This window comes from Vombatus ursinus, unplaced genomic scaffold (genome assembly GCF_900497805.2).
Source record: "Vombatus ursinus unplaced genomic scaffold, bare-nosed wombat genome assembly UNPS02012319.1, whole genome shotgun sequence".
Classification (NCBI taxonomy): domain Eukaryota; kingdom Metazoa; phylum Chordata; class Mammalia; order Diprotodontia; family Vombatidae; genus Vombatus; species Vombatus ursinus.
In genome coordinates, this window is record NW_020952097.1 from 4599006 (window position 1) to 4665940 (window position 66935).

The following is a 66935-nucleotide window of genomic DNA, read 5'->3' on the forward strand; positions in this document are numbered from 1 at the left end:
GATTGCCTTTTTTCCCCCACACATTCTTGTTTGTATTTTTTCAATTGTTGACTTTTTTTTTTCTCCTTCCATCTCTTCTCTTCACTGGGAAAAAATAAATACAAAAACTTTATAACAAATAAGCATAATCAATCAAAATAAATTCCCATATTGGCTATGTCTAAAAATGTACGTCTCATTATGCATCTTGAGTACATTCCTTCTCTATCAGGACGTGGTTAGCGTGCTTTCTCATATATCCTCTGGAATCATGACTGATTATTGTATTGATCAGAGCCCTTAGGGCTTTCAAAATTGTTGATTTTTATAATGTTGATATTATGGTATAAATTGCTCTACTGGTTCTGCTCACTCCACTCTGCATCAGTTCATACAAATCTTCCAAGGTTTCTCTGAAACCATCTTTCTTCATTTCCTACAGCCCAAGACTATTCCATTACATTCATATACCATACTTTGTTCAGCCATTCCCCAGTTGATGAGTAACCCTTTAGTTTCCAGGTCTTTGGAGGTACAAAAAGAGCTGCTATAAATATTTTTATATATACAGGTCCTTTTCCTCTTTCCGTCTTTGGATCTAGTAGCAATATTGCTGGTTCAAAGGGCATATATAGTTTATTAACTTTTGGGGTGTAGTTCCAAGCTGCTTTCTAGAATTACTGGAGCAATTCACAGCTCTAATAAGTGTATCACTGTAACATTTTCTTTTACAACCCCTCCAGCATTTGTCATTTTCCTTCTTTTTTATTTTTGTTCTGTCAATGTTACATGCTGATGTATGTGAGTTGGAAACTCAGTTTCTTTAATTTGCATTTCTCCAATTATTAATGATTTGGAGCATTTTTAAAATATGGCTATAGATAAAGACAGTTTTTTTAAAATAACCCAACCAAAAAAAATGCTCAGAACCTGAGCCCATAACATTCAAACCATTTTCCCTTTTCTCTCTGGTGAGTCTTTTTATCCCAGAATCTTTTACAATCTTCCAGCAGCTCACATAGTGCCTAACAAGTAAATGCTAAACAGATGTTTGTTTAATTAACTCAATTCAACTGAATTAGTTTTCTTCCAGTCTCTGTTCCTATTTTCCAGGTTCTCTCCCTATCCCTGTCATGCTATTGGAAAGGGAGAGGGATGTTTATGAGACATGCCTGATTGGGTTTCTGAGACCTCCTAAGGATTGATTAACTGAACTGTGAGGGACCAGACTCTAAATAGAAGGGGAAGGGCAATTCTTAGCGCCTCCAATACCTTCACCCTCCATCACTATTTTCCTCTTGGACCATAGGGAAAATAATTAAATAGATTAGAGAGTATGGATGCAGTTACATGCCTTTCCTCTTGCAAAGATTTTGCAATCCCTTCAAAGTTTTATACTTATGCATTTGCAAAAAATGTATCACAAGTATTATCATAGACATTAGTATCCAATACATTCAGATTGATTTTTCTTAATTACAGGTAATTATCCAGTGTTGTTTATACCACAACCACATTAGCCTTACCTGCACTGGATACAGCAAAATTCAAGTATCTCTTGGCATGCTGCATCATCAGTAAGTAGTTGTCTAAAGTATTTGCATGACATATCACATGCATACATATTAATGGTATATGCATGCCCAGAGTACATAAATAAGCATAAAATAGAAAAAAATTAAAGCTAATAGCAAAACAACCCATGTGTAGCAGATCTATATAACAATATTACATGTATAACATCACTGTATAAGCAAATTAAAACAAACCCAAAAATGCAGAGCTAATAGGAACATCTAACAGTGCTACACGTGGAACACCAGTACATAAGCAAACAAATATGAATAGCCAAAAAAAAAAAACCCGAGAAGTCATGCAGTAATAATTGGCACATGTATCAAAATAGAACAACATATGCAGTTTTATTCAAAGTATATGTAGAAGGGAGGATTAGACTTTGACCTTTATTTCCCACCCTCACTGATACAGATTGATGAAATCACAGAAGGGCACAGGTAACCTAGAGACAAAATATTAATGTTTTAAAACAAAGTGCAATGACAGTCACTGTTACCACTTACCCATCAGAGATGTCAAGCCTACAGGAGAATGGTGTGAGCTTACCATGAGAAAAGAAAAGGCCCCTGGGGCCCCGAAGTACCAAAAGTGAGAGTTGCCTTTGTTCGCTATGTGTGATCCTAACTACCAGTGTTTATCACAGAATATACTCCCGTTTTATAGGAGGAACATTTTGTAGCTACTATTTTCACTATGCTGTTTTAGTAAATGGTTTTGCTTTTAGTTAATTGTGTCTACTTGCTGACTATTAAAGATAAATGTACTGGTGGGGGCTTGTGAACTATAATTTTAGGAATCTAGAGCCACAGAGTGCCCTAAAACTTAGGAGTAGTCAACTCTAGATCCTCAACCTGTAATACTAAAGTGTAATGCGTGTGTGTATGTGTGTGTGTGGCGGGGTGGGTTTCCAGAGGGGGCACTACATATAAGTTACATGCAATAGTCTGGCAGTAGGTGTAACCACTTCTACTGTGACATATTATAAATTTACCTGTTCACTGGTCAAATGAGATCTTAGGGTGGAAAATGACCTTAAAATTAGCAGGGATAGGGGCAGCTAGGTGGCACAGTGGATGAACCATCGGCTCTAAAGTCAGGAGGACCTGAGTTCAAATCTGATCTCAGACCAAACTTGACACTTACTAGATGTGTGACCCTGGGCAAGTCACTTTTTGCCTTAAAAATTGCCTTAAAAAAGTTAGCAGGGATATTAGAGGTCATTGAATCCAACTCCCTCATTTTACAGGTGAGGAAACTACAGCTTGGGAAAATGATATGACTCATGCAAGGCCACAAAAACAGCAAGTGGCAGAGTTAGGATTCAAACCCAGGACGTCGGGTTTAAAATCCAGTCTTCTTTGCATTTTCCTTTGCTCCCTGCTACCTCTGCCAGAGCCCCATCCTTGGCCCTGTCATTGTTCCTGAGGTTATTGCATCACTACTTCTGTCCTGGGCAACCCCTTGGTTGTGCTTCTCCCACTCCCCTCCCAGCCCTGGCCCTGCTTCTATCCTTGTCCTTCCTTTACTCTGCTCTTCTCTTTGTCCCTGTTCTTGTCTCTTCCCCTCTGCCTGATCTGCTGCTACCCTGTCCCAAATTGTCTCTGTTCACGTCCCTGCCCCACTCCTGTCCCTTCTTCTGCCCAATCACTGACCTTGTTCTTCCTGGCCCTTGACAACCCCATCCTCCTGCCTTCCTTGGGAGATCTGGATGATTTCAGAGGAGCGGATGGGAGGAGCATCCCTAAAGGGAGGCTAGGTGAGGAGGATGGCAGTGCAGAAGGGCATCTTTGCCCAGAGGAGGTTTCTGAAGCCTCCCGGGATCCATCTGTCTTAGGTCCCCTGGGGGAGTTGGGACTACTCAAGTAAGAGAAAGTTCAGAGGACTGGTGCAGACTGGGCTTTGCTGAGCTGATTGAGGGTCAAGCTGCTGTCTGGGAGCTGTGTGGTCTGACTGCCTAACCAGCAGTTTAAGGCTTCACTTGGAAAAGTTGAGCTCAGACTCTGGCTGAGGGCCCCAAATTGAATGTTAGCATTAAACCAAGTCCACAGTAAATGGGGTTGGGTGGGTAGAAATTCGAGGAGGGGGAGTAGAGAGGAACAGCCCCTGAGAAGGGCTGACTCAGCGCCCACAGGGGAAGGGAAATTTCTAGCAATTTCCAAGCTGGGATAGAGGTAAGAGAGTTAGAAAGGAAATTAAGAGAGAGGACAAGAGAGCTTTGAGAGACCAGCTGCCCCTTTATAGGCTTGAAAGCTGTGATCACATGGGGCCCTTCTGAGTTGCCAGTCTGTCTCCTTCAGCCCCCAGCCCAGGCCATCCCTCCAGTCCCTGAGCTGACCCTGGCTTGGCCCACTCAGGATGGGAGGATCCCCTAGGGAAGAGGAGGGTTTCCTCCTAGCCTTCAACCTCACACACTAAGGTTATCCCCAAATATGCCCAGCTTTCCTTGAAAGTCCCTTTATGTATCTGATGATGGCAAATCCAGGCACATTTCTTCAGTGGTTACTTCTTTTCTCAGGGTAAACTCCTTGAGTTTATTAATAAAAAAGAAATTTTTTTATTTATGTTTTCAGTGGTATAGTGAACACCATGCTGGACCTGGGGCAAGGAAGACCTTCAGCCTGCTCTGGACCCTTTCTAGCTGTGGTCCCCAGGCAAGCCTCAAGGTCCAGTTTCCTCACATCTGCAGTTATTATCTCACAGGGTTGTTACTGAGGATTGAATGAAAGAATGTGAGTAAAGAGCTTGGCAAAACAGCATGCTATGTGAATGGCAGTTATTATTATTATAGCTCATATTATATTTTATATGTCTATTATGGCCCAGAACTCCTCTCCCCCTCAAGACTCTGGAGTTCTGGCTTGAAAGGGTCAGTTCTCTTTCTTTGGCTCATTGCTGCCTTCTGGAGCAGTCCTCAAAAATACGCTCATGGTAGAGCTTGTATCTGTTTCACCAAATCAGAGCAATGGGGTCCCTAGCTTGCATACGGACACTCAGTGTGCCAAATGGGCATCAATGTACTCCTGTGGCTTCCTGTTCCCTGTGGGAGCAAATGCAAAATGCTCTGTTTGGCATTTGAAGCCCTCCACCCAGCCTCCTCCTAGCTCTCCAGTCTTCTCACACCTTGCTCCCCAATCCAGTGACACTGGCCTCCTGGCTTTTTCACAAACAAGATGCTCCACCTCTCAGCTCTGGACATTTTCTCTGACTGTCCCCCATGCTTGGAATACTCTCCCTCCTCCACTCCAATTAGTTACCTCCCTGGCTTCCTTTATGTCCCAACTAAAATCCCAACTTCTACTGGAAGTCTTTCCCAATAACTTAATTCTAGCGCCTTCCCTCTTTTAATTATTTTCTTTTTATTCTGTATGTAGCTTGCTTTGTATATGTTTGTTTGCGTGTTGTTTCCCCCATTAGACTGTAAGCTCCTTGAGGGTAGGGACTGTCTTTTGCCTCTTTGTATCCCTAGAACTTAGCACAGTGCCTGGAACATAGTAGACGCTTAATAAATGTTGATTGATTGATTGATTGATTGAGATATGGAATAACTTTTATTTCACACAAATAGATACAGAAAAAACAAAGCCTATAAAATACAAGGGACTCACAGGAGAAACCACCCTTGACCCTCTTTAGAAACCTAAAGAATCCTCAACAGTCCATTAGACTCTCCCTGGAAGGTAAAGACCCTTGGGGAGGCTGCTGAGCAGTACTCTCCTTCCATCCACTGCCTGAGCAACTCAGGGCACTATCAGGGAGGAATGACAAGAACCAGATGTCCCGCCCCACCCCGACCTTCCAATCAGGGCTTAGTCCTCCATCGGCAGGGCCCCCGTTGGTCATCCTCTTTCTTCTCACCTACTCCCCTCCAGTTGCCCTGTCTTTAGATGCCTTTAGCCCTGCCGCTCCTTCCTTCTTGAAACTGGCGAGTTCCTCCTTGGAACCACCTTTTGAGGAAGTGCTCAGGCCAGCTCCCGATTCTCTGGAGAGTACCTTCCCCCCTCCCTGTTTCCAGCTCCCTTTTATTCATTATCTTCTCCATTAGAAAGCAAGCTCTTCTCGATGTCAGGAAGTATCTTTTTTGCTTATATTTTTATTTCCAGAGCTTCGCGCGGGGCCATGCCCATGGTAAGGTTTTAATAATTGCTTTATCTAATCCAATCTTAACCTCTCTTCTAGGTTAGATTAGACTAGATTCTGGCATTCAAAATCCCCCCTCTTGCACAGAGTAGTTTGGGATTCATGAACCTCATCCATGAACTTACCCTCTTGGGACTATGTTGCGTGCAAGCTACCACTGCTATGGGCTTCTGGAACAGAGTGCCCCGATTTGGTTTTGTGAGTGGGGAGGAGGAGAAATTCCTTCCCCTTCCCCTCCAGGACCCACATCCCCCATGCTCAGACTGAAGATCCGATTTTCTGTGCTCCTGTTTGGAAGAGAGGAAAGAATGAAGAAAAAATAGAGGAGGAGGAAGAGGGGGAGGGAACGATCAATTTCCTCTTATGGATCTTACAGATGGTAGGGGAAGGGTAGCTTTGCTAACAAGAGTCTGTTCCCACTTCACTCAGCCGTCATCTCTAAGGTATTGCCAAGATAGCTGAAAACCAATTAGAGGAGCTCCCTTTGTCATTTCAGAATTCTACCATCTTCCATGGAAAACACCCTTCACACACCTCCAAAACCCATAATCCCATCAAGTTGATTGAGGAAACTCTAGCCATTGATCAGGGGTTGCCCTGACTAACTCCTCATCTCTAATTTATACCAGATCTCCAGAGCCAAGCTGTCTTGTGGGGGGAATGGATTCAGACTCAGAAGATCTGCATTTGAACCCTAGCTCTACTATTTGTGTGACTTTGGCCCGGTTATTTACCCTCCTCCAGTTCTTTCCTTATCAGCATGTAATTCAAGACTCAGAACCTATATGCATGGGACTCTCCTCATTGGCGGAGATTATTTATTCCATGATTTGGGTTATTATTATTTCCCTGATTTGGGTTACATATAAAATTATGGAAATGATCACTAAATGAGCACCCTCCCATCTCTAAATTCAGTTATCCTAGGACTAAGATAATTCCCCCGACCTCATGAAAAGCCTGGAGGCACACAGGATGAATTAAATTCATTGAACAGATATCTGAGCTTGCAGGGACCTTAGAGATGGTCTGGTCCAATCCCTCCATTTTTTAGATAAGGATACTAAAGAGAGTGACTTACCTAAGGTCATGCTATGGCAGCCTTTGAATTCACACCGCACCCCACCCCATCCCCACATCCTCTCACAACTGCCTCCTCTGTCCCCCCATTTCTCCCCTTCCTCATTCCAGACCCAGCCCTCTTTTCTACCATTTGCCCAGTTCCACCAAAAGACACCCACCTTCTGTCCCTCTGAGCACACTCAAGGAGTCAGGGATGGGCGAAAGCTTAAGGCTGGCAGCAAATGCTTTGTATGCGTTAGCTCTGGGGAAGTTTCACAGAGAGATTATGGGAAAGGACTCACAAAATCGAAGGTGTTTGATTGGAAGGGACCTCTGGGTTCACCTTGTTCAACCCCCTCAGGCCCCCAGAGGGGGCAGTGACCTACTCAAAGTTCATTAGCTCGGTTTGTTCAGAACACAGAGTTAATCAAGTAAAATAAAGCTGGGGCTAAAGATTTGAAAGGCAGCTAACAGGAGAAAGCATTTTAAGGTCAAAGCACTCTCTGTGTGCTATTTCATTTGATTCTCACAATGACCCTGGGAGGTAGGTGCTGTTATTATCCCCATTTTGCAGAGGGCAAAACTGAGGCAGGCGGGGGTTAAATGACTTGTTCTCCCACACTCACACAGCTAATAAGTGTCTAAAGCAGAATTTGAACTCAAGGCTTCCTGACTCCAAGTCCCTGCTATGCTACCTAGCTGCCAAGATAAAGAGAATGTTACACCTCAGGTCGGAAAATGTCTACATTCAAAACCTGTCCCTGAAAATGGCTAGCTATTTTATCCTGGGCAAGTCACTTAATCTCAGAGAACATCCTTCAAGGAGAAGTTGTAAAGATAACATGATATAAGGGAGTCTAAAGTGCTTTTGTGTCTTGTCCCCCAAAATACAGACAATCTGATACTCTTCCTTACTTCCTCCGGTTCCACAGTCCTTTCTCTTTCCAAGGTTGGAAACTTGAGAATTTTCTCTAATTGCACCCTCTTGCCTTGACCTCAGACCTGGGGTTCACACCAAATCATTCATTCAACAAGAATTTATTAAGCACCTACTAGGTACTTCGAAAAGCACCTACTAAGCACAAATAATGAAACACTACATATCCTCAAGGAGTTTACATATTTACTGGAAGCCCTATTGATTTTTTTCCTCGACAATATCCTACTCTCCTCACCTCCTCTCCATTCCACTCTCACTTTTGCCTAGGCTCATTTCTTCTAATTTTTCCCCCAATTCTTAAACATTTTTATTTAAAGTTTTGAGTTCCAAATTCTATCCCTCCCTCCCTCCCCTCTGCCCTCCCTGAGACAGTAAGCAATATGATACAGGTTATACATGTGCAATTATGTAAAACCTTTCCATATTAGTCATTTTGTATAAGATGACTCAAATAATAGAAAAAAATGAAAGAAGAGAAAAATAGCGTGCTTCAGTCTGTATTCAAACAACATCAGATCTTTCTCTAGAGGCAGATAGTATGTTTCATCATTAGTCCTTTGGGATTGTCTTAGATCATTATATTACTGAGAATAGCTAACTCATTCACAATCCTTCATTGAACAATATTGCCATTATTGTGTATAATGTTCTCCTGGTTCTGTTCACTTCACTATGCATCAGTTCATTTAAGTTTTACTAGGTTTTTCTGAAATCATCCTGCTTGTCATTTCTTATAGCACAATATTATTCCATCACAATCATATATCACAGCTTGTTTAGTCATTTCCCAATTGATGGGCATCTTTTTGATTTCCCATCACCACAAAAAGAACTGTTATAAATATTTTTGCACAAGTAGGTCCTTTTCTCTCTCTCTCTTTTTTGAATGTTTTTGGGACATAGACCTAGCAGTGGAATTGCTGGATCAAAGAGTATGCAGTTATATAGCACTTTGGGCATAGTTCCCAATTGCTCTCCAGAATGGTTGGATCAGTTCACAACTCTACCAACAGTGCATTAGTGATCCAATTTTCCCACATCCCCTCCAACATCTAACATTTTCCCTTTTCTCATATTAGCCACTCTTATAGGTGTGAGGTAGTACCTCAAGAGTTGTTTTAATTTGCATTTCTCTAATCAATAGTGCTTTAGAGCATTTTTTTTCATATGACTATAGATAGCTTTGATTTCTTTGTCTGAAAACTGCCTGTTCATATCCTTTGACCATTTATCAATCAGGGAATGACTTGTATTTTTTTGAATTTGACTCAGGTCTCTATATATTTGAGAAATGAGGCCTTTATCAGAGATACTTGTTGCAAAATTTCCCCCCATTTTCTGTTTTCCTTATAATTTTGGCTGCATTTGTTTTGTTTGTGCAAAAACTTTTTAATTTTATATAATCAAAATTATCTATTTTACATTTTGTAATGCTCTCTATATCTTCTTTGGTCTTAAATTCTTCCCTTATCCATGAATCTGACAGATAAACTATTCCATGCTCTCTTAATTTGCTTATGGTATCACCCTTTATGAGTAAATCATGTAACCATTTTGACCTTATCTTGGCATATGGTACAAGATGTTAGTCTATACCTAGTTACTGCCATACTGTTTTCTAGTTTTCCCAGGAGTTTTTGTCAAATAATGAGTTTTTCTTCCCAAAGTTTGGATCTTTGGGTTTATCATATACTAGATTACTATGGTCATTAGTAAATGTAATTTGTACTTAATCTATTCCACTGATCTACCGCTCTATTTCTTAGCCACTACCAAATTGTTTTGATAATTACCACTTTATAATACAGTTTGAGATCTGGTATGGCTAGATTACCTTCTTTCACATTTATTTTTCATTGATCCCCTTGATATCCTTGAACTTTTGTTCTTCCAGATGAATTTTGTTATTTTTTCTAGCTCTATAAAATAATTTTTTGATGGTTTGATTGGTATAGCACTGAATAAATAGATTGATTTAGGTAGAATTGTCATTTTTATTAAATTGGCTCAGCCTACCCATGAGCAATTAATATTTTTCCAGTTGTTTAGATCTGATTTTATTTGTGTGAAAAGTGTTTTATAATTGTGTTCATATAATTCCCGGGTTTGTCTTGGCAGATAGACTCTCAAGTATTTTATATTGTCTACATTTATTTTAAATGGAATTTCTCTTTCTATCTCTTGATGCTAGACATTGTTGGTAATATGTAGAAATGCTGATGATTTTATGTGAGTTTATTTTGTATCCTGCAACTTTGCTAAAGTTGTTAATAATTTCAAGTAGTTTTTAGTTGATTCTCTAGGATTTTTTAAGTTTAACATCATATCATTTGCAAAGAGTGATAGTTTTGTTTCCTTGTTGCCTATTCTAGTTCCATTAATTTCTTTTTTTTTCTTTTACAGCTAACATTTCTAGTACAATATTAAATAATAGAGGTGATAATGGGCATCCTTGCTTCACTCCTGATTGTATTGGGAAGGCTTCTAGCTTATCTTCATTACAGATAATGCTTGCTGATGGTTTTAGATAAATATTACTTAGCGTTTTAAGGTAAGCTCCATTTATTCTTATGCTTTCTAGTGTTTTTAATAGGAATAGGTGCAGTATTTTGTCAAAGGTTTTTTCCTGCATCTATTGAGATAATCATATGATTTCTGTTGATTTTGTTATTGATATGGTCAATTATGTTAATAGTTTTCCTAATATTCAACCAGCCCTGCATTCCTGGTATAAATCCACCTGGTCATAGTGTATGATCCTTGTGATATATTGCTGTAATCTCTTTGGTAGTATTTTATTTAAAATTTTTGTATCAATATTCATTAGGAAAATTGGTCTATAATTTTCTTTCTCTGTTTTGGCTCTTCCTGGTGTGACTATCAGCACCATATTTGTGTCATAAAAGGAATTTGATAGAATTTCTTCTTCACCTATTTTTCCAAATAGTTTATGTAGTATTGAGATTAATTGTTCTTTAAATGTTCAGTAGAATTTGCTTGTGAATCCATCTGGTTCTGGCAGTTTGTTCTTAAGGAATTAATTATGGTTTGTTCAGTTTCTTTTTCTAAGACTAGGTTATTTAAGTATTTTTTTTCTTCTGTTAATGTGGGTAACATATTTTTGTAGATGCTCATCCATTTCATTTAGATTGTCAAATTAATTGGCATATAATTGGGTAAAATAATCCCTAACAATTGTCTTAATTTCCTCTTCATTGGTGGTAAATTCACCCCTTTCATTTTTGATACTAGTAATTTGGTTTTCTTCTTTCCTTTTTTAAATCAAATTAACCCATGGTTTATCTCTTTAATTAGTTTTTTCATAAAACTAGCTTCTAGTTTTATTTATTAGTTCAATGGTTTTCCTACTTTCTACTCTCCTTTGATTTTCAGGATTTCCAATTTGGTGTTTAATTGGGGATTTTAAATTTGTTCTTTTCCTAGTTTTGTTTTTTTTTTAAGTTGCATGCCCAATTCATTGATCTGCTTTTTCTCTATTTTATTGATGTAAGCAATTAGAGATATAAAATTTCCCCTAAGTACTACTTTGGATGCATCCCATAAATTTTCGTATGTTGTCTTGCTGTCATTTTCTTTAATGAAATTATCGATTGTTTGTATGATTTGTTCTTTGACTCACTTGTTTTTTAGGATTAGGTTATTTAATTTCCAATTAATTTTAATCCTTCTTTCCCTTGTCCACTATTGAATGTAATTTTTATTGCATTATGATCTGGAAAGAACGTGTTTACTATTTCTGCTTTTCTGCATTTGGTTGTAAGGTTTTTATGCCTTAATGCATGGTCAATTTTTGTGTAGGTGCCATGTACTGCTGAGAAAAGGTATTTTCCCTTCAATTCCCATTCAATTTTCTCTAGAGATCTATCATATCTAACTTTTCCAGAATTTTATTCACCTCCTTAATTTCTTTCTTGTTTATTTTTTGGTTAGATTCTAGTTCTGAGAGGGGAAAGTTGAGGTCCCTTACTAGTATAGTTTAATTATCTATTTCCTCCTGTAACTCATTCAACTTCTTCAAAATTTTAGATGCTATACTATTGTGTGCATATATGTTTAGTATTGATATGACTTCATTGTATTTGGTACCTTTCAGCAAGATGTAGTTACCTTCTTTATCTCTTTTGATTAGATCTATTTTTGCTTTTGCTTTGTTTGAGATCATGATTGCTACCTCTCTGGTTCAGCTGAAGCATAATAGATTCTGCTCCAGCCCCTTACCTTTACCCTGTGTGTATCTCTCTGCTTCAGATGCATTTCTTGTAAACAACATATTGTAGGAGTCTGTGTTTTAATCCATTCTGCTTTGTACTTCAGTTCTCTGTGTGAATTCATCCCATTCACATTTATATTTATAACTATGTATTTCCCTCCATGCTGTTTTTTACTTGTTTATCCCCTTTTTTCTCTTACCCCCCACCTTTTCCCTCCTCACAAGTGTTTTACTTCTGATCACCACATTACTCAATATACCCTCCCTTTTATAAGTCCCCATTCCCCCTTCTATTATCTCCATCCCTTTTTATTTACTCATAGGGTAAGATAGATTTCTATATCCAACTGAGTGTGTATGTTATTTCCTCTTTGATCCAATTTATTTTTTATTTTTTTTAGGCAATTAGGGTTAAGTGACTTGCCCAGGGTCACACAGTTAGTAAGTGTCAAGTGTTTGGTCTGAGGTCAGATTTGAACTCAGGTCCTCCTGACTTCAGGGCCGGTGCTGTATCCACTGCGCCATCTAGCTGCCCCTCTTTGAGCCAATTTTTGATGAGAGTTAAGATTTAAGCTTTGCCTGCCAACCCCCCCCCCCATCTTCCCTTCCATTATAATAGCTCTTTCATGTCTCTTTTATCGATCTCCTCCCACCTCCTTCTTCCAACGCAATCTTTTCTTTCTCATCCCTTTATTTTGTTTTTGGGGTATCATCCCATCAAAGTCACCTTATATCCATACCCTCTGTCTATACATACTCCTTCTAATTGCTCTTATAGTAATAAAGTTGTTGAGAGTTATAAATATTATCTTGCCATATAGAAATATAAACAGTTTGATCTTATTGAATTTCTTATGTTTTCTCTTTCTTGTTTCTGTTTGGAAGTCAAATTTTTTATTCAGCTCTGGTCTTTTAATTAGAAAATCTTGAAAGTCCTCTATTTTGTTAAATATCCACTTTTCCCCTGAAAAGTTATATTCTATTTTTCTGGGTAGGTGATTCTTGGGTATAATCCTAACTCCTCTGCTTTCTGGTATATCATATTCCAAGCCCTCTGGTTCTTTAATGTGGAAGCTGCCAAATCATATGTAATCTTGATTGTAGCTCCAGGATATCTGAATTGTTTCTTTTTGGCTGCTTGCAATGCTTTATCCTTGATCTGTAAGCTCTGGAATTTGGCTATGATGTTCCTGGGAGTTTTCATTTTGGGATCTCTTTCAGGCAGTGATTGGTGGATTCTTTCAATTTCTATTTTGCCTTCCAGTTCTAATGTATCAGGACAATTTTCTTTGATAATTTCTTGAAAGATGTTGTCCAGGCTTTTTTTTTTTTTTTTTTTAAACCATGGCTTTCAGGTAGTCCAATAATTCTTATGTTATCTCTCCTGGATCTATTTTCCAGGTCAGTTGTTTTTCCAGTGGGAAATTTTACATTTTCTTCTATTTTTTTTACTTATATGATTTTGTTTTATTATATCTTGATGTCTCATAGACTCATTAGTTTCCACTTATTCAATTCTAATTTTTAAGGAATTATTTTCTTCTGTGAGTTTTTGCACCTTCCTTTCCATCTGGCCAATTCCATTTTTCAGGGAGTTCTTTTCTTGAGTAAAATTTTATATATCTTTTCCCATGTCATTGACTCTTCTTTTCATGATTCTCTTGCATTATTGTCATTTCTTTTCCCAATTTTTCTTTTACCTCTTTAATTTGCTTTTTAAAATTCTCTTTAAGCTCATAGAGGAATTCTTTTTGAGCCTGAGACCAAATTACATTTTTCTTTGAGGTTTCACATGCAACCATTTTGGTACTATTGTCATTTTCTAAGTTTATGCCTTGATCCTCCCTATCAGCATAGTAATTTTCTATAGTCAAGTGCTTTTTTTGTTGTTTTTTTGCTCATTTTTGCTGCCATTTTTTGTGACTTGATGTCTTTATGTGAGAGTTAGGCTCTGGTCCTTCACTGTCACAAGCTTTTTGTGCTGGGGCTTTGAGTATTACTGCTGACTTTTGCTATGTTTCAAGGCTTAGCTGCTTGTTTCCTCTGGAGTGTAGGCTTCCCTTCTGGCTTGCACTGTGAGGTGGGGCCTCCCTGTTGACCTGCCCTGGGTGTAGGGTTTAACTGCTGGCCTGCTCCAGGGGTGGGGCCTTGCTGCTCGGTTGCTATGGTAACACAGCCTTTCTGGTGGCTGGCCCTGGATAAGGGATCTTTTTGCAGCTGTGCCCCAGGGGTGGGGCCCTGCCGCTGGGTTGCTATGGAAACAGGGTCTCTGCTAGTAGGCCCCAGGGACTGGGTCTCCTTTTGGCCAGGCCAGGTCAGGTAGGGACTTCATTACTGGTCAGCAATGGAGTCAAAGCCTCCTTGGTGGCTTGTGGGTGGGGCCTTGGTGCAAGACTCCCACTGCTTGCTTGCCTAGGGGACTGCTGGTTTGCAGGAGGGCAGGGCCTCCATGCTGGATTGCTCTAGGCTTGGAGCCTTGGGGCAGGCCCCCTGCTGTGATGCTGGCTGCTGCTGCTGCTCTTGGACCTCGCTCAGTCCCACAGCAGTGAGACAGACCTGGTAATCGGCTTCCTTGCTCTTAGATAAATTCTGAGGCAATTTTCTAGTTGTTTGGAGGGGACTTTGGGAGGGCTTCAGAGGGTCCCTTCCTCACTCTGCCATTTTGGTACCCAAAGTTGGCTCATCTTGTCTTCACTGGACTTTTTATTGCAAGAATTACCTCCCTGTTGACCTTCGATGTCTTTTTCCTGATCTATCCTGCACAGGTTCTTCATTAATGTGTGGTACAATATGATGCAAACCAAATGTATTAAGCACTTACTGTGTGCAGTAGTGAGTGATAGGCACTGGGGGGGAGATTCAAAGTCTATGTAAGTCTAGTGTGGAAGCCAGAGGCAACCGCTGCTGGGACTCAGAAGGGCTCAGGGTACCCACCCCTCCCTGCTCAGTACCCAGCCATTCTGTTGTGTGCCTGGTTCATTGCTGAGGAAGTCTGACGTATTCCTAGAAAAAGTGGGTTCTGCAGTTCTCACATCTATTGGCTCACCAAGCATGCCCCCCCCAACTCCTACCCAGGCTACTCCAGGAACAATTCTACTTTTGACTCTAGCCTCACGTTTCCACAAGAAAAGGAAAGAAGTAAAAAAAAAAAAGTTACCCAGGGTACAAACATAAAGTGGGTATTGACAGAACCTTTATTCCCATCTGCTAAAAATGGAATACTAAGCACAAAAGAACCATAGTGCACATTACAGAATGACTAGAATAGAATTTAGCAATTTATTACTACTGGCAGTCAGTTGGGAGGCTAACATTGTAGTTAAGCCTAGTTGGGAAATCTAACAATTTTTGGAAGGCTGCTAATTAGCCATTCCACATTTCCTCCCTACTGAGCACAGGCCCATCAAATACCAACCTCCATCTTCTCCCTGGTGGCCTCTTTCTCTTAGATGCCAAAAATTCCCTCTGCTCCAGCCCACTCTTGCCCATGCTTAGGCACTCTCTCCTGGCAGTTGTTAAAATACCAGGCACAGGCATTTCCTCCCTGCCATCAGCTACAGTCAATATGACGGATGCCACTGCTGGGACTAGTGAGAGATGCTGCAGGCATTTTGAGTTCTCTTGAGGCCTTGTACAAAAGGAAAGAAGACAGAAAAGACCCCATTTCTGCTACTCGCTTCCCTAGGGCATATATAGGATATGAGCTCATAGCTCTCAGCTAGGTAGGATGGAGCACACCATCCCACTCACCCCTTTAGTGTATTTGCTCTATTCCTGATCAGTAGCTCATTAGGGGAGTTAACTGATTGATGAGTTACACAAGACTAGAAATAGTCTTCCCCGTGTGTGTGTGTGTGTGTGTGTGTGTGTGTGTGTGTGTGTGTGTGTGTGTGTGTGTGTGTGTGTAGACACAGTGTCTGCTCTCATGGACTTCTCAGACTAGTAGGAGGAGAAGATGCCCGGACAAGTAATAACACACATTGCATAATAAGTGCATTCGAGTTGCAAAAGAAAATACTTGGGGTTGGGGAGGGGAGGGGTGGTAATGATAATAATGGCTCATATTTATATCCTTTCATCATTATGATCATAAGACAACAGGCTGTTTAAATGATACAAACCCCTTTTTTGCAGATGAGGAAACAGGCCCAGAGTCTTGTCCAACATGACATGGTCAGTAATGTCCAGGGCAGAATTTGAACCCAGTTCTCTTTTGACACTAAGGCCAGGGCTCTTCTGCCTGTACCCAGAGCTACCACAGAAATGGTGTCATTAAGGAAATGGTATCTGAATTGGGTTTTAAAGGATGGGGAGGAATTTACCAGATAAAAGGTCACCTCCTTTCTCTTCTATAGATAGACAAAGCAAAAATAAATCCTTCCACACCTCCACAGTAAGTATGAAATAAACCCCAAACTCCTTAGATTGGCATTCAAGGCCTTGCATACTCAGAAAGCCTCCCCACCTTATCTCACACTTCTCCTGGGCATGAACTTTATGCTCCTGTCAAACTGGTCTTCTCGAAGTCTCCACCACAGGAATTTTGGGGTAGAGGAGAGTACTCCGTAAACCGTAAAGAGCTCTGTTACTGCCAGCTGTGATGATTCATTTGGTATATCTGCCTCCAACTCTTGGTTGATGTTATCCCTTGCACTTGGGATGCCCCATCATTCCTTTCTACCTTATTCACCTTCCATAGACTTCCTCCTCCAGGAAGCTTCCAGGATTGCCCTGAACCCTCAACCCAGTTATCTACTGCCTGTTCTACTCAGTGGAAGCCCAAATGATTGAGGCCAGCCCAGCCTCCTCTTAGAAACTTTTCCAAGAGACAGCCAGGTGTCAAAATGGATAGAGCTTAGAATCATGAAGACCTGAGTTCAAATTTAGCCTCAGGCATTTACTAGCCATGTGACCCTGAGGAAGTCACTTAACCTGTCTGCTTCACTTTTCTCAACTATAAAATGGGGATAATAATAGCACTTACCTCCCAGGATTGTGAGCATCAAGTGAGATAATTATTAAGAAGTTCTTAGCACAGTGACTGACACATAGTAGGTGCTTAATAAGTGTTTGTTTTCATTTTTCCTTTTTTCATGTGAATGTCTCCTGTCTGTCCAATGAGACTGTGAACTCCCAGGTCCCAGGGGGCAGGGTATGACGCCAGGGATTCACAATCCATGGGCAGTCCCAAAGTTACTCCCAGGTTTCCTTGGACCTATAGTTGGGCAAGCATTACCAGTTTTTTTTGTTTTTTTTTTTTTTTTTTTTTTTTTGTTTTTTACTTTTTGGTTAGGCAATTGCGGTTAAGTGACTTGCCCAGAGTCACACAGATAGTAAGTGTCAAGTGTCTGAGGCCGGATTTGAACTCAGGTCCTCCTGAATCCAGGGCCGGAGCTCTATCCATTTCGCCACCTAGCTGCCCTGAAGAATAGCCAGTTTGATAATTAGTGTGGATATATTAGGCAGCATAATAAAAAGCAAATAAACTTTCTGTGGTCTGCCTCTCTCACACATAGACCTATTATGATTTTTCAAATCTCTGTAGATATGGTTTTGATTGATAAAAGGTAAATTCACCTTTAAACATTTCTAAACCCATGGCAACTTTTTGTCATCTTGCATTTTTTCAATCATTCCATACCTAGATTATAATTACTACTATGCAGAGGTCCATGAATTTTTTAACATTTATTTATATGGTCTGGTAGGAGGTGAAGACACCCGTACTGGTTACTGTGATAACATTTCATTCAAAGTGCATAGTAGGGGCAGCTAGGTGGTGCAGTGGATAGAGCACCAGCCCTGAAGTTAGGAGGACCTGAGTTCAAATCCAGCCTCAGACTAAACACTAGACAATAGCTGTGTGACCCTGGGCAAGTCACTTAACCCCAATTGCCAAAAAAAAAAAAATCCCAAAAAACCCCCAAAAAACAAACTGCATAGTAAAGAACAAAACGACCTGTACCCATTCCATCTTGTATCGAGATATCAGTACTTGGAAATCCAACAATTCAATTAACAAACAGTAATTAAGCACCTACTACATATGTGCTGGACCACGAATCAGAAAGTTCTGAGTTCAGATCCAGTCTCAGACACTTACTAGCTCTGTGACCCTGGGCAAGTCATTTAACCCCTGTTTGCCTCAGTTTCCTCACCTGTAAAATGAAGATAGTAATAGTAGCTACCTGCCAGGGCTGTTTTGGGAAGAAAGCAAGCTAAAACATTTGAAAAACACCCTATGCAAGGGAGGGAAGGTGGCATTGTGGGTGGAGGGCTGGATTCAGAGGAGCCAGGCAGTCCTGAGTTCCGGCTCTCTGACATATACCTACTAGCTCTTGAATGCCAGGAGAGAAACCCAACTTCTCAGAACCTCATGCAAATTCTCTCCACTCATAAGTTATGGAGGGGTCTTCCCTCTTCCTCTGCTGAGGGAGTTTCTACAGGAGTTCCTGGTTACACTGACGAAATCAGAGATCTAGACCAAAAGAAATTCACAGGCATTATGCCAGGTTCTAGGGAAATAGAAACAAAACAAAATAAAACAATCCTTGCCTTTAGGGAGCTTATGGTCTATTTGGATGGGGGAGTACAATGTGTTCACAAACAAACAAGTATAAGATCGTTTGAAGATGGAGCCAACGCTAACTGATTAGCACCAACAACGTGGAAGGTTGGGGGGAGGAGGAGATGGCACTTGACCAGAGCCTTGAAAGAAGATCTAAGATTTAGAGAGGGAAGGGACCTTAGAAGCCATGAAGGCCAACCCTTCCCTACCACCTCCCTCCCCATTTTGCAGATGAAGAAACTGAGGCCAGATTTGCCTGAGACCACAAAACTCGGAAGTGTCAGAAGTAAGATTTGAACCTTCCTCTTCCTGACTCTCTATTTACTACCCCAGAGAGGCAAGATTGAGGAAGGCGTGCATGGAGAACACATTGTTTGAATACAAAGTCAGGGAGGTGGGAAATGGCATATTGAGCTGGGGGATCAGCTAGGAGTCCAGTTCTTCCGGAATGTAGGGAGCTTGAAGAGGAGAAAGTGAAATTCATCTGGAAAGGTCACTTGGAGCCACCTGGTGGGAAGTCGTTTGTTTTACCTTGGAGCAATAGGGAGCCACTGAACATTTTTGAGTGAGGAAATGAAGTGGTAAGGCTTCTGTTTCAAGAAGGTTACTTTGGTAGCTGGGTGGGGGATTTCTCCACAGATGGTCCTGCTCTGCTGAGTCATCATGTTATAGAGATAATTCTGAGCACTGGATGTTTATGCCAGAAGAGTCTAAGCGTGGGTAGTTTTCTACCTTGTTGAAAGGGAAATGGAAGGGAATGAACATTTATATAGCTCCTACTATGTACCAGGCCCTGTACTAATTCAAATATTTGAATTTCAAATTTTATCAATTTGGAAATTTTCAAATATTGTCTCATTTGATCCTCACAATAACCTTGAGATATAGGTATTATCCCCATTTTACAGCTGAGGAACTGAGCAAACAGAGGTTAAGTGACTTGCCCAGGGTCACACAGTGTCTGAGGCTGGATTTGAATTCAGGTCTTCCTGTCTTCAGGACCAGTACTCTATCCAACATGCCACCTGGCTGCCTGTTGAAAAAGCTTTGAGTATGGTCCTAGTTTGTCCATCTAAAGTTAGTACATAGTCAGCTAAATGGCATAGTGAATAGAGTGTTGGGCCTGAAGTCAGGACAACTCCTCTTCTAAATTCAAACCTAGCCTCAGACACTTACTAGCTGTGTGACTCTGGGCAAGTCAGTTAACCCTGTTTGCCTCAGTTTCCTCATCTGTAAAATGAGCTGGAAAAGGAAATGGCAAACCACTCTAGTATCTTTGCCAAGAAAACCCCAAATGGGATCGTGAAGAATTGAACTGGACTGAAAAATGACTAAACAACAACAAATATATCTTGGGCAAGCACTACCATTGGGCCAAGAATTAGGCCTAGGATCTAATAGAAGTAAGAGATGGCCTGTGTAGCATTTGGGAAGTTTCTGAGTGAGTTTAAGAATCCCAAGCTGATCACCATAAAAGCCTCATTCCCTTTTGTATTTAAATACAAATATTCTCTCAATGACACTGTATGGCTGAGAAACTCAGAAAACCACAGTCTCCAAAGAATCAGTTGCTAGTGACACAAAGAGCAACTGAGAACTACATAGTACATGCATTCAGGTGGGTGTATTTCCAAGAATGACCTAACCAGAAGGAGTAGAGTAAGGGATATCATAGGTTAAGAGAAGAAGTTTATGACTGGAAAAGGAAAGAGGCCAGTCTCTAATACAGTTGAATAGATGGTGGTCCTTAGTTCTCGAAGAACACCGCCATCAGGAAGGTGATCTATTGACTTGAAAGTGAATTGGATTTAGGTGAGGTAGAGCTGTGCAAAGTCGTCAGCCTCACTCTGTCCTTCAGTCATAGGAGTCCAGTGGCAAGACATAGGTCCAGATGAATGGTGATGGCCCCCACAGGTAAACAGACCCATCACTAAATAGATAGAGGAAGGCCTCTGGTATACTGAGAGGACCCTTATGAGAAAACATGGACAGAGGAGTGCACAGGTTGGGAAGATACCTGTGGACTGTGTGATCTGTGTTGAAGAAGGAAATGCCCACATTGGGGAGAACACAGATCCCATTTGATTTGAAGCAATGGGAAAATGGAAATGGGGAGGTCAATTAGAAGGCTATTACAGGAGTGAAGAGGAACGTTATTAAGAACCTCTGAGAAGGGTGGTAGCCAGGTAAGTGGAGAGGAGGAAATATATCATGATTGCTAACATTGATATGGTGCTTTTAAGGCAATACATTACAGTGGAAAGAGCCCTGACTTATGAGTCATACCTGGGTTCAAATCTTGTCTCTGACACTATGTATAAATACTAGGGCAAGTCACTTAATCTCTTTGGGTCTGAGATATCATTTTGTCCTCAACAAATGATTCTGTGAGATCACCACCAGTATCCCACCCCCCCCATTTTACAGATGAGGGAACTGACCCTGCAAGATGTCAATGAACTAGAATAAGGTCATAGAGCTGATAAATGAAGTGAGATTTGACTCTTAAGGCTGGTCCTTTGGGCTGCCTCTAAGACTTCTCACCAATGGGGATCCTGCTGGGTCCAATTGGGGCTGCACTTTTCCTAGGACAAGTCTGACTCAATACAGTCAGTGGCTCCTTCTTGCCTTCAGGCAAGAAGTGTTTGGTTTTTAAAGTCATTCAAAAGCTAGCCTCAACTTACCTTTCCATCCTTATTATGCCTTACTTTCCCCCTCACACTTCATGGTCTCTTGGTTTTCCTCATGCTCAATACTTCATCTTTCACCTCTACACCGTTGCACTGGCTGTGCCCTATCTCTTGAATTCACTTCTATCTCACCTCTGAATCTGAAAAGACTTTATTTGCTTTCAGCTCAAAGGTCACCTTCAATATATAGCCTTTCTTTACCCCTTCCCCACCGTTGCTAGTGTCCCCTTAAATTTATCTTGAATTTATTTTGTCTTAATTTTGTCCACGTTGTCTCCTTAATAGAATCTAAACTCCTTGAGATCTGAACTATTTAATTTTTATCTGGATCGCTATTGCCTAGTGAAATGCCTGGCACATAGAAGGTACTTATTAGGTGCTTGTTGATATTTGGAAAGGCTTTCATAGGATCAATGAAATGACCGACTACAGCTGTCATTTTTAAGACTACCCACCTTTTGACAGAGAGAGGGTGAATTTGAGGTGCAGATTAAGATATTTTGGGAGGACATGACCAATACATGAATTCATTTTGCTTGACTATATATGTTTTAAGAGGGGTTTTTTTGTTCTTTTTCATTGGGGAAAGGGAGGAGGTGGGAGAGAAAGAATAATTTTCATTTGTTGAAATAATAAAATTACTAAGATAAAAAAAGGTTGCTGACTATCCTAATACTTAATGTTCTTCTACATTTGTTGTACTTAAAAAGTTTTTTTCATACTATGAATAAAATCTGTTGATGAAGTAAAAGCTTCCCACTTTATTACAGAGGTTCTCAACTGCATGAATTTGACAGTGCCCAACCAAAAAAAAAAAAAAAATCTGACAAATGAGTGAGACAGCATGCCAGAAAGAGGTTGTGAGGGGGCAGCTAGGTGGCGCAGTGGATAGAGCACCAACCCTGAAGTCAGGACGACCTGAGTTCAAATTCAGCCTCAGACCAAACACTTGACACTTGCTATGTGCCCCTGGGCAAGTCACTTAACCCCAATTACCTAAAAAAAAAAAAAAAAAAGAGGTTGTGGGTATAGAATTGACAAGACTGGTTGGATGATGGAAGCAGAGTTCCTGAAGGTTCTGGAGCAAAGCGACAGGAACAGAATTGTGCGTTAAGAAGAGTAATCCCGTCTCCCTGTGCAGGATAGATAAGTAGGGAAGAGAACATGGGTCTTGAGGTAGGTTAGGAGGATATTGCAATAGTCCAGGTTAGAGTTAGAAAGAGTTGGACTGGGGGAAGAAGGAATGGAAAGGAGAGGGGTGGGACGTTAGAAAAGTGAGAATAGAAGGGAGCTGGTAATTGACTAGAGAGGCATTCTTAATGAGAGAAGGAATGGGGCAAAGCAGCTGGGATGGCTCTCAGATTCTTGTCTTACACTTCAAGAGCGCCCCCTGCACCTCTAGTTTCCTCTCAAAGACCAGCTGGGCAATCAGGACTATCCATCCCTAACGGCTTTCGGACTGTAGGCCCAGAGGGTTAGGACTGGGCGGGACTTGGGCTTGAAGCCACTTGAGATACTGCGAGTGGAGATCCTGGGTCCGACGGCTGTGCTCTGGGATGGTGCTCAGTCCCTAGCTGAGGCAGGCTCCGGTACCTGCGAGCACCAGGTCCAGCCCGCGAGGAAGGTGTCCAGTCTGGATGAGTTGGAGCGGGATAAGGCTCCGAGGGTGCGGGGCCTGCGGACCAGCCCACTGCTCTGGGCTGATAAGCGAGACGAAGGCGATATCCGGAAACAGTCCCTCAGTCGGGCTCATGTCCAGCCCTAGAACCCCTAGTCCGGAGCTCACGGGTGCTGTGACCTCGGCCGCACCCTAATCCCTCATAGCCTCCCTGAACCCAGTCCTACACAGGCTCTCTAGTCTTACTCTAGTCTCCAAACGCCCCATGCCTCGCTTAAGCTCTCCTTGACCGCACCTGAAGCTCGGCCCAGCTTCGGCCCTCCTTGACCTTTCTTAAGCGCCCCTCTCCCCCGCCCAGCTCCCCTCACCTCGCACCCACTCTTCTAGAACCCTGGCCCGCATCAGGATCCCGGCCCCGCTTCGGCTCCCCTTGACCTTGTTCCATCTCCCCACGACACATCTCCCCCACCTCACATAGGCTCCTTTCGACCCCAGACCAGCAGTTGAAGCCCGGCCCCGCTTTGGCTCCCTTGACCTTGCTCCTTCTCCCCACGACATCCCGCCCTCTACCTCGCATAAGCTCCCCTTGACCCCAGGCTCACACCAGGATCCCGGCCCCCCCTCGGCCCCCCCTGCCCCTTCTCCCCCCCCCCCCCCCAGCCTCGCAAAGGTTCCCCTTGACCCCTGCCCCGCTTCGGCTCCCCGCGACCTTGCTCCGGCCCCTCCCCGCCCCCAGCCTAGCACAGGCTCCCCTGGACCCTAGGTCCGCACTCGGAGCTCGGCCAGGCTCGGACTCAGGCCAGAACCCCGCCTCGCCCCGCCTCGAGGCTTCAGCGGCCCGGGAGGTTCCCAGTCCGGGGCCGGTCCCTCCCGCCCGCACGCCTAGCCGGCCGGGCCAGCCGGCGAGGGCAGGTCCCGGGGCGGGGCCTCGCAGGGCCCGGCCTTCCGGGAGCCGAACGGCGGCCGCCAAGATGGCGCTGGCTAGCGCACCCGGAGCCGCCGGAGTCAGGCTCCCCGCGGGATCCGGAGCCGGGAGCTGGGCGGCGGCGGCGGCTGGGCCGGGCTCCGGGTCCGAGTGAGCCGTGACCCGTCCTTCCCGCCCCTGCCCCCGCCGGGGCATGAGCGCCCAGGTAGAGGGGGCGGGGAGGAGCAGACGTGGGTGGGGTGGAAGGAGGGGGCCCTCCCGGGCCCCTGTGCCGGCCCTCGCCCCAGCACCGGCTCTCCCGCCCACAGCCCCGCGGCAGCTGGGTAGAGCCGGAGCCGGAGCCGGAGCCGGAGCCGGAGCCGGAGCCGGACCGAGGCCCATGAATTCCGTGTCGCCCGCCGCCGTGCAGTACCGGAGCGGGAGCCAGGACGACGTGTGCCGCCCCGAGGCTAGGAAGCCGCCGCGGGCCCCCGGAGCCCGGGGTCAGGGGGCCGGAGGAGGAGGGGGCAGCAGCAGCGGCCACAATGGCCTAGTGGCGGGAGCCGGCGCAGCTGCTTCGGCCACCTCGGGCCCTGCTGCTTCCACTGAGCCGGCTGAGGTGGACAAGCTCAAGAGCAAATTCCTCTCCGCCTGGAACAATGTCAAGTATGGTGAGGACAGGGTTGGGGGGAGGGGGCCCAGAGAAGGAAGGATGGGTCCGGGAGGGTGAGCACGGTAGTGGAGGTGGCGCTACGAGGGGACTTGGGGGTGTCCCATGGGGAAGTGGGGAGCTGTGCACAGTGGACTGGGGGAATGAGGAGGCTGATCCTGGTGGGAGAGGACAGGGAGTGGGAGGATTGAATGGGTCAGGACGGGCAGGAGAGGGAGGGCGGTAAGGGGAATGGAGAAACTGGAAGGGAGGAGGAAGGAAAAAGGATTAGTAGTGGGAAAAGGTGGGGTGTGGCTGGGGCACTTGGGTACCTGCCCACCTTAGGGCAGTCCTGCTGAGGGAGGAGGCACTAAGAGCTGAAAACTCAGCCTCTGGCCACCAGCTTTCAGGGTGGCCTGCCTGTCCAGGGAGGGTGGCCTACAGACTGGCTGTGCCTCCGCCTCCCCCTCCCCCCCCCACTTCTCATGTTTCCCTTCCAACTCATCTCTCCTTCCTTGAGGCTGGACTGTTCGAACCAAGACCAGCTTTAGCAAGTTGTCTACTGTGCACCTGTGTGGCCGGCGGTATCGCTTTGAGGGGGAAGGTAGGGGCCAGGGAATGAACAATCCAGGCCTTGCTCCCTTCAGGCAGGGGTCAAGGGCCGTCCATGGCCCCTGCAAGTAGATGCTCTCCTGCAGGTGACATTCAGCGATTCCAGAGGGACTTTGTATCCCGCCTGTGGCTCACATACAGAAGGGACTTCCCTCCACTGGAGGGTGGAAGCTTGACCTCAGACTGTGGCTGGGGCTGTATGCTTCGTAGTGGGCAGATGCTGCTGGCCCAGGGCCTGCTTCTGCACTTCTTCTCCAGAGGTGAGACTTGTCAGGAAATTCTGAGGGGGGCGAGAAGCAGGGTGGGCACGAGTGCCTGGTCTGGCCTGACCCTCTGCCCTCTGACAGATTGGACTTGGTCAGAAGCTATTCTACCCCCAGGCCTCAGGGAATCTGAGCTCCTCAGAAGCACGTCTCCTTCTCGGGCTGGGGCAAGCTGGCAGCGGGTTCCCTCTCCAGCCCCGGGCTTGGGTCGAGCCATCTGGACCACCAGTGGGGCCCTGAGCCCCAAGGAGCTGGAGCAGGAAGAGCAGCACCGGCGCATAGTTTCCTGGTTTGCCGATCAGCCTGGGGCTCCTTTTGGCTTGCACCGGCTGGTGGAGCTGGGCCGAAGTTCGGGCAAGAGGGCAGGGGACTGGTATGGTCCCTCTGTTGTGGCTCACATCCTCAGGTGAGGTAGTCCCTTGACTGGGAGGGAGAGGTGGGGGCTAGGGATTGCTGCTGGAGCTCAGGACTGCTCTCTTGTCCTCAGGAAAGCCGTGGAGAACAGCTCAGAGGTGGCCCAGCTGGAGGTATACGTTTCTCAGGACTGTACAGGTGAGGGGCCAGGCACCTCCAGTGGAGGCCCCTGGAGGCGCATGCTGAGACTTTGCCTGTTTTCTCACTGCTCCCAATCTCTTGTGGTGGGAAGAGCCCTTTGGTGAGAGGGAGGGGAGGGGAGGGGAGGGGATGGGGGGCGGGGCATACTTTCTAGAACTTCAGCCTTAATCATTCTGCGCCTCGGATTCCCTATTTTCAAAATAAAGATGATTTGATTCAATTCTCTAACCATCTGTTAAACCCCTACCATGTGCAAGGTGCTCGAGATCCTAAGATGGAAAACTCCATAAGCCCTGCCCTCAAAGAGCTTATACTCTTATTGGGGATAGGAGCTGTATACTCACATAAATATGATATGAGGTAGCTGCTAGAAATGGATAGAGCACCAGCCCTGGAGTCAGGAGGACCTGAGTTCGAATCCGGTCTCAGACACATAACACTTATTGTGTGACACTAGGCAAGTCACTTAACCCCATTGCCTAGCCAAAAAAAATATATATATATATATATGAGGGCAGGAAAGGAAAGGGTCAGATTGAAGAACAGTTTGGCTGGATTGCAGAGTGACTGACAGAAGCACGTGAAATAAGGCTAGAAAGTTGAAGCCATTGTCGAGTGCCATTTCAGAAACAGGCCAAGGATGTTGCATTTTGTCCTGTGCAGGCAGTGGGAAGCCACTGATGAGTGGAGGGATATAGTCACATCTCCACAGCAGGAAGATTATTCTGTCAGCTGTCTGAAGAGTGGATTGATGAGGGGAGAGACTAGAGACCCATGAGGAGGCCATTACAGTAGTCCAGGTTGGAGAGGTGATGAGGGCCTGAGTTAGACTGGTAGCAGTGGTACTGTCAGGGCAAGGCCAGAGAGGAGAGGGATCGGGTAGGGTCAAACGGATAGGACCTGACAACCTAATTGGATTCGATGAGCTTCTGTTTTCCAGGTTGGGCAACTGAGAAGAGTGGAGCCATCCATGAGTGGAGAGAAGATAGGGAAGTGAGAGGGTTGAGTTTTGGAGGGAAGGTGAAAAGTTCAGCCTTAGAAGCTAGTGTTTTCCAGGATTGTGGGCAGGAAAATTCTTCCAAGAATCAAAAAGTTCTTAGACCTTTACCAGGAACCTAGAAGGAAAGAGCACCTCTGAGTAGGGAAACCAGAGGTTACAAAGCCAGGGTAATAAAACTGTGTCCCTTTTTCTCGGAAGAGGTCCCCATGCAGAAGCTATTGCCTCTCACTCTTTACACACTTCAAACAAGTTTGGTTATCTGGTTCCCCAGCTTTGGGCAGATTAGAAAGGGCCAGGAACAGGGAGAAGTTGCAATCAGCCGGTCGCCTGGTAAGGAGAGAGGAGACCAAAAAAGTAAGAAAGCCAGGGGAAGGAAGGAGTGCCCACAGAGCCTGGCCGCTGAAGGTCATTCATTCAGCAGAGAGACAAACACCCAATAGAGAGAGATCCACTTTGTGTACGGTAGGCACTTAATAAAGCCTTAGATATTAGCTGGGCCCACTTTCTCATTTTACAGAGGGGGAAGCACGTCCAGCTTCACACAGGTAAGCATGAACAGAACTGACATTTGAACCGACTTCCGATCATACCCCACCACTCTTCTCTGATGGTGGTAATGTCTTCTCAGTCTACAAGGCAGATGTGGCACAGCTAGTGGCCCAGCCAGACCCGAGCACTGAATGGAAGTCGATTGTCATCCTGGTACCAGTGAGGCTGGGCGGGGAGACCCTCAACCCTGTGTATGTGCCCTGTGTCAAGGTAGGAGCCCTTGGTAACCCTGCAGGTGGTTTGGGAGAAAAGTTCTTTGGGCTTTCGGCATCCAGCTTCCATCCAGACTGCTCTGGTCCCCTAGGGAAGCCATCTGTCATTTTTCATTTGTTTTTGGTTATTTTGGAGGCAATCAGGATTAAAGTGACTTGCCCAGGGTCACAGCTAGTAAATGTCTGAGGTCAGATTGGAACTTGGGTTCTCCCGACTCCAGGGCTGTTCTATCCACTGTACCACCTAACTGCCTATCTCTCATTTTCTAAGGGCAAAACTGTTTCAGTACTGATCAGCTGGCTTTGGATTTTCTGCCCCGGGCCATTGCATTCACACTTAAGACCTGATGTCCCCTTCTTATTAGCATGAGGCAGCATGGGGCAATGGATAGAGACCAGATTTAAGAGACAGGGCACCAGGGTTTGAATTCCAGCTCCACTATTGCCTGCCAGGGTGACCTTCTGGTTCCCAGTCCTTTTTCTGCCCCATAAAAAGAGGAGACTCAATTAGATGATCTCTAAACTTATTCTGTGTGGGGTCAGCCATGCAGGCCACAAGATCATAGGAGCAGGGGCAGCTAGGTGGCGCCAACCCTAGAATCAGGACGACCTGAATTCAAATGTGGCCTCAGACATTTACAGCTGTGTGACCCTGGGCAAGTCACTTAACCCTGACTGCCCTAAAAAAAAATCATGAGAGCACAGAGTTAGAGCTGGAAAGGGACTTAGAAGCCATACAGTCTGATTTTTTACAGATGAGGAAACTGAGGCCTGGAATAAATAAAGTTACTTGCCCAAGGTCACAGAGGCAGTAAGTGGCAGGATTTGAACCCAACACAGCTTACTCTTTCCATTGCACAGTGTGCTCTCAAAAACAATCCATGTTTGGAACAGATCAGACATGACCTGGGAGCCGGGCCTCCAGAGAGTTGAGTTTTGTCCTGAAGTCTGAGGGTCACCACAGGAGGAATGCTGGTCTTGAGCCCTGTCCCTTCCCCTCCCCTCTCCCCCAGGAGCTCCTGCGGCTCGAACTGTGCATTGGAATCATCGGTGGGAAGCCCCGGCATTCACTTTACTTCATTGGCTATCAGGGTAGGCTTCACCTTCCCTCCTACCCTCCCCTTTGGCCACCCTCCCTCCCAGAACCCCTGCCTCACAGCTGGCTGCTTCCTCTGACAGATGACTTTCTGCTCTACCTCGACCCACACTACTGCCAGCCTTGCGTGGATACCTCCCAAGAGAACTTCCCCCTGGAGGTGAGTTCAGTGCTGGGCTGAGGAGGGAAGTGGGTGGGATGGCCAGGCACCTTGGCCCAAACCCTTCATTTGGCCTCTAGTCCTTCCACTGCACATCACCCCGAAAGATGGCCTTCGGCAGGATGGACCCCAGTTGCACGATCGGCTTTTATGCTGGCAGCAGGAAGGAGTTTGAGCTGCTGTGCTTGGAGCTGACCCGGGTGAGCTGGCCTGTCTTGGGTTTGGGGGGCAGCAGTAAGGCCCCTGCAGCTCTTCTGACCTCAGCTCTCTTCCCAGGTACTCAACTCTTCCTCGGCCACAGAGAGATATCCCATGTTTACCCTATCTGAGGGCCATGCCCAGGAGTATGGTCTGGAGGAGGTCTGTTCCCAGCTCACACAGCAAACACTCCGACCGCCTCAGGCAGGGAAGCTTAGCAAGGCCAAGAGGCCCAGCTCAGAGGACTTTGTGTTTTTATAGTGGGGAGAAGGGGAAGCAGAGACTGTAATATATATATATTTTTATTTATATACATGTGATGGAGCTACCCCTTGTCCCTGCAGATGGAGGGGGGTGGCAATATTCTCAGGCTCACTGGGGGTTTGGGGCCAATTACCAATCCCCCAACACCTTTCACTCTTACCCCCCTTTGTGTGTGGGGTGGGTGAGTGAGGAAGGCTGTGATTCTGCTGTAGCAACATGTTTCCACTGGAAATCAGCCTAGCCTGGAGGGTGGGGGCCTGGCCAGCGCTTCAGGCTCCCTTCCCTCTGGCTAGGTTGTGGCCCAAGGGTAAAATTAAAGTTCTACTTGCTAAGTGTCTGAACGCATTTCAATGCTTCCTAGGGCAGGCCATCCCAATGGTTAGGAAATCTGCTGCCAATTCTTTCCTCTGTCCAGGACAGCCACGCTGACTAGCGTCTCCAAATAAAATATCCCCACCAAGTCATTTCTTCTCCAAGCCCTCACTGGGGTTGTTCCACCAGGGAACATGCCACTTCTCATGCCTAGAAAACTGAGGTTCTGGGAATGTGTCACAAGGCTTTTAGAATTTAGACCCTCAAGGCCAGCAACCAGGTGGATTGACAGCACCAAGAGCTGAAAGGAACCAGGTCATTTAGTTCATTCAGCTTCATTTTACCCAGAGAGGAAATGGGGCCCAAAAAAGAAGGGTCACACAGAGCAAGGCTCATGCTATAGTTCCCAGACCTGCCCAGCAGGGGCCCCTCACTCGAGCAGCATCGTGTATAAACCTACTTTTATTTCATAACCTCCAGCTCTTCCCTAGCCCCAGAGAGCCCAGATGCTCAGGCTGCTGCCTGGGCCTGGGCCCGGGCCCTCTTTCTCCGTTCACGGCCCAGCTGGCGGTAGTGTAGCCGCTTTGCATTTAACCCATAGGCCTGCAATCTCTGGTGGCTGAACTCGAAGCCCCCCAACTTCACCCTCAGCCCCAGAAGTCTCCCTTTCTTGCCCCGAACACTTGTCTTGGGTTGTGGAGGTGGGGTCACCTGAGTCCCAGATAAGGGCCCAGGGGTCCCTTCAGCAGAAAGGGTGGCCATGCCTTTAGCTTTGGGTACCAGGAAATCCTCTTCCTCTTCTTCCTCAGGGGTGATCTCCAGCTTGGGCTTCTTGCTGTTCTCCTCCAGGGACTCCAGTCCTTGGCCCCTTTTCCTAAGCGTGTGTGCTGGGTCAGAGGTCTCCTCAGTCCTGCAGCGCACAAGAAGCCTAAGGTTGCTCTGCGGCCCTCGCTCAGGAAAAGGGCCCATGATGTTGGATTCCCCTAACTTCCCAGTCTACCCTTGTCCCAAAGCAACCCTAAGGCCTGGGGCCAGCCCGCAGGACTCACAGTTGGGCGAGAGACTGCAGGATCTGCTGCTTTTTCCGCACGTTCTTTGCCTTCAGGCTGTACTGCTTCTGTTCTCGCATCTCCTCCTGCTCAGATCTGCAGACCCCAGACCCCGTTGGGCCCCGTCAGCCTGAGCCCTGGCTCCTTTCCCAGGGCCATGGGATTCTCCCCAGGCCAGAAGGGCTTTCAACAAATTCAGCCCCTGCCACGTGACAAGACCTATTCTCAAAGAACTTACAACCTATTAGAAGAGGAGGCCAGCTCATTCACAGGAGAAAAGGAAAGCTTTAGTCCAGAGGTTCTTAACCTTGTTTGTGCTCTGGACCCCATCTCAAAATAATGTTTCTAAATGTATTAAATATAATACAAAGGAATACAAAGGAAACATCCAAATATTTTAAAAGTTCACAGACCTTAGGTTAAGAAACTGGCTGTAGACACCAAGCACAATCAAAGAGCTAAGGAGGGGGCTCAGGGAAGGCTCTTTCCATCAGCGGAACTGGCCTTGAGAGGGCAGGGATTGATGTTAGAGATGGGTGGGGGGTCTACTGCACCTAGGGAAGGGCTCCCAGGGTGAACAAAGGCCAAAGAATGCAGGAATGAAAGGAGCAGGGACAGCAAAGCCTGGAAACACAGGCTGAAGCATCACTTGTGCAGGGCTGGGGGTGACCCCAATGACTTGAGCAGAAGAATGTGACGAGCATTCTGGCATGAGAAACAGTACTAGGGTATGAGGGGTGGAGAGGGAGAGACTGGACTCTCGAAGACGACCTTGGAGACAATTCTAACGGTAGTCCAGCTGAGAAGAGGCAGGATCCTGAACTGAGGCAGTCACAGGGAACAAAAGGGAGGCTGACTTGGAGGCAAAAGTGACAGAACTTGGCAAATAAGTTCAGTGTGAGGTAGAGGGAAGAGCAACTGGTGGGTCAGGAGCCACAAATCCGGCATTCAATGCCCTGAGCTGAGAGTGCTGGGCCACCCATGTGGAGGCCTCTCTCCCCTGCCCAGGGGCCCTCACCTGTACATGCAAGTCTTCTTGAGGGAGCACCAGCGATTCAGTTCCTTGTCATCCGAGGCCAGGATCTGCACAGACAGGAAGGAACACAAAATGTTTGCATGGCCTCCCTGGGCCCAGGCTGACAGAGGGAAGGCGGGGGAATTGGAGAAAGAAAGGGAGGTCGGCCCCATACAGCTACCTCCTCTGTGGTCAGGCCAAAGTCGCAGGGCACGACCGAGCGGTACTTGAAGCGGCAGGGCAGATCATCAATGATGTCCTCATAGTCCAGCCTGTAGTACTCATCCAGGTACTCTTCAAAGGTCTTGTCCTCTGACCAGACAGAGCAGGGGCCCTTTCAGAATCTCAGGCCGCCTCCCTCTGCCTGCAGGCTCCATTGGAGCAGGGCAGGGGATGGTGGCCTGGCCAGACTCTCAGCAACTCATTCTTTCACTCACTGAGTGCAGAGGGGATGTGCAAAGATCCGCCCCTGCCCTCTTGGAGCTCAGTCTAGCAGGGGAAGAAGCCATCCACAGGTAACTGTGGCACTCGACATCAGACAATTATATGAAAAAAAGTACGCTGGGTCTCACCAGGGTCAAAGACGGGCCTCTCCTGGCTAACAACTTCGGCAAAGTGGGATTTCCTCCTCTTCTTGCCAGTCAGCGGCACATCCCACTTCTTTTTCTTCTTCTTCCCACTCCTGACAGATGGTTGACTGGGGTCATAATCTGCGTCCATCTGCCAGAAAGGTTCACGTGGGTCATAAGAGGCTCGGGGGAGGGAAAGGGCCTAGACGAGATCACACAAGCCAGAGGGATGGGAGCGGGAGGTCTAGGGAGGATGGCACAGGAGGGGGGCTCTGGAATCTGCCCAGCCATCTGCCTCCCTGCAGGGAGCAGGGGCCAGCCACTAAAGCCCACACTTCTGTTCCCACGAGCTGCCTCAGAAGGGAAACTGGGGTCAAGAGGAATGTACATTGAAGTCAGGGTCGTCGCAGTGGGGCTCCGCTGTCTCCTCCTCCCTCCAGGTTCCAATTTCCTCAGCCCCTGTCCATGTGTCCCAGTTCCATTTATCTGGTTTGACAGAGAGAAAGAAGGTGAGGGATGGTAGGCCGACTGGCCAGCTGCCTAGGCAGTGTCCGCCCTCTCCAGGCTTGGATGGAAGAGGCCAGAGACAGGCACAGGGAAGGACTCACCATCAAACCCCTCCTCCTCCTCAAACTCAAACTGAGGCTTCTCCTCCTCTCCAATGCCATAGTACTCATCTCCAAAGCATTTCTGCAAAAGGGAAGGGGAGAAGGTGGGGGAAGGGGGAAGAGAAGGTCAAGGAGCGCACCACACCTCCGCAAAGGAGCAGCAGTGCACACAGCATTGTGCTGGAGCTGGGGGAGACTTACATATAACAGGCATCTGTTAACTTCTCAAGAAGGGGGAGAGGACGCCCAAAAGAGTAATCACAATGCACATTAATTAGCAGGACTCCACCCTAAGTGTTTGAGGAGGCCTGAGGGGGAGCTGGGACCCACAGAACCCAGAGCTGGGATCAAACCCTTAGTCCAAACTGAAAGCCACAGCTCAGAGAGGGCCCAAGTCAGAGGGACTGAGGGGCTGACAGAGAGTTTAAACCAAGGGTTTCCGACCCTAAAGTGCAGTGACAGTGCGTCACGCCATTTGGCCCAGAGGTCAGCAGAGGTGTCAGCACTGGCCAGGCCTTACCTGCATGAGCCGGTCGTGCATGGTGGGGTCAAAATCTCCCTCCAGGTCGGCCTCCTCGAAGCCAATGTCCTTGTTGCCTGTGATCTCCCGCAGCTTCTCCAGCTTGTCCAGAATCTCTCGGCGTTTCAGATTTTTCAGTTGCTTCAATTCTTCCTGCTTCTTCTGCTTCTCCTGTTGGAGGAAGAAAAGGCCACGGGCCCCGCTGTCTAGTCTAGCCACCCCCCTGAGGCTGTTGCATCATAGATCGAGAGGGCAAGGGACCTCTGAGGCCCTAGTCTCTAGTCCACTCCCCTCATTTTACAGATGGGGAAACTGAGGCCCAGAAAGGAGAAAGTGCCCCAAGCTGTGCACTTCTGACTCTAGGTGCGGTGACCTTCCCACTACCCAACATGAGCAGCCCCTGGGGCTCCTCACCTTCTTCTTGCGCTCTCGAGTCGCCTCCCGTTTTTCCTTCCTCCGTTCGTCCTTCCTCCGCACAGAGGAGGCAATGGTCCGGGGATAGGTCTTTACCTGTGAAGGAGAGGGAAGGCCACTGGCTCTGAGCCACATCCAATAGGCCTGGGCTCTCCTTTCTCCCTTCCTGAGGCTCTCAGTGTGACCTAGAGGTGGGTGGGAAGGACAGCTCAGAGCAACAATTCACCCTGACAGGGCCCTTTCCTCACCACAGCCCTGGAAGACGGGCATCACAGATATGTATCCACTTAAAAAAAAATCAAAGAAAACTTTTTGGTTTAAGACCCTGAGAAGAAACTTCCTTTCTCCCCCAATGAAGACGAGTAACTTTCTGCCACTTTCTGTCTCAGGGGCTGCTTGGAGGAGGTGAAGTTAAGTGACTTACCCGGGGTCACACAGCCCAGCCCAGGTCAAGGCAAGACTCGGACCTGGGCTTTGCTGACTCTTGAGGCCAGCTCTCCAGTAAGCCACACTGCTTAATCCCCCGCTTTACAGACAAAGAGACTGAAATAGGATTGCAGGGATTCTCTCAAGTGTCAGAGAGAGGACGAATCGGAGCCTCTCCTGACTCCAAGACCAGCACTCTTCCCTGTGATCGTGTCACACATTAAACAGTGGGGGACATACAGAGCCGAAGTCGGACGATGGCTCCTGCCCTCAGGCAGCTGCCAGTTTAACAGGAGGAGTAGCCCCCAACACAGCCCGGTGACAGACACCGCTGAAGCGTGTCCTCACCTGCTCAGCGTCTGGCTCCTCAAAGCGGAAGTTGTACTTCCTCTCAAAGTCCTCCTGCTTCTTCAGGAATAGCTCTCCCTCGTCAGAGGAGTCCTCCACTGTCAGCTGCCCTCCAGCACTGGGAAAGCAAGGCAGGTGAAGCACAGCCCCTCATCCCTACCTGGCGCTAACACAGGGGTCAAAGGTCCCGCGCCCGGCCTCCTGAGCCCCAGCCACCCTCCAGGTGTGCACACCCCAGCTTTGACGACCAGAGAAAAGCTGTCGCGGCTTACCCTTTGTCCTCATCCTCGTCCTCGTCCTCCTCCTCATAGCCCTTGTTCAGAATATAGTCTCTCAGGAATTTCTCCCCATCATCCAGCTGTGGGTTGCTCCAATACTCTTTGAGATGGGTCTGTGGATGGAGAAGACTGGAGCTGAAGCCCACCCTGAGAATGTTCAGGGATAAGGGCCAGTCTTGCCATGCCCAAGCTGAAGCTTCTCCAGGGGGCGGGGCCCAAACTTATTCTGTTAGGGCTGAACCCCACCTACTAAGGAAACTTGGGGACAAAGTCTGGCCCCTCACTGCTGGGGCTAACCCCAACATCCAGGCTGAGAGGGTGATAAGTCATCTCGACAGAAAAGGGGTTCAGGAGAAATGTGTGCCTTATCATTGTTGTTGCCTGGCCTTCATTTTTGAACAGGACCAATGACATCAGGAAGGTGATATCTTGACTTCTCCTGCAGAGTCATCCAAGTCCAGGGGCAGGACAAAAGTCAGAATGACTGGTGACTGCCCGGGACGCAGTGGGTGACTTTGGTGTCTTTGATATCTGACCAAGCTCTAACTATGCTGGAGCGCCTGCTTCAGCCCCATGGCCCTTAGAACAAACTGTTCTCCCCCGCCCATGCCACCAGGGGAAGTCTCCACATGCTTGGGTAGACACCCCCCAGCTCACTGACAGACCTGAGGCCTATTGGTTACTCTCAACCTGGTTTAGCCGTCTGCCGAGACAGTCTCCTGGGGTGTGGCTGCTGTGCATGCCACAGGTGAGAATGGAGCGCCAGGTAGGCACCAAAGACAGAGGAGCAGCCCTGAAAAGTGCTCAGCCAGCCCTCACACCAGAGGCACTAGTCCTCCTTGAACACCCCATACACCAGACCCTCAACAGAATAAAAGCTCCATGAGGGCAGGGCCTGTTGCAATTTTATCATTGAATCCCCAGTGTCTAGCATAGTTCCTGACACACAGTGGGCACTTAATAAATGCTTACTGACTACACCTGCCTGCGCGGTGCCAGATTCCCAGGCGGAGTAACCTGCGGACCTCTTCATCATCATGGATGCCTTCCTTGCTACCCACTCCCCCACCTGATTTTTTTCAAAAAGTCCCAGTTTTCTCTGGAGAGGAACACCAAACTCCCCTTCTCCCAAGGTCATAACCTCAGAGACACCTTTGACCCCTCCCTCCTCCCAATCAGTTGGCACCACGTCTACCTCCCCATCTCTCAGCCATCCTTTCCTCTCTACTCATGTGGCTGCCAGTCTAGTTCAGACACTCACTGACGTAACAGCCTAACTCCGGGGTAGGGAACCTGCAGCCTCGAGGCCACCTGGTTGTTCTGTGAAACTTGGACTCAGGTTCCCCACCCCTGGAACCAGTCTCCAAGCTTCCCCATCCTCCATGGCTGCCAAAGCAATCTCTTTTAAGACACACATCTGACCTCATTCCCTGCTCAAACACTTCCAGTGGTTCCCATTGCCGATGGTGCCTACAGAATAAAAAGGCAACTCCTTGGTCTAGCATTTAAAGCCCCTCAACATTCTTTAAATTCATATTCTACATTGCTTTAGTCCAACTGAACCACCAGCTGCTTCCTACTAGCAGATACTCCATCTCCCACCTCCAAGCATTTGCCCAAGCTTCATGCCTGGAGTACACTTGCTCATCATCTCTGCTTCTCAGAATCTTTGTCTTTATCCAAGGTTCAGCTCAGGCTCCATATGCTCCAAAACTTCCCTGATTCTCAGCTGTTGGCACTTGATGCTCTCGATTTTTCTTTTTTTGAGGTAATCGGGGTCAAGTGACTTGCCCAGGGTCACACAGCTAGTAAGTGTCAGAGGCCACATTTGAAGTCAGGTCCTCCTGGCTCCAAGGCTAGAGCTCTATCCGTGGCGCCACCTAGCTGCCCCTCACTCTCAATTTTCCTGGGAATCTATACTTGCGTCTGTGCTGTGTCCTCCCAGAGTGCCCTGAGGAATAGGACTGTTTAGTCTTTGTACTCCCAGAGCCTCGTGCATAACAAGGAACCCGCACGGTTGCTGAACTGAACTGAAGTGAAATGAAATGCTTTCTCACCAGCTCCGTCAGGTCTTCCTTGTCTTTGGGGTCTTTCTGCCCCTTCAGCCAGTCTACGTAGTCGGCTTCTTCCTGAGCCTGGAAGGAGAAGCAGACGGGGCTAAGCTTCAGGCCCATGAAGCCTCACACTCAGAGCTGGAAGAGGTCAAGCCTCCTCTTTTTGCACAGGAGCAAAGTGAGGCCGAGAAGAATGAAGGCAGGAAGTGGCAGAGTCGTGATCTGAACCCATGCCCTTGGACAAGCTTGGCTGCCTCCCAGAACAGATCCCGGTCTGTGCCCTTTCCTCGGGCCCTCGCTCACCTTGTCCTCCTTGGTTTTAGTCCGTTTCTTCAGCAGACTGGAACCACCCTCACCAGCACTTTCTTCCTCATCGCTGTCTGCGACAAACCGCCGGAAACTGCCCCAGCACAGACGAGACTCAGCCAAACCCCGGCTGAAGGGCTGTGCACACCTTCCCAGCCCACAGCCCCCAACCCTCACCCTGGGCACTCACATGGCCCACCTCACAAAGCCGGCCTGAGCATGTCGGGAGGGGCTCCTGGGGCTGTAGAGGGATGCAGAGGCCAGGGAACGAGGTGCTGTTCACAGACGGAGGGGGCAATCGAGGCCGGGAATTTTCCCTATCTCTTGCCCTACCCTGAATCCCACAAGAATTTTCTAATCTTTATCCTGCCATAGCTCTCTGATAATAAGCATGGAATTAGAAAATGGGATTTTTTTTTACATATCCTGGTGACTGACTGGCTTTTACTCAGGTGGCTTTAAAAACCCCTAAAAATGTTTTTAAATTCTTTGGGCTTTTATGTTACCTGATGGGGAGGACACACAAGGATCTTTGGCAGCCTGGTACATTTAGGGTTTGAAACCAGACGTGAATCACATGAATGGAGCATAAAGAGAACCTTTAGTGGTATTCCATGCCCGAATCAGCCCAGATGGGCGTAAGTGCTGACCAATTGTGTCCAACTCCAACTCGGAGTCAGGCAACCCGGACTTGAGTCTCTGCTCGACCATTCACTGTGTGAATGTGGGCAAGTGCCCCGCTAGGCCCCCCCGCACCCTCCCTGCCCCGGTAGTCTCTCAAAAGCTTACTTCAGTCTAATTAATAAACGTACCTCTCCTTGAGGCGCTTCTGCTCTTCGATGTAACTTCGGGAAGTGGTTTGCTGGGCAGGGAAGAGAACAAGAAGGAAAGCTGTTTGGGCGGCAAAGGCCCTTGGGATGCTGCTGTGAGCCCTTCCCCCTCCCAGACACACGGGCCCCTGTGGCCACAGCTCCCTGCTGCTGGGGTCAGGTCCACCTTTCCACCCTGAGGAGGGGGCACCAGGGAGCTGGCGGGCAAGCCTGCCCTTCATTTCCCAGGCTCATCCAGTGACAATGCGGAAAGCCCTTCCCCCACATTTGCTACAAGACAGGGCCCTTACAAATCAATCATCCAGCCAAGAAGCATTTATTAAGCCAACATGACACCAAGTGCCGCAGCCACAAATACAAGTGTACCTGCTGCCTCTGCCTTCCAGCTTCCTGGTCAGAGTCCCCTTCATCTACGTACTTCCTGCAGGGAAATCAGTGACACCAGTAGGTGTGTGAGAACTAGCTTTCCTTCCCCAACGCTGCAGAAGGACCCCAGCCGAAGCCACTGAAAACACACCGGGCTTCCAGGGCTCCTGAGTGGATTCACACAAGGGCTCTGCTAAAACCAAAAGGGGCCTTAGAAACCACTTGGTTCAATTCACGAATTTTACAGACAGGGCATCTGAAGCTTGAAGAACTAAGGTTATTTGCCCAAGGTTACAAGTAAGTGCCCATACTGACACCTGACTTCAGGGCCCTGGACTCCAAGCCTAGCTGACTCCATGGAAACGACGCCCATTCTGATGGTGTTTTAAGGTGTCTTAAAGCACTTTCTTCACAATACCCTGGGGTAGTAGAAAGCATAAAGATTATCTCTTATTTTACATATGAAGAAACTGAGGCTTAGGTTAGGAAATATAGTGGCTTTCCTAAAGTTACACAACTATAAAGGGTTAGAACAAGAATTTGAATCCAGGCCCTCCCTCAGTTTAGCATTCTGTCCTCATCCCCTACAGCCAATGAATAGAGTAGTAGCGCGCCCAGAGTCAGGAAGACCCATGTTCAAATCCAGCCTCAGACATTTGTATGACCTTGGGCAAGTCACTTAAGCGCAGTCTACCTCAGTTTCCTCAACTATAAAATGGGGATGATAACTGCACCAACTTCCCAGGGTTCTCGAGAAGATCAAATGAGGTATTTATAAAGTACTTTGTGAAGTGCCTGGCACCTAGCAGGCACTTAATCAATGCCTGTTTCCTTCTTTTCCTCCTTCAGTCCTGGTGGCTTCTAACTGAGGCCTGAAGCCATCCACAGAATTAAAAACTATAGAAGGGGCCTTGGAGGTCATCTGAGCCCAACTCAAATGGGAGCAGGGATGCCTTGCAACAACCCTGCTGACAAGTGGCCATCCCACCTCTACTTTAAGGCTGTTGGGAAGGGGAAGTCACCATGAGATAGCCCATTCCCCCTGGGACAGCGACAAGTCTTAGGTTTACATTGAGCCAAAATTGGCCAAGGAGTCCACATTTCCAGTCCACATTTATTAGATAACTACTATGTGTCAGGGCAGCTAGGTGGCTCAGTGGATATAGTGCTGGGCCTGGAGTCAGGAAGACTAATCTTCCTTCGTTCAAATCTGGCCTCCGACAATGACGAGCTGTGTGACCCTGGGCAAACCACTTCACCCTGTTTGTCTCAGTTTCCTCATCTGTAAAATGAGTTGCAGAAGGAAATTACAAACTACTTCAGTATCTCTGCCAAGAAAAGCCCAAATGGAGTCACAGAAGAGTCAGGCCTGACTGAAAGTCAACAACTGCTATGTGTCCTACAGGGCTAGGCAGTAGGGAAATTAAGATATATGGGGTTGGGTGGAGAGATAATCCATTCACAAGAAAATCCAATGTACATACACAGAGATTTCAAAAGATAAGGGGGGAGGGGTAGCTAGGTGGCACAGTGGATAGAGCACCAGCCCTGGAGTCAGGAGGACCTGAGTTCAAATCCAGCCTCTGACACGTGACACTTAACTAGCAGTGTGACCCTGGGCAAGTCACTTAACCCCAACTGCCTCACCCCCCCCCAAAAAAATATATATAAGGGAGGGGGAGTAGGAAAGACCTTAATAGTTAACAAGCATTTATTAAGCAACTACTACACATCAGGCACTATGCTACGCACTGGGGATAGATACAAAAAAAAGGCAGAAGATAGTACCTGTCCTCAGGGAGCTCACAGTTAGTGGAAATGAGGGAGACAACATGCAGACAGCTCTGCACAAAGAAGACACAAATGGGATAAACTGGACATGACCACCAAAAGGAAGGCACTAGCCTTAAGGGGGCAGAGAAAGGTGGGTCTGGGTGGGCAGTGGGGGTGCCGTGCACTCTAAAGGTTTAGCCCAATAGGAGGTGGCCCTTAAGCTGTATTTTGAAGGCCACTAGGAGATTTTATGAGGCAGAAGTAGAGAGAGAAGGGGGGGGTGTGTGTATGGAGGTGGGGAGAACCACTTATGCAAAGGTATGGAGGTGAGAGAAGCAGGTCATGTACAGAGAACAGCTACTGGTCAGTTTTATGGGAAAGAAAAGTGTAGGGAAACGATGATTGAAAAAGAAGACTGGTAGGAGGGCGACAGATTATAGAGGGTTTTAAATACCAAGCAAAATTTATCCTAGAGGCAATAACACGGAAGATTTATGAGACTTTTGATGAAGAAAGGGTCATACAGTCAGATCGGTGCTTTAGGAATATACATTTAAAATGTTCTAGCTGTATTTCTTCCAGAGGACAGCCCTGCAGATACTTGAAGCTAGCTCTTCTGATCCCCTAAGTCTTCTACTCTCCAAGCTACAAGCCATTAGACTGTAAGCTCCTTGAGGGCAAGAACTGTCTTTTACCTCCTCTTGAATAAACAGCACTTAGCACAGTGCCCAGTGTATTAGTATTCGTTTAATAAATGTTTATTGATTGACTGATTGTCAATCTGCCTTTGGATTTGACACAAAGAACTTCTTTCCCCTACCCCACTCCCTTCACCACATCAGGAACTCACCCTTCCTTTTCCAAAATGACCTTCCTCTCATAGTCCTTTAAGTACATGGGCTTTTCTTTCTTCTTTTTCTTCTCTTTCTCTGAGGGTTCATCATCTTCCCCTGAAGAAGAGGGTTCTATGACCCCAGAAAGAGACTACATGAGGCATCATGAAAGTCACCCCCAGCCCACATCTCTTCTTTCCCTGTTCAGGAAAGGCCTCTGGCAGGTCCCCTATCCCAGACTCATCCCCACCAAGCAGGGCTTTATTCCCCCCCATCCCCCATCCCAGAATATTCGTGGAGGAAGATAGTAGCCTACCGGCTGCATTATAGAATGTGGCATCCTCCTGGTAGATCCTGGGGTCCTTCTTCTTCAAAAGTGACAAGGTTCGGTAAAAGCCCTTGTCAAGTTCTGGGTCAAACTCCTACCAAAAGATCATGACAGGATCAATTCCTAGGTACAGCTCCTTTCCCATAGAGTTTATGAAGAGATATCCTTAAATAAGGGGATCATAGAATTTAAGGGCTGGAGAGAGAACTTTAAAGGGACCTCCTGATACGGTTCATTCATCTAACAGTTTCTGCAACTGCAGTAAGTAGGGAGGAGGAAGTGATGTTTGAGTAGGGACATTTGGGGGGAGATGGTTGGGGATGTCTGGGGAGCTATCTGGGGACTAGGGGATGCCTGATTGGGGATGTCTGGGGAGATATGGGATGCTTAGCTGCGGATGTCTGGGGGAAGACCGGGGTAGATGTCTGTGTGGGCATATGGTGGGACGTAAGAAGGCTGCCTGGATGGTGATATTTGAGTAGGGATGTGGGAGGGGGGAGCAGATGCCCGGATGGGGATGTCTGGGGGAGATGCCTTGCGTCTCGGTGAGGGTCCCTGGTTGGGGATATTTGAGGGGAGATAACCCCAGTTGGGGACCTAGAGGTAAGGAAATGAAGACAGTCCCACGTGTGTAAGGGGGCGGGGCTAGACAGGCCGGTCCCGCGCAGGAGGGTCCTCACCACCCGCTCGTCACTGGAGTCGGAGTCGGAGTCCGAGCTGGACTCGGCGCCGCTCCCGCTGTCCCCGTACCGGTCCTTTACTGGCGGGCAGAAGTGAAGAAAGTCAACGCAGCTCCGGCAGACCCCTCCCCCTGCCTCGTTCCCCCTCACCCATCGCCGATCCGCCCGGCCTCCTGCCCCCACGCATGCACCGCACTCACGCTTTTGCAGCTCCTCGCGCTGCCGGTAGCGTCCATACCGCGCCGCAAAGGCCTCGTTCACCCGCAGCTCGCACTGCCCGCGCGGCTCAGGCATGGCGGCTCACGGAAACGGAACAGACCGGGGGAGGGAAGTGAGTGTTCTGCACTGCGCCGGCGCAGACTCCTCCTACCTGGAGGTCTTAAAGGGGCAGCATAGTGGGAGCCCCGCCCCTCTCCGCAGCCGCGCACCCCCCCCCGCCTCTTCTCACGCCACCTCCTACCCATCCCTGGGGGCCTGGGAGACCCTAACCATTCCCTCATCCTGCTCCCGTAGCTGCTCAGAGATGAAATGCTGGTTTGAGCTGGCTGGTCCAGAGGTGCAGGATACTGGGACCTAGGTGCGGGGGGAAGTCCTGGCTCCTCCCCAGCGCCACTCGGAGGGCACAGCTGGGGGCTCTTGCTCCATTCGCGGTTTCCTGCCACCCTTCCGTTCCCGATGCCCAAACCACTGCCCCACCCAACCCCAGCTGGACCCTGGGAATCACCCCGCCCTCCCCCATCGCCCTCCAGGGCTAGCCACCTCCCTTCCCTGGTACAAATAATGACTGAACCCCTTCTCTGGGTGCTGCACTGAAGACAAACAAAACAAACAAACAAAAAAAATGGAGCCCCTCTCTTCCACCATACTCCTCCTTCCCTCAACACCCCCCCCAAGAAAAAACAGGCGGCAGAAGCTAGTCCGTCAAGGAATGTTCAATATTAATTTAATGGTTAAAAACATTAAATTACCACACAACATTCTTCAGAAAGCATAATAAATAGAATCTTTTAAAAACTGTACAAGAGGCTGGAAAGAGGCCTTCAACAAAAGAAAACGGAACACTCCCCCGCCACCATTCTCTCATTTTGATCCCCCAAAATTAAATTGTGTTCCTGGGTTTGCAAAAGGAAGTAGTGTCCTTCTCTTCTCTACAGCACCCCTGAGGTGACTTTGCTAAAAGATAGCTGCTTCTGGGAACCTAGAAATCCCCTGAGGTGTTGGGGCGGGGGTGGGTTGAAGTGTGGGAGGAAAATGGAGCCTCCAGCAACTTTGGACCAGGCAGGGGACAGTGAGAGAGCCAGGGCATTGCCCTAGATCATCACAAAAGGCCCGGAGCTCGCGTGAGCTGTGCCAGCCTGAAGGGAAGGGGCAGGGGCTAGAGGGGCAGAACTGAACCGTTTATCAGACCACCTTCCCTGCCGTATCCAGGAGCTGGGCTAGGGCCAAGAGTCCTAGACTGTCTCTGCTTGCTCAGTCGGCTTTCTGCAGCCCTTGCCCTCCCCCAACTTTCACATCACACTGAAGGGGAAAAATAACCACACAAATAAACACCAACAAACCATACCTCGGGGTGGGGGGGGGGGCGGGGAGGCGACAGACCTTCGGCACTCGGGTGGGCACGGAATAGGAAGAGAATTGTCCACTCTCATCCTCCCAGAGACACAGACCCTCCCCCAACCCTTCCCTATTCTGTTTCGGGGATTCCTGGGGCTGGTCCCACCAGTGCCAAGTGCCATCCAGCTGTCCTGGTTGCTGAAGGGCCCCCACATTCACAACGATGGGGTAGGGAGGTGCCTCTCCAAGATCCGCCCCAACTGCCCGGCTCCACATTGCCGAGCCAGCTCAAGGGGCGTGAGGCCCCCGGCATCCTGGTGCTGCAGGTCGGATTCCCCGGCCAGGAAGCTGACCACAGCAGTGTGACCCTCCCTCACAGCCAGGTGGATAGGCAGCGCCCCGGCGCCGTCGGGCACGTTCACGTCAGCGCCGTGTTCTACCAGGACCCGAAGAGTGTCCAGGAACCCTGTGCGCGCTGCGTCGTGGGCCGGAGAGGTGCCCGACCCGTCCTGGACGTTGGGGCTGGCTCCCTGCTTTAGCAGCTCCAGAGCAATGGGCGAGCTCCCGAACATCATGACCTAAGAGTCGAGACAAGAGGAGGAGAGGTGTTGGATTCAGGCAAAAGAAAGAGTAGAGAGGCTCTGCGCATCCAGGCCTAAAAGGGAGGAATAGAAAGAAGACCAGGATGGTGAAGTGAGTTCCCCCTTCCCTTCCACACTCACCCCCATGCCAGGACACCAGGCAGTCCTCCCTAGCAGCCGCCCCATCCTCCCCCTTGGTCCTCTCTGAGTAGAGACCCACCTGCAGGGCGGTCTTGCCGAAGCGGTTCAGGGCGTCGGGATGCACAAATTCCTGGTGAAGGAGGCGCCGCACCTCGTTCACATCTCCCCGGGCGGCAGCCCCGCTGAGCCGGTCCCCGGCGCTTATCTCCTCTAGCAACATCTCCGACCTACAGGCCTGGCAGCCTGGATCCGACAGGAGAGAGAGTAAGCGCGGAGCGGGGTCAGGCCGGGGGTACAGTGCCACGGCCTTTCCCGGCAGCAGTGTGGCCCCTCAGCTCAGTCTAGCCTAGCCCAGCCCAGCCCAGCCTCCCAGGCTCGGGAGGCGAGCGGTGGGCCCCTGGCGGCTGAAGAGGTTCAGAAGCAGCGCAGGCGTAGCCAAACCACCGTCCCCTCGAGCCTGCCCGACCCAGGCTCTGCTGCACCGGCGTCTCAGTCTCTCCTAGAGCCGGCGGCCTCCAACCAAACGCGGACCCCTCCCCAGCCGGCTCCTCCCACCTGTCAGCCAGGATCTAGAGAGGGGGCTGGGAGGGTAAACTGGAGGTCCAATCCTACTCCTTTTCCTAAGGCTCCTCCGCCTCCGCAGCCCTGCCCGGCCCCCGCCCCTCGGGGGCCGGGCTCCCCTGGGGTCTCCCCCCCGAACTCACCCTCCCTCCTCCTTCTGAGCGGGCGGGGTTCACTCTGAGCTCTGGCAGCAGCGGCCGCAGAGGCGAGGACGTGAGGGGGTGGAGCCGCCGCCCCCACGTGGGCCGCTCAGAACCCGGAGTATTTGTTGTCTTACGAATTGACACTTTGTATCGGTCCCCTTTGCCCGGTTCCCGACCCTTCGAGACCCCGCCTTGTTCTCCACCCCGACCAATGGTGACACGTCTCCGGGGTGCCTTCGCAAGCAGAGGCACACAGCGTCGCTCCTGATTGGTCGGCTGGAGGCGACCGGCCGGGTACCGGTAATGGCGGGGTTTTCAGTTTCAAATGCCAGAGGCAGGCGGGAAAGAGGCTCCCGAGGTAACTGACTGAGGGAGCAGCAGCCGGGTCAGGGTCAGAGCCGGTCCTCTTCTCGCCCTGGGGCCCGGACGACGAGTGTCACCCCTCATTCTTACACTGCCAGAACCAGGACCGCAACCCACCCCCATCCCACCCATGCTGGAATACAAGACCCTCCCTCAATAATGCTGCTTCCTGCAGAAAGACCGCGACTCGGGACCTTCCAACCTGCCCCAACAATATCCACACTAAAGACTTACCCATTCACCCTCACATACAATGACACCAGAACTCAGAACCCTACCCCCTAAGACCTAGATGGAGGACCCTAACCACCCCATTATAGGTCCCCTACTAAGGACCATCCCACCCCAACAGACTCGTGTTCTATCTGCCCTTGCAGCATCCTTGCCTTCTCTTACCAGGTCAGCCCCAGGACCCTGCCACCCTCTTTCTCCTGCTCCTTTGCCTCTCAAAGGTGAAGCAAAATCAGATTACTCACTGCAGTGGGTTGATCAGGTTTCAACTTTCTTTAATCTTAAATCCTAAAACTAGATAGGGAGGAGAAACAGAGAACCCACTCTCAGAATGCAAGAGGGTGGAAAACTCAGGGGATTAAAGGCACAACAGGCTCTCCTGACAAGGCACTGAGGCAGGGGGGGGGGGGGGGGGGGGGGTAAATCAGTTCCCCCACCTTTACTTCATATAAAAATTGGAAGGAGAGAGCTCTAAGCAGACCCCTGTTTCCCCCGCCCCCAACCTTCTCTAGTAAGAGAAAATCCCACCTAAGAGGCTCCAGCTACTTGAGGTTGCCTCCAGGCTTGGGTCCCCAGATCAGAAGTGGGGATAATGAAGGGGCTGAGACTCACAAACAAGGGCCATGAGTGCCCACCCTCCCAAATACAGACTAGGCAGACTTCACAAACAGGGACCACAGGCATCCCTCAAATGGATGAGGGCCAAAGCTGCCCCCTAAACACGCAGACAAGATTGCCTCCCATTCACAGTCATAGGTGGGATGGATGCCTCTCAGATATAAGAACAGGGGCCATTCATTCTCACAAACAAATACACTCTTTTAAAAAAAACTTTGGGCAGGAGGGTCCACAGGGTAAGATGTCAGCCTTTGCTGCTCCAAGGTCTGTTTCTTTTCTAGCTGGTCCGAAGCTGATAATCTACAAGAGAGGATAGTTGTCTTAGAGTGGTGATTTGAAGTAGGGGTGGGAACACCTCATTTCCTCCCTCTTTTCCTCCCTTCCCACCCCCCAATCCTTAGTGCCCCCCCAATATCCTTAGTCTATGAAGACAGGGAAAGTAGCATTGGTCTCCAAGGAGAGAAGCCTAGACCTAGCCAGGGGCCGCATCTATCATACCCCTAATCATTTATTACCCCTAGTCTGGGGTATTCTTACCCCCACTCTGGGTGATATACCGAACCCAGGGAAGGGCCTGGTACCCACTCTTCTCAATGATCTTCATGTACCGGACCTGTAAGATAACAAGAAAAATTGTTTCAGTAGGCATAATAACTACTTCTCCAGCCACAACATATCCAATCACACATGTATTCCTGCCTCCAAACAATTCCTCATATCATGGCCAGAATACTCTTTCACACAAGTCCAGTCGTATGCCTCCCTGTTCCCCATGGATTGAACTCCTCTCTGCTGGACGGTTAAGGCCTTCAGCAAGCTGGTGCCATACTCCCCTCTTGTCCAGGTGTCTCTCATCTTACTCCAAGTGTTCTGTGCTCCAGGCAAACTAGACTACACTCAGCCTCTGAAGACAAATTGTGCCTTCCCACCTCTTATCTTTCTTTATTCACAATGTTGTCTGTGCCTATTACATTTCTTCCCATCTTGTAATTCCTGGTTCAATGACCAGCTCCACCAGGAAGTTTTCCTTGATCTCTCTGACCAATAACTACCTACTCTCTCACACAAAATCACAGAATGATAGAGCCAGAAAGTCCAGAGGTTTGTTCTTAACTTGGGGTCCATGGGTTTTTTTTTTAGACAAATTTTGATAATGATTTTAATATAATTGTTTTCCTTTGTCAGCTAGGTGGCACCATAGTGCACAGAGCACTGGGCCTTGGAGTGCCTGAGTTCAGATTTAGTCTTAGACACTAGCTGTGTGACCCTGGACAAGTCACTTCATTAGCCCCGGAATATCCATCTATCTCCCAGGGTGTTGTGTCGATCAAATGAGATAATATCTGTTGGTCGTTGTTGAGTTTTCTCCAACTCTTCATGACCATATTTGGGATTTTCATGGCGAGAATACTGGAGGGGTTTGCATTTCCGTCTGCAGCTCATTTTACAGATGAGGAAACTAAGGCAAACAGGGTTAAGTGACTTGCCCAGGGTCACATAGCTAATAAGTGTCTGAGGCTAGATTTGAACTCAGGAAGATAAATGAGTCTTCCTGATTCCAAGCCCAGCGCTCTGTCGGCTCTATCTAGCTGCCTGACATTTGTTAAGCACTTTGCAAATCTTTAGTTGCTATATAAATGCCAGCTATTATTATTATTCCTTTGTAATCCTTTGTATTTCATTTTATGAATTTTAAAACATTATCATGAGAAGGTCCATGACACAGAAAGGGTTAGGAACCCTTGATCTCTTCTAGCCCCATTTCACAGATGAAGTAAGTGTGGCCCCGAATTAAAGTGATAAGAGCAAAGTCACACATAGACTAAAACCCGGGCTTTGGTGCTCTTTCCACTATCCCGTGCTCATATAGTATGTTTGCACCCTTTCAGTGCCTTAAAACAAGTAATACCCAATGTCCTATTTATCTGACTGTATACATAAGCACGGGCAGAGCAGGGATTGACCCTTTATAGGCCCTCACCTCCACCCCAGCACCCAGCCTAGTACTCCGTATTTTTTTGTGTAGTGAATGAATGAAGGGAAAATGCTAAAATCATTGCCCCGGGCTCATCTTTCCTACTTCCCCCTTCCCAAATCCCACCCCCTTTTACCTGAATCCCAGAGACAGTGAAATAAGGAATCTCAAATTTGACTGAGATGGGAGGCCGGCCCTCCACCTCCTCTTTCTCCACACTGGGTAAACCAAAGTGTGCTCTCATTAGGTACTCCTTTCCTCCCTGCAAGGTCAAATGGATATTGAGGAAGGTAGACAAGTAAACAGGCAGAAGGAAGGATAGGATTGTGCCCTAGGGGATCTCTCCTGGACTATTGGATAGAATATAGATTTTAGCACTGGACCAGACCCCCAAGAGAGCTTCCATTCGAATCTCGCCAGTGAGGCCCAGAGAGTTTGTAGAGGGCTTGTTCAAGGTCACACAGATAGAAAATAGCAGAGCTGGGATTTCTATTCTGGTCTCCCCTGACACCAAGCCCTAAGTTCTCATCGCTTCACTTGGTTGGCTGAATGAGCCCCAGGAGGTTCATTTCATGCTCCTAGCTCTCCCCTCCTAAGGGTCCAGCCCCTTCCCACTGCTCCATACCTAACCAACCAGGCCCCTTCTGCCTTTCCCTGGACCCCTGCTGTTCCCCTCCCACTGCCCCTTGACCCCACCCACCACCTGCTCCTCCAGCTCTCACAGGAAAGGACTTGATGTTCCAGATAACCACATTTTTCTCAGGCAGGTACTTGGCACTGCCCACACTGGTTTTGAATCGAGGGGAATCTGCATCACTGGGCACTGGGACCGCGATCTCCACGCTGTTGGCCACTGACTGCTTCTTAAACTGGCCCTTAGCCTGGCAGAGGTGGGGAGAGAAGCCGAGACTTATCAGACTTGGATGTTTCCCCATTGGTTTCTACATCCTTTTTCTATACCGGTCATCTCTCCCATCTTCCCAGAACCTGTCCCGGCCCCACCTCGCCCCTCCTCCACCCACCACACTCCAGCCAGGCAAATGTCCTCATTGAGATGATAATAACCAGCATTTATAAAGTACCTTAACGTCTGTAAAGCACTTTACATACATGATCTTACAATGTCTTTGCAATTTTGCTCCCTACCTCTCCCACCCTTCCCAAGTCAAACTCACCCTGTCCTTCAGGAGCCAGGTCAAGCCCAACACCCTCTGGGTAACCTTCTCCCACAAAATCCCAGGACTGGGAGAGTGCTCCAAGCATGAATCCCCTCTGACTCCCTTAATAAGTGGCCATCCAATTCCCTACTTCTAGTAATGGAGAACCTACTGCCTCCTAAAAGATTTTATTCTACTTTTGGACAGCTCCCATTGCAAGCGTTTTTCCTGATGTGGAACCTCAGACTGGTTCACTGCAGCACCCATTCATCCTTCTCATTCTGCCCTCAAAGGTGGAGCAGAGCAAGTCAATCCTTTTTCCCCCAGAATTGCGCTCATTAGATATTTGAAGACAATAATTTTGATATCCCCTCCCTCCCTCCATGTCTTCTCTTTTCCAAGTTAATATTCTCTAGTTCCTTCTGTGGACTCTGGTAATGATATGATCTCCAGTCCCCTCACCACCAAGGTTATCCTCCTCTGGATTCAATCCAATTTCGTATTTCCTGAAATGCATTTACTTCTGAATGTCAGTCACAAGCTTCAGATGTGGCCTGACCAGAGCAGAGAACAGTGGGAGCAACACCTCTCACATTTTGAACCTTAAACCTTAAACCTCTTTTAATGAAGCCTAATTCTCCTTCTCCTTCTTCTTCCATGACACACCATCAGTTCAGTAAGGCTGTGGTTCGCTAACATGTCTGTCTTTTTCACAGGAATTGTTATCTAAGCATCCCTCTACCAGTTGATTTTTTGGGCCCAACTGCAGGATTTTACATTAATCCCTGGTACGTTTCATCTTCTGAGATACATCCAATTCTAGCCTGGAGAGATCTTTTTGGATTGTACTCCATTAAACATGTTAGGGGAACAATAATCAGGAAAGAAGATGGGCAGAGGAAGTCCAAGGTCCTTCATACCTTAACCATAATTTCTACGCGGCTGTGTGAGAATTTCTCAATGACAGACTCAATCCAGATCAGTGGTTTTACCTGTAGGGAGAAAGAGTCCCAAAAGCTCAACCTTAGGCCATGGGATCGGGCAACACCTCCAAAAAAACATTAGGGCTGGGGCCAAAGCCTCCTTAAGTGGGGAGACTCACCTGGGTGTTGAGCCGATAAGACATGAGCTCAAAGTCACCATCAGGTGGGATGAAGGAGATTGTTCGATCATTGTCAAATCTGGAGAGCCTTACGCACTGATGGAACTTAACATCTTCCAATTCGACAGACTTGTTTTTGTTGCCTGAAACTCAGAGAAGAGGAAACTGTTGTTTTAGTTGGAACATACTATCTGGACCTGGGTTCAAGTCTCCAGTCTGATCCAAGTGACCTTGGACAAATCACTTTACTTATCAGAGCCTCAGTTTCCCCATCTGTAAAATGAGGAAGTTGGATTAGATCAGGATTTCTTAACTTTTTTGTGCGTGTCATAGACCCCTTTGGCAGACTGGGAAAGGCTATGAACTCCTCAAAATAATGTCTTTAAATGTATAAAACGGGGCAGCTAGGTGGTGCAGTGGATAGAGCACCTGCCCTGGAGTCAGGAGGACCCGAGTTCAAATCTGATCTCAGGCACTTGACACTAGCTGGGTGACCCTGGGCAAGTCACTTAATCCCATTGCCTAGCCAAAAAAAAAAAGGACTCGAATGTATAAAACAAAACACATAGGATTACAAGGAAACAAATTACATTGAAATAATATCTTTATGAATAATCAAAATATTTTTTAAAAAAGACAAGTTTATAGACCCCAAGTTAGTATTCCCTGAACTAGATATCATCTAAGGTTCTTTCCAGCTTTAATTTCAATGATACAATATGTTAAAAGTTCATATAGTCTAGATTCTTTATTTTACAAGTGAAGCAACTGAGACTCAGAAAAGAAATGATTTGCTGAAGTTCACATGGCTACTAAACAGAAGACCCAAGACTTGAACCCAGGCAGACTTTTTGACTCCAAATCCAAGGATATCTCTACCACACCACCTTGGCTTCTTTACTCCTTTCATCACTCTAAAACCCCTAGTCACCTCAAAGGCTGATATTCCCTGCCAGAGCATCCCAACCTTCTATAGGGTCACTCCTCCAAGGTCATGCCACCCAAATCCTCAGAGTAACTCCAACCCAGGGCCACTTCCATTCATTCCTCCCTCATTCTCTAGATCTCTCAAACCTTCGTAACCGTCCTACTGAAAATCTTTGCCTAGTGAAGACCTGCTGAGGGGATGTCTATGATACTTCCCTCTATCTCTTTCCCCCCAAGGATGGACTAGAAGCTAATTCCTAGGGAGGGCCCCAGACCCCAGAAACTTACGTCCAGTGAGTTCAAAAAGCACCCTGTCATTGAGACCTAATCTCAGCTCCGGCATGCCAGACAAGAACACCTTCAGTTTAATGGTGCCCACAATCTCACTCAGCAGCACACTCCCATTGGCATTGACCTGAACCAATGGGGAGTAGGTATCAGCAGGGGTGGTGGAGGGTGGGAGTGAGCGAGAACAGACCCCAATTCTCCCATCTCCCTTCCCTAACAGCAGTTGCCACAGGCAGTGAGCACCACCTTGCCCCCCATTCCACCCACTGATAATTCCTGACCCCCCAGACAGACAGCCTCTTGGGTTCTGACTGGTGATAATTCTAATCCCCATTGCACCTACCCTCAACCTTAGCTTCCCAGGGGCTTACCAGTAGGTTGACAGACTCAATCACATCAATGAAAACCTCATTCTTCTTATATTTGATACCCTCTGAGCGCCAGGACACTGCATTGGTGACTGTAGGAGGCACCCGGGATTTGCCTGTCTCTAATTTGTTGCCCTGCTGGGTGATATACCTGGAGGAAGAAAGGGGAAGGAATTAGGTCTATGTTCTTACGTCCCCTCTCTACCTCCCACCTGGAAAGGCCTCCAGCATGTTACCAATATTATCTCATTTGATCCTCACAACAACCCTGGGTGGTAGGTACTATTAATACCCCCATTTTACAGATGGGGAAACTGAAGTAGACAAGGTGACACAGCTAAGAATCTGGGGTTAGATTTGAACTCATCTTCCTGACTCTAGAACCAGCACTCTATCCGCTGTGCTGCCTTATTGTAGGCACTTAATATGTATTTAGTGACTGCTTATCCACAGTCAAAGATGTAGTGACTAGTAGAGCTGGTATTTGAACAAGGCCCTCTTACTACAAATCCCATGTCTTTTGTTTGTGTACTATGCTTTCCCCCCACTAATGCTATAGGGGGTGGGTAGTAAAATAATTATTATCCCGTTTTAAAGATGAATCAATAATCTCAGAGAAGGGAAGTGATTCATGCAAGGTCAAATGGCTGACAAAGGACAAAGGACAAAGTGAGAACTCTAGGGCAGGCCCCCAATTCCAAATTCAGGGTGTTCTACCACGTCTGGTGGCCTCTCTGTTCCCCAGGAGATAGAATCATAGAATCATGGACTGAGAATTGGGAGGGATCTTAGAGATCATCCCATTTTACAGATGAGGAAACTAAGGCTCAGGGAGGTCAAACCACTTGCCAAGTTCACCTAAATAGAAAGTGGCAAAGAAATGAGGTTGGAAAAGATGAATGCTAAGGGCCCTTGCAGGGCAGCTAGGTGGCGCAATGGATACAGCACCAGCCCTGGAGTCAGAAGAATCTGAGTTCAAATACCAGCCTCAGACACTTACTAGCTGTGTGACCCTGGGCAAGTCACTTCACCCTGCTTGCCTCAGTTTCCTCATCTGTAAAATGAGCTGGAGAAGGAAATGGCAAACCATTCCAATATCTCTGCCAAGAAAACCCCAAATGGGGTCATGGAGGGTTGGACATGACTGAAATGACCAAATAACAAAGGGCCCTTCCAGTTCTGGCACGGCTTGCCTCTAGAATCAGCCTTCCTTATGCTGGTGGAAAGAGCAAAAGGAGAGATGAAGCATGTTAGGGACTGGGGAGTAGAGGTGGCCCTGTGATCTTTCATTAGAGTCCTGGGGAAATAACAATTGTATCTGAAGCTCCTAGGACCTGGTGGGCCCTGGGGAGGCTGCCCCCATCCCAGTTCCACTTACTCCTGGAGGATTTTGCTGTCCGTGGTCTGGGGAAAGCCAAAATCCATGAGCTCATCCAACAGCTCATAGACGATGACAAAATTGTCCCGGATGCTTTCCTCCTCTAGCTCCTTGAAGTACTCAGAGAATACCTGTTGGGGAGGAGAAGCAGATGGGTGGAGGGAGAATAGAATGATCAGTACCCTTCCTATCAAAAAGTCAGGAGCTAGAAAATGGGGCTAGGGTTCTCACCTCCACAACTTTGTAGAGGAAGGAGTACACCAGGGAAGCGTTGGCATTCTTGAGTGTGGTGGCCACCACTATTACCAATCTGGGGTCAAGGAAAAGGCATCAACATGGTGGGGTGGGGGAGTGAAACAGGAAAGCGGTCTTTCCCCCACCCCTATTCTCTGCAGCCTTCCCACCCCCAGCACACAGCCAGCTCTGCCGCCCAACTCTGGGGTCCCTACCACACATCCCAGCCACTGTTGGCTCTGACTGGCCTTGGGACACGGGGCACCATCAATCACTACCCTCTTTGGATCCTTGTTCCCCTCACAGTTCTGGGTCACTAGCTACAGGTAAAGAAGAGCTTGTTCAGACTCATGGGTGCTGGAACCAATCAGAAGGCTTGGATCTGATTACCTAATCTGCAGCTGTCTACTGGGTAACACTCTCCAAGCCTCAGTAACCCTTCTCTGTAAGACTGAAAGGTGACTAGATGACATCAAATTACTCTGAATCCTATGAACAAAGACTGAGGGCCAGTGTGAAGGTAGGAGAGGAAAGGAGGTTTGGTGCAATGAAAAGAGTACTAGATTTGGAGTCTTGTCCTCTTCTGACGCTAAAACTTTAGTGTGGTCCTGGCTAGGTAATTTCATGTCTAGGAGCCTTAGTTTCTTTATCTGTAAAATAGGGGTGATCTTCCCTCCCCTGCCCTCTTCGCAGGGCTGTTGTTATAAGAATCCTATGAGAAAATGTCTGAAGACCCCAGATCAGTGGTCCTAGGTTCGGGGTTAGAGGGTCTGGGAGATTGGATAGACAAGGACGCAATCCGCCTTTCCAAAGCCAGGGAACAAGGAACCAGGCAGATGTGACCATGGGCAAAGCTTTAGAACCCAGAGGCAGCTCTAGCATGATGCCCTCCTTCCCACTTCACTCTCCCCAAGGTCCTGGCAGGAAGAAGGATGCAATAAAGGTTGCTATGTTTGATCCACAGGAAATGCACCCTGCCGTGGGTCAGCAGTGGAGTCAGGGCTCCCTCTTCTTCCTTCTGCATCAGCAGGGGCATGAAGTGGTCAATCTCTGCCATGTTCACATCCCCCTTATAGTTCCGGCAGATCAAGGGCTGGTCAGTGGGAGAGAAGGAAGGGGGTGAAATTCCTCCCCAATCTTAGCTCCACCCCCTTTTCCTTTGCAGGCTCAGCACTTTCATCCCAACCCATGTGACAGCCTGACTACCTGGTCACCTGGGGTGGGGGGGGGAGGAAGGAGGGGCCCCCACAAGGGAAAGGGTCTGGAGTGAGGAAGGGCTGTCTTCACAGGGAACTTCTCTTTCCCTCAGGTAAGCCTGACCAACTGGTTGACATCTGGGATAGTGATGGGCTCAGAAGGCTGGTCACCCAAGACATCTAGATTCTTTCCTCCAGCCAGAGAAGGGGGCCTCTGGGAGGGAGGGGAGTCCTAGCTCCTAGGATTGGACCTAAGGCCCAGCAGAAGTGAACTTGTCTGAGGGTTGTCTGCACCCCTACCCCCACCCCCCCAAGTCTTACCTGTTCGGGACTCTTTCACACCCCAACACCTAGGAAAGCAGCCCTTTCTCACCTTCCCCTTCATGTCCAGAATGAAAACAGCAGAGGCAGACATGGCGGTAGCAGGGCCCGGTCAGAGCAGAGGCCTTGCTAGGGGCAGCAGGGAGGAGATGTTCGACGCTTCCTCCTTCCTGCAAAGGCAGCGTCACCTCACTCAGGTAGGAGCCCAGGTCCAGGTGAGCAGCTCTTAAAGGGGAGGTGACCCAGGTGAGCAACTTCCTCTGCCGACAGAAATTCTCCTCCTGCCTGGGGCGGGGTTGGGGAGGGATCCTAGGGTCGGAGGATTTTGAGCAGGAAGGGACTTAGTTTTTTTTTTTAGTCCAACTTCCTCCTTTTATAGATGGGGAAACTGAAGCTTTAAGAATGGGAAGTGACCTTCCCAAGGTCACAAAGTAGCAGAGCTGGTACAATACATTCCCAAGAAGGAGTTATGCAGACAAAGAGAGGTAAAGGATATCAGAGAAACATTTCTCTGGAAAAGAGGGCTAGGCAGACAGCTAGAACCAGAATCAGCTGATGTCCTAGGGATGTCAGAAGAAAAAGAGAAGGAAGCCGTGTTTGGTGGACCCCCTTGGGTAAGCTTAGGGGGAACCAGTGAATGAGAATGCCCAGAATGGGCATGTAGGATGGACTATGATGGCCTCATGGGAGGGAATCTTCACATGGATCCATTAGCGTTTGACATTATGTCTCTAGCCTGTGCCTCGGTTTTCACTTCTGGAAAACTAAAAATCTCTCTCCTCTTTTCTCCACTCCTTCCCCTCTCCCCTTCCCCCTCCCCCATCCCTTTTACTGTCTTCCACTTCTTTGACCCAGGATTCACAGCCCAGCTCATTGCAAGGAAGGAAAGAATGAGTCCCATGTTAGTGGTAAGCCCTTTGAAAAAAACTATATCCTAGACTTTTCCATTCTTGGGTGACCCGGATCCAAAGTGATGGAGTAAATTGTCCAACCTAAGCTAAGATTGTAGTTTCCTCCAGGAGTGTGTTGGACAGCCCATACAAAGGAAGGGGCCAGGGACCTCAGTCCAACAACCCCTATCCCTCCTCAGCAGCTAGTTCTCTACTGGACCCTTGGGGGTTAATTAATCATCCACCCAAATCTCCCCTTTGTCTGTGTGTGTGTGTGTGTGTGTTTATTTTCAATTTTTATAGCTATCTAACAATTTCCCACCACCTTTATTTTCCCTTTTTTCACATTTTAAATGATTTATTATAAACATTACACATCAATGTAACTAAACGTGCTTTGCAATTATTCAGAGTTAAAGTAGTTCTGTAGCAGGGGAGGACATCTGTTATATTCATATTAAACAAAAATGTCTACTTTCCTGAAACATTCTTCTGCTGGTATAGAGATCAGCAAATAGTAGGAATATAGACATTTTTCAAAAGTTTTAGGTCAACAATTTTTTTGTTTTGTTTTAAAATGCTTCATTGATGCTTTCCCCCCACCTAAATCTGTCACTGCTTACCAATTGCCCTCCCTCAAGTAGAAACCTTACCTCATAACAAATATATAGTTGAACAAGAAGCAAAACACATCAAGATACTGGCCATGCCTGAGGATGCACATTTGGTTCTGTATTTCAAGTTGAGTGGTTCCCAACTTTTTTTGTTCTTTGAACCCCTTTCAACAAGAACAACAACAAAATGTGTTGTGAACCCCCAGGGTAATTTAATATACTACTCATAATATTCTGTAATTAATTGCTAGCGGCAGCTAGGTGGCGCAGTGGATAGAGCACCGGCCCTGAAGTCAGGAGGACCTGAGTTCAAATTCAGCCTCAGACTAAGCACTTGACACTTACTAGCTGTTGTGACCCTGGGTAAGTCACTTAACCCCAACTGCATAAAAAATAAATAAATAAATGAATAAAATTATTTACTGATTAAGGCACCATTAAAGAATTTTTAGAGTGAACTCCCTTGGAGGAGTAGCAGAAGGAAACAAGTATTCATTCAGTGCCTACTATGTGCCAGCTAGGATAGCCCCTTGAGGCAGCTGGGTGGCACAGCAGAGTAACAGACCTGGAGTCAGGAAGATCTGAGTTCAAATCCAGCCTCAGACACTTACTAGCTATGTGACCCTGAGCGAGTCACTTAACCCTGTTTGCCTCAGTTTCCTCATCTGTAAAATGAGCTGGAGAAGGAAATGGCAAACCACTCTAGTACCTTTGCCAAGAAAACCCCAGATGGGGTCATGAAGTGTTGAACGAGACTAAAAATGACTGACCAACAACAACAGCTATGTGTCAGGCACTGTGCTAAGTGTTTTTACAAATATTATCTCATTTGATCCTCATAACAACCCCTGGAAGGTAGGTGCTATTATAATCCCCATTTTGCAGTTGAGGAAACTGAGGCAGACAGAAATTAAGTGACTTGCCCAGAGTCACACAACTCGTAAGCATCTGAGGTCAGATTTGAGCTCGGGTCTTTGGGCCCAGGGCTCTACCCATTTCGACAGCTGGCTTCCCTTGAACCGTTCTTTCAAACCCTCAAGGGAGTTCCAAGCCGCGGCACAGAAGCCACAGCTCTTTCCATCAACTCTCTGCCAAAAGGTGAAGGATATGCTTCATGATTAGTCAATGCTTCAGCCTGGGTTCTTTCAGGGTTCCTTGCCCCCTGTTGTTGTTGTTGGTGGTGGTGGTGGCGGTGTTCTTGATCCTTCATTTTTTTTGAAGGGGACCAATCAACCCCTTCCTGTTATTATGGTGATGGAGTAAATTGTTCCCCTGATTCTATTCACTTCACTCTGCACCAGTTCATACAATTCTCCAGATTTCTCGTAATTTATCCATTCCTTCTTTCTCATGGTGCAAACTCTATTGCATTCATATACCCAATCACCTTCACTTCCCCTCATACATCTCTCCTGCCTGAGAGCCAGCCTCCAAATGCCATTTTACAGTATATATTGCTGTGCAGTCTCCACCCCCAATTTTGGGGCGGAAGTTTGAGGTTATTGCATTCCCCACCCCCAAACACCCAGTTCGATGAAAGAACGGGGAAGAGAGATTGATGAGGTGTTGACAGTGGATAGCTGCTCTGCTGGAGGTGGGGTGAGGAAATTCTGTGTAAGGCCACCCAGAGCCAGAGTCCCTGGAGCTCCCCCAACAGCAACCAGCAAGGCAGGATTAAGAGAAAGCCTCTAGTGTGCAGGCAGGAGCCCCACTTACAGGCCCCGAGGACTCCGGCAAGTCATTTCCCCTCTCTTACCCCCGATGTCATTGTGTAAAATGGGGATAATAATCCTTGTGCTAGCAGCCTCACAGGGCCACGGTGAGAAAAGCATTTTGTAAATCTTCATGTGTCCCGGATGAATATCTTGATGAATTTTGACCCCCTGGAAGTTGCTGCTTCCTTCTCCTGTGTAATTCTGTTACATCTTTTCATAAATCCTTCATCGAGGACCTACCCAATGCATTAGAGGCCTTCCTCTGGGACTGTTAATAACATTTGAGTTACATAGACTTCAGGTTTTAGAAAGGATTTCACATACATTATTGCACTGGGTCTTTATAATAATTCTGAGAATATAAGCATTACTTCCACCTGGAAGAATCAGAGGCTGTGGCATCTGGATAGAATCTCAGACTAGGAGGGTAGAAGACTGGAGTTCAGATCCCCAATCAGACACTTCCTCATTGTGTGACCCTAGGCAAGCCACTGAACTTCTATGATCCTGAAGGCAACTCTCTAGGATTTACCTCCAAATCTATAGATTAGTCAATAGTCAATAAATAATCATTAAGTGCTTATTATATGCCCAGTTGTTGTTGTTCAGTCACTTTCTTGTGATACCATTTGGGGTTTTCTTGGCAAAGATAGTGGAGTGGTTTGCTATTTCCTTCTCATTTTACAGATAAGGAAACTGAGGCAAACAGGATTAATTGATTTGCCCAGGGTTACACAGCTAGTAAGTGTCTGAGGACATATTTAAACTCAGGAAGATGAGGCACTCTATCCACTTCACCACCTAGCTGCCCATTATATGCCCAGACACTGTGCTAATTGTTGCAGATACAAAGAAAGCCAAAAAACTGTCCTTGTTCTTCAGGAGCTCACAGTCTAACGGGAAAGACAACATGCAGACAACTAAGTACAAACATGATAAATACAGGATAGATTGGAAATAATCAGCAGAGGGAAGGCATTAGAATCAAAGGGACTAAAGTGTCCATAGCCTTTGAACCAGACTCCATTACTTGTATTTGGGGCTTATGCCCCAAGGAAGTCAGGGACAAGAAAAGAAGTTTCCATATACTCCAAAATATTTATAGCTGCACTTTTTGTGAGAGCTAAGAGTTGGAAACGAAGTAGTTCCCATCAATTGGGATGGCCAAAAAAATTGTGGTGCATGAATGTAAGGGAATACTATGATACTGTAAGAAATGATGTATGTGATGAATACAGAGAAGCATGGAAAGATCTATATGAACCGATGCAGAGCGAAGCAAGCAGAGCCAAGAAAACAACATCCGCGTGACTAAAATAATGTGAGTGGAAAGAACAACACACCAAAAAAATCAAAAGTAAATGTAACAAAATTATAAAGATTTGGGGCAGGGCAGCTAGGTGGTGCAGTGGATGGAGCACCAGCCCTGGAGTTAGTAGGACCTAAGTTTAAATATCCAGCCTCAGACACTTACTGTGTGACCCTAGGCAAATCACTTAACCCTGATTGCCCCCTCCCCCCCCAAAAAAAAGATCAAGGAGGACTGCAGTGAAGAAATATGAAAAGAAACCCCCCAACCTATCCCTTTGTAGAGGTGGAAGATCCACAGGTGCTACACATTGCAAATGTTTTTGGACTTTCTCAATATCAATGAGTTGTGCTGACTTTTTTTTCTCTTAAAAAATACTGTTTGTCATATGGCATAGCTCTGGGAAAGGGGATGCATGGTGTTGGAAGAAACAGAAATGATAAACTAAAACTTATTTTTTATGAAAGATTTTTAAAAAGAAATAAAGAAGATTGGGAAAGGCTTCTTGCAAGAGATAGGATTTTAACTGTGACTTGAAGAAAATCCAGGGAAACCAGTAGGGAAAGATGAAGAGGAAAAGAGTTGCAGTCATGGTGCCAGCCGGTGAAAATGCCCAGAGCTGAAATGGACTGTCTTATGGGAGGAGCAGCTGGGAGGCCAGTGTCACTGAAGCACAGAGAACGTAGGTGTAATGTATAAGAAGGCTGAGCTGTTATCTGTCTCCCCCAAGATGACACAATTTAAGCATATCCTCAATATATGTTTACTGAATTACTGTAGATAAGGAAACAGAAGCTTATAGAGGTTATGTGACTTGTCCGTGGTGACACACTCTGTAGGAATCAGAGACAGCATTTGAACACTTGTCTATGGTCACACAGCTTGCAAGAATCAGAGGGCAAGATTTGAACACAGGTCTCTCACTTTTTTTTATTAAAATTTTTTTTTCATATAACAAGCATTTATTCTTCCCCCCTCAAAAAAAAAAAACTGAACAAAACTATGCATAATGAATATGCATAGTCATGCAAAGCAAATTTCTGCATTGACTAAGCATTTGGTGGTACAGTAGATAGAGTGCTAAACCTGGAATCAGGAAGGACTGAATTCAAATGTAGCCTCAGACACTTCCTAGCTGTGTGACCTTAGGCAAGTCATTTAACCACTGTTTTCCTCAGTTTCCTCAACTGTAAAAAGGGGATAGTAATAGCTCTCCAGGTTGTTGTGAGGATCAAATGAGAAACTATTTGTCTTTTCTTTATGTGTGTATGTGCGTGTGTGCATGTGTGTTTAAGGCAATTGGGTTTAAGTGACTTGCCCAGGGTCACACAACTAGTAAGTGTCAAGTGTTTGGTCTGAGGTCAGATTTGAACTCAGGTCCTCCTGACTTAAGGGCCAGTGCTCTATCCACTGCACCACCTAGCTGCCCCCCAATGAGAAACTATTTGTAAAAATGCTTAATGTAGTGCCAGGCACATAGTAGGCGCTATATAAATGCTTGTTTCCTCCCTCCCTGGAGTCAGGAAAACTTGAGTTCAAATCTGGTCTCAGATACACATTAGCTGTGTAACTCTAGGCAAGTCAGTTAACCCTGCTCAGCCATTGGTATAAGTATTGAGATCTCCCCACACTGTCTCAGCTCACCCCCCAGCACCTTCCCACCCCCTCTCCCCACTAGGGGTGGGGCTCCAGTACATGTGTTTTTGCTTGCAAGCCTTTTTCCTCACTTTGAAATTAAACTTCTGTTTAATTAAACTCCAGTCACTAGCCTGCTCTGTTCAGCTCTGGCCACCTACAGGTTAGAGTGGTTTCGTCCAGTTGACAAGCCTCTTGAATATCATACCTATCAATGTAAACTTCTGGCTGAGGCTACTATCCTTTTCTATCCTGCATGTCCTGGATCATGCTTTTTATACTACTCCCTGCAGTCCATCCTGGATGATATACTACAGCCTCCTTATTCCTGTTGATGACCTTTGGGTCATCTGCAGTTCTGCTTCTCAGATCACATAGGATCACCGACTTGGGGTTGGAAGGGACCATGGAGGTCGTGAAATCATTAAATTCTGTCCAAGAGCCCTTGCATAGGATTCTGGAAGATCTGGGCCCAAAGATCCTCTCTGGCATGTCCTAGTTGAGTGACCCTAAGTATACAGTTTTTGGGGTTTTGTTGTTGTTGTTTTTTTTGTTTGTTTGTTTTTGGTGAGGCAATTGAGGTTAAGTGACTTACCCAGGGTCACACAGCTAGTGTCAAGTGTCTAAGGTCATATTTGAACCCAAGTCCTCCTGACTCTAGGTCCCGTGCTCTATCTACTGCGCCACCTAGCTACCTCTAAGTGTTCTGTTTTTCTGTGCCGCAGTCATCTCCCTAGGACTTAATCTCCTAAAAAAAATCATTAATGGATTGCTCTCTGCTTCCCCCAAGATGACAAAACACAAACCCATTTCATTTTTTAGATGAGGAAACTGAGCCTCAATGATTATGTGACTTGCCGAGGATCACACAGTAAATTTCTGTGATGAGATTCACACGAAATTCTTCCTGTCACTGATTTAATTGGACCACAGCCATGATGGCATTCCATGGTACGCAGCAGCCACTGAGCATCACTAAGACGGTACTTGGTAGACTCCCCACCCCCTTCAACTTCCTTCTGTGTGTAGTCTCCCCCATTAGATCGTAACCTCTTTGAGGGCAGGGACTGTGTTTTGCCTTTCTTTATATCCCTGGGCACAGTGCCTGGCAGGTAGTAGGAGCTTAATAAATGTTTATTGACTGACTGGCCGCTAACAAGATAGATTTTTGTTTTGGAGAGTAGCTTGACATCTTAGTGAGTTCCACACAGTTCTGTAAATATAACCTTGTACAGTCTTTCCCTACTTTTCAGTTCTGTGCCCAGCTGACTGTTCATCTGAAGTGCCTGGCCAGTATAGATGCTCTGATGAGCTTAATTAGTTGTTGTACCATATAGGCACATGCATCAGTCTGGGGCAATGTTAGCAATAAAGTAAGGACAATATTGGTTGGGTAGAAATAGCACTGGATGGGGTGACTTTGTTAATGTGGTGTGAATGGATGTAGCCAGTGCCCTGATTCTGGGTCTTTTCTACTCATTGGGTTCCAGTTTGGTCATAGGATCATATATATTTAGAGCTAGAAGAGAACTTAGAGGCCATTTAATACAATCCCCTCAGTTTTATAGACAAGGAAACTGTGGCCCAGAAAGGTTAAGTCACCCAGAGACAAGGTCACACAGTAAGTGGCAGAGACAAGATTCCAGCCCAGATTCTCTGAGTCTAAACACTGGCCCCATCACAAAGTGTTGTTCTTCTGATAGATTATTCTACCTGCCCCTCTCTGGCACAGACTTCCTCACCTACCAGGCCACCTGAGCTCAGGTGAAGAGCCACCTAGTCTAAGAAATCTTCCTGGACATTGTGGAAGGGAAGGATAGACTTATGAATTAATCCTTAGAGCTAGAAGGAACCTTAGATATTTAGTCCAGGAGTCCTCAACTTTTTTTTGTATTATGAATCTCCACTCCTACCTTCCCAAAGTCATTCTGGTGAAGCCTATGGATCTCTTTTCAGAATAATGTTTTTGAATACATAAATTTCATAGAATTACAAAGGGAACCAATTATTTTGAAACACAGTTATCCAAATTTTTTAAATTTTTAAAAATTTTTTTAGGCAATTGGGGTTAAATGACTTGCCCAGGGTCACACAGCTAGTAAGTGTCGAGTGTTTGGTCTGAGGTGGGATTTGCACTCAGGTCCTCCTGACTTCAGGGCCGGTGCTATATCCACTGCGCCATCTAGCTGCCCCCCAAATATTTTATGAAAAGTTTATGGACCCAGGTTAAGAATGATGCAGTCAGGAAGAGTTCAAATCTTGCCTCAGACATTTGTAATCTCTGTGACCCTGAGCAAGTCATTTAATCTCTTATGTGCCTCTGTTTCCTTATCTGTAAAATAGAGATAATAATAGTGCCTACTATAATATTACTAATAATATTGGTTCCTGCCAGGATTGTTGTGAGGACCAAATGAGATAACATATGTAAAATGCTGTATAAATGCTAGTTATTATTATTACATTTAGTCTAAGTCCCTCATCTTATATATGAGGGAAGTGGGGCCCAGAGAAGGGAAGAGGTCCCACTAGGAATAACTAGGGCCTCTCTCACTATACTACTCTACTCTGTCAGCCTGACAAAAGCTCCTCTCTCCCAGCAGGGCTAACCAAATACCTTGATTGGAGGTGGGGAAGGGGAATCACTGCTCTTCCCAAGAACCTGCTAAAACACCCCCTTCATTTATATGATAAAGTCCTGCTTTCCCACCCTGGTATTCATGGTCCTTCACAATCAGGCTTCAGTCTACCTCATCTCCTGCTTCATTGTGGAGTTAGGATGAAACTGAGATGAAAACAGGTTTTTTGATTCCTGTTCTGTGGTTATTTTACTATACAACACCATGTCCCATCTTGTCTACCATTGCCCAGCTCCAGAAATATTCATAAAAACATAGGCTCTAAGGATGAAAAGGACCTCAGAGATAATCTAACCCACTCATTTTTCAGAAGAAGAAACAGGGCCCAGGTCACACAAGTAGAAACAGTGTCAGGATTTGAGGCTGTTTTCTTACTCCAAATCCAGTTTACATGTTCCCTTATACCAGCCTGGTACTTGGGGATCAATTGCTTTCAGTTAGGCAAAAACAGAGAACAGTGGGGATCTCAGAGGTTCCAATCTTCCCATCTAGAGCCTAGTCATTATATCCTGATGGTCCAGGGGGTCTCGGTGTCCTGAACACCAGACCTTCCCCTTAAGATTCCAGTAAGCATCTATTAAATTGAACCAAACAAAAGCTCCATCAGGCCCAACTGTGGAATCTGAAACTCAGAGCTGGTTTGGTTGAAAAATTCATGAGCCGGACAGTTCCAGGGAGCAGCCAGAGAACAGAGGCTCCCTGTCTGTTCAATAGCCCCTCCTCTTCCCTCCCTAGGCTCTGGTAGGAGTATGGGATGGTGGCATTGGTGCTGGGAAGGACTGCCCATCTGTCTGCAGCTTGTCCCTAGAGGTAGCTCCATAACCCTGAGAAGTTTTTTTAACCTGGAAGTTTTTTGGGGGGAGGGAGAGGAGGGGGACTTCCTGGTTCCAAACCGAAGAGGTATTACACCTGACAGGTCCCAAGGGTGAAGCCTACAGACCTGTAGGCTAGCTGAGAGGACTGAATATCTGGGGAAAAAAAAGTGTGAAAATGACTGAAAAGTCTAAATGTCTAGGGAACAGGGATGGGGGTGTATGAGTTTTCACTTCTGGGCTCATTTTCCTGGAGAAATCTGGGGAAGCTGCTTCTCAGGCACTGTCTCAGTTTCTTCTTCTGCCCCTTAAAGGGAAAATAACAGTAGCTTACATGTGGACACCAGTAAGGTTTACAAAACATATCTTACACAACCATCCTGTGAGGTAATGGAAGTATTACTGCCCCCATGGCTCCCTATTGCCTTCTGGATAGAATGTAAATTCTTGGGTTTGGCATTTCAATCCTTTCCCAATGTGGCTCCAGCCTACCTTTCCAGCTTTCCTGCATATTCTTCTCTTTCAAGCCAGCACGTCTAAGTTTCTGACAATCTGGCCTATTTGCTGTTATGTGTGTGCGATACCCGCTCTCTGCCTTTGTAGAGGCTGGACTCGACTGGAATTCATTCCCTGTCATCCCATGTCATGGAATGCTTAGCACCCTTCAAGCCTCACTTCAAATACTGATTCCTACCAGAGGTCTATCCTGACCCCCTACCCCAGCTGAATTCCTTAGTGTTCTCTTCCGTGGAACTGATTTTGTATTTACTTTGTGAATATTTTGTGTTTAAAGGTTCTGTGTTTGTATTGTTCCCTACAAGTAAGCTCCCTGAGGGCAGGGGCTGTTTCACTGTAGTATGTGTATTCCCACTGTAGAACAGTGCTTGGCATATAGTAGGCACTTATAAGTGCTTCTTGAAAACTGACTGAATGAGTCCACTCAGGGTTAAGGAGTTCACTTTCCTAGCAGGAAGAGACTGAGTTCAAGTTAAGGTGCCTTCAGACTCCACATCTGGCCTTCTGGAGAAGAAGGCATCTCTCTATCTCCATAAGGATCTCTGCTAAGTAGCTCCAGAGCTGGGGGTGGAGGTTCTCATTGGAGGTATGAGGTGAGCCTTGGGCAAAGTGAAGCAAAGAGAGCTTTGGGCTCTATCTTCTGTGATCCTATCTCTGAGACCTGGGGGTATGGTGGAAAGATCTGGAACTGTGATTTAGAAGGCTCAGGTTGTAATCTTGAGTCTAATTGCTGCTTTTGAGACCTGTGATGCTGGGCCTCAGTTTCTTCATCTGAAAAATGGGAGGGAGGGGGGCAGTGTTGTTTAATGCCAAGTACTATGAGTTGGTAGTCATGAGATTAAGGGGTTGCAGTCCCCATTTTACTATGAGCAACAGAATTTCAGAGTTGAAAGGCATTCTTACCCCTGGAGCAGGAATCTTCTCAATGCTATTCTCTCTGTAGGACCTCAAGTGGTGGTGGACCTCAGTCAGTCAGTCAATGAGTATTTATTAAGTGCCCTCTATGTGTTAGGTGAGGGCGACTTGGTGTCAAAGTGGATAGAGCTCCAGGCCTGGAGTCAGGAAGACTCATCTTCCTGAGTTTAATCTGGCCTCAGATACTTACTAGCTTCGTGAGCCTTGGCAAGTCACTTCACCTTGTTTACCTCAGTTTCCTCATCTGTAAAATGAACTGGAGACAGAAATGGTAAACCACTCCAGTGTCTTTGCCAAGAAAACCCTCAAATAGGGTCATAAAGAGTTGGACAGGACTGAAATGACTGAAGAACAAATTGCTAGGCATTGTGCTAAGCTTCAAGCTATCTCTCTTGTCATTTCATTTATTGCTCCTAGTTCTGTCCTCTGGGACCTAGCACACAAACTGACTTCCTTTTCACCTTGGCAGCCCTCCAAACACTTAAAGACAGCATGTCCTTCTACCTATTGTTGCATGACACCCCCAGTTGCTTCAATCTATCCTGTGGTTTTCAGATTTTACGTCTCCGAACTTTCGTCAATATTCTTCCTAAACTGGGGCCCTAGAACTGAAAAGGAAAGACTATGTGTGAACTGACCAGACCAGAATTTAACTGCAAGAACATGGGCAAGAAACTTCTCTCTAGACCACATTTTTTCCCACCAGTAAAATGATGAAGTTGGACTCATACTGTAGTGGAGATTCTTTTTCAAGTATAATTTGGAAATTTGAGGTCCC

The 66935-nt window shown here is 47.2% G+C and overlaps 4 protein-coding genes across 12 annotated transcripts; 1 reads left to right on the forward strand and 3 right to left on the reverse strand.

The window, feature by feature from the left end:
- Positions 1-24085: 24085 nt before the first annotated feature.
- ATG4D (autophagy related 4D cysteine peptidase) lies at positions 24086-34520 on the forward strand. Of its 5 annotated transcripts, none has more exons than XM_027857620.1 (10): positions 24093-24378; positions 24877-24960; positions 25055-25228; positions 25316-25637; positions 25719-25783; positions 27415-27545; positions 28561-28639; positions 28727-28803; positions 28884-29003; positions 29080-29600. In XM_027857620.1, the coding sequence occupies exons 1-10, from the start codon at positions 24108-24110 to the stop codon at positions 29260-29262; spliced, it is 1506 nt and encodes a 501-aa protein (XP_027713421.1). In that variant the 5' UTR covers positions 24093-24107; the 3' UTR covers positions 29263-29600. The 5 variants fall into 5 exon arrangements, with proteins under 5 accessions (XP_027713425.1, XP_027713421.1, XP_027713422.1 ...); XM_027857621.1 differs by having other exon boundaries at positions 28911-29003; XM_027857622.1 differs by having other exon boundaries at positions 25349-25637.
- KRI1 (KRI1 homolog) lies at positions 29286-42271 on the reverse strand. 2 transcript variants are annotated; one of them, XM_027857618.1, is made up of 19 exons: positions 42175-42271; positions 41975-42054; positions 41283-41388; positions 40984-41098; positions 38361-38415; positions 37977-38026; positions 37162-37258; positions 36862-36939; positions 34799-34917; positions 34527-34644; positions 33753-33848; positions 33339-33509; positions 32819-32900; positions 32599-32696; positions 32214-32361; positions 31823-31953; positions 31645-31709; positions 30627-30722; positions 29286-30487 (listed from the first exon to the last, which is right to left on the reverse strand). In XM_027857618.1, exons 1-19 carry the CDS (start codon positions 42266-42268, stop codon positions 30088-30090), a joined length of 2199 nt encoding a protein of 732 aa, XP_027713419.1. In that variant the 5' UTR covers positions 42269-42271; the 3' UTR covers positions 29286-30087. The 2 variants fall into 2 exon arrangements, with proteins under 2 accessions (XP_027713419.1, XP_027713420.1); XM_027857619.1 differs by lacking the exons at positions 41975-42054; positions 42175-42271 and adding an exon at positions 41922-41972.
- Positions 42272-42920: 649 nt separating this feature from the next.
- Positions 42921-44935, reverse strand: CDKN2D (cyclin dependent kinase inhibitor 2D). The gene is made up of 2 exons (XM_027857786.1): positions 44330-44935; positions 42921-44106 (listed from the first exon to the last, which is right to left on the reverse strand). The coding sequence occupies exons 1-2, from the start codon at positions 44468-44470 to the stop codon at positions 43744-43746; spliced, it is 504 nt and encodes a 167-aa protein (XP_027713587.1). The 5' UTR covers positions 44471-44935; the 3' UTR covers positions 42921-43743.
- An 871-nt stretch (positions 44936-45806) lies between these two features.
- On the reverse strand, positions 45807-55294 carry AP1M2 (adaptor related protein complex 1 subunit mu 2). 4 transcript variants are annotated; one of them, XM_027857783.1, is made up of 12 exons: positions 55165-55294; positions 54532-54688; positions 53593-53660; positions 53362-53492; positions 51987-52134; positions 51616-51742; positions 50401-50543; positions 50219-50290; positions 48864-49022; positions 48278-48403; positions 46704-46779; positions 45807-46466 (listed from the first exon to the last, which is right to left on the reverse strand). In XM_027857783.1, exons 1-12 carry the CDS (start codon positions 55204-55206, stop codon positions 46444-46446), a joined length of 1272 nt encoding a protein of 423 aa, XP_027713584.1. In that variant the 5' UTR covers positions 55207-55294; the 3' UTR covers positions 45807-46443. The 4 variants fall into 4 exon arrangements, with proteins under 4 accessions (XP_027713584.1, XP_027713583.1, XP_027713585.1 ...); XM_027857782.1 differs by having other exon boundaries at positions 50401-50549; XM_027857784.1 differs by having other exon boundaries at positions 50401-50549; positions 55113-55184.
- Positions 55295-66935: the final 11641 nt, after the last annotated feature.

Coding starts and splice junctions, on each gene's coding strand:
- ATG4D (XM_027857620.1), top strand. CDS start 24,108: ATGAATTCCGTGTCGCCCGCCGCCGTGCAGTACCGGAGCGGGAGCCAG. Junction 24,961..25,054: donor GTATCGCTTTGAGGGGGAAG/GTAGGGGCCAGG, acceptor GCTCTCCTGCAG/GTGACATTCAGCGATTCCAG. Junction 25,229..25,315: donor TCTGCACTTCTTCTCCAGAG/GTGAGACTTGTC, acceptor GCCCTCTGACAG/ATTGGACTTGGTCAGAAGCT.
- KRI1 (XM_027857618.1), bottom strand. CDS start 42,268: ATGCCTGAGCCGCGCGGGCAGTGCGAGCTGCGGGTGAACGAGGCCTTT. Junction 41,389..41,974: donor ACTCCAGTGACGAGCGGGTG/GTGAGGACCCTC, acceptor ATCTTTTGGTAG/GAGTTTGACCCAGAACTTGA. Junction 32,697..32,818: donor GGAGGAGGAGGGGTTTGATG/GTGAGTCCTTCC, acceptor CTGTCAAACCAG/ATAAATGGAACTGGGACACA.
- CDKN2D (XM_027857786.1), bottom strand. CDS start 44,470: ATGTTGCTAGAGGAGATAAGCGCCGGGGACCGGCTCAGCGGGGCTGCC. Junction 44,107..44,329: donor TCGGCAAGACCGCCCTGCAG/GTGGGTCTCTAC, acceptor CTCGACTCTTAG/GTCATGATGTTCGGGAGCTC.
- AP1M2 (XM_027857782.1), bottom strand. CDS start 55,206: ATGTCTGCCTCTGCTGTTTTCATTCTGGACATGAAGGGGAAG. Junction 52,135..53,361: donor GACAGCAAAATCCTCCAGGA/GTAAGTGGAACT, acceptor TTCTTCCTCCAG/GTATATCACCCAGCAGGGCA. Junction 49,023..50,218: donor GCGTAGAAATTATGGTTAAG/GTATGAAGGACC, acceptor CACCTCTGCCAG/GCTAAGGGCCAGTTTAAGAA.